Genomic DNA, 72,089 nt, shown 5'->3' with positions numbered 1-72,089 from the left:
CACGGTTTTTAATAAGCAGGTGCAGCGCTTGAATGTAGGTCTGATCAAATCCAGCAATTAATGTGTTTAGAGGAACTTTGATGCTGAGCATTTCTTTCCAACAGCCGACTAAGACGCTCAGAGTTCAAAGTGGTAAATATAAAGTGAGATAATGAGAGCAGTGTTTATGGGTTTTTTGTTGCAGGTGCTCCTGTTTATGATTCATACTTAGTAACAAAATGCTATCTGGGATATCTGGAAATTGCCACCTATATTTCTTCGGTGCTGAACACAGCAAAGTTTTCTGGGAGAATAATTAGCTGCTGCACTCCCATTATAATTGATGATCCAAACCTTTCCATTAAAGTTGTGAAATAGTCTGGTTATCTTGAAACATTTCATGCCATCTCGGATCATTGCAAAAAAAAAAAAAAACTTTATTGCCTGTATCATTGTCATCACAATAAGGTCACGGTCCCTCGTGGTCTACACTTTGACTTGGGCAAGAGGAGCAGCAATATGTGAAGATTACTACAGTGGTTGCTACTGTGGTCACTGGGTTACCTTTTGTTCGCAACATACTTTTAGTAAAAAGTATAGTTTATAAAAACACAATATTTAGTTATGAATTACTTTATTTAATTAAAATAAAGTAATAACTAATAAACACAATACTTGTATGTGGGGTCCAAGCATACAAAAGATCGCCTCAGTGCAATCAGGATCCATGCAGTTTTTTTTATGTAATCAATACAGCAACATGCCAACCTCTCATTCTTTGAAGGAATCGATTAGGGCAAAAACAATCTGTCACTTCAGTGTTGCTGTTACAATGATATGGTTCTGTTCATTTAATAAAGAAAATAATTTATGTGTACAAATTGGGTATTAGGGTGTGAATAACTAATTCATACATCCTGATTCATTACTCATGCATACAATATTGTATTGTATGCATGAGTAATGCGTATCAATTCTCATGAATCAATTATTAATTTATTGGTAGGATGTGATAATGATAGAAAATGTTGAACCCTGACTTTGCCTGGACTCTATCCAAAATAAATGAAATGTTTTGTTGATAATCTAGTGATCAGAATAGTGCAGACTTTAAAACTTTAGGATAGGACATACTAAAACACATTTAAAATGTAGCGATTTCTGTCACGCTCCTACAGTAATTCCAATTAGAAGCGTTCTCACAACCAGTTCTTCACATTCTGGTGCTCGTGCTTGAGCATGCTGCGTCAGTTTTGAACACAGAGGGTACCTCTCAAGCATTACTTTCAAAGGTGGATGGTTTCCAGAGCTTGCAGCATGACATTGAAATTATGTGGTATATTGAATTAGAAATTAACCTAATTTCACTCCAGTCAGAGTAAGTCTTTCTATTGCATTCTACATTAACCTTGGCAACATGAAGAATGTTTGCCTAACCATTATGTTATTTTCACCATAACCAAGTACTCTTAACACCTAACCTTAAGAAGTCATATCATAACCCCTTACCATTATCCGATAATTTGTAATGTTTAAAAACATTGAGAAAACAGTGTCTGAAAGGGCTGATCTGAAAATCCTGATGTAACATTCTGAAATCAGTTTGATTTGAAGCTGTGTCTACAGACACTACAGTTCCATCCATCAAAACCTCCTGACTTTCAAATGCAAAAGGCCTGCTAAATGAAGTTCAGTTTTCTTGTGACTATATCACTAAATGCTGATACACTGTGTCACTTTGGAGTTAACAAAGTCTAATCTGAGACTCAGTATTGAACAAAAATACAGTACAGGTCACATGTTCATAACAGTACAATGTGTTCTTCCTCCCAACATTTTTTTCCTCTGTCCTGATTCATATTTAGCATCCAAACATTGTTATTGTTACAGCAAATCCGAGAACAATTAAAACCGTCTTCCATCAGGACTGTGCCAAAGATTTTCTTTCATTTGATTTTATCAATCAGACACCAAAACACCTCTTCTTATATTTTGCTGGTTTGAATTTTACCAAGCAGATAATTTTCTAATGGGTGCGAATATGAATGGACAGGGCAGTATGAGATGAAAGGGATATAATGATAATTTTTTTCCTGTCTCCTCCAACACTGCGGCAAATGGTCAAGGTCATTACAGAAAAAGCCCTTCATCAGCTGGTATAAAAATTAGTTGTTTGATTTGAGAACACTTCATGGCTCTCTGTATGTATATTTGAAAGAGAGTATCTCTGATACCACTAAAAAGGTCAAGAAGAGAGACTGAAATGACTTTGTCATTAGTGTTTGAAGTGCTGTGACATTTTTTGGCAACATTAAAATATTGAAGTGTTCATCATGAACATACAGCACATGCGCTATTATTTGTCACGGTTTGTCGGCATAGCAACGAGGTGAGGAGAGAGGACCCGAATTGAAAATGAAAACTTGATTTATTCATAAAAAAACTATAACACAAGAAACAGCAAAGCCGGAAATCCAAACAACAAAACTGATCAAACAAAAACTGAAGAGCAAAACTGGACTGGCCAAGAAGAACAAGAACTTGAATAAACCGAGTAAACATGAGGTGTGACGGTGAGGATCTGACACTTGCTGAAGACAAACCGGGGGACTAAATACTGTGGAGGGGGCAGTGGCGGTCCGATACAGATTTACGCCCCTCTTCCGTCAACAGGAGGCTATCTCACGCGAGACATCACGTCACGTGAGTCCGTAGTTGATTGCCGAGTGTGGAGTAACACGCTCTGGAAATTCACAATTTCGTTGCCGTTTTTTTTACAAACATAGTCCAGTATTTCTTTCGAAAGTGAAATGAAGTTGTATGCAACAGCAAAGCCTAGCTTACTAACAGGTTGGAATTTTGAAATGTCACGTCACGTGACGTGATTTCTCGCGTGAGATAGCCTCATGTTGACGGAAGAGGCTCTGATTGAGAGCAGGTACTGGCTTGATTAAATTCATTCTGGACTCTATATCCGACCACATGAAGACCTCGGGACACTTCGGTTTGGCTTTAGGGACCCTCTACTCACTACCACGTAAGTGTTATGTTGTTTGGAACTGTAGAAGAGGTATAAAAATAGCGTTTTGTAGCGGCAAAATGATATGCCCCTCTTACTTCCAGGCTAACGACTTTTGACTAAAAACGGTCAAATCGAAATTCTCAAAACACATCCGAATGACATGATTTTGATGTCAACTGAACGTATGTACTCCCGATCATCCTGTAAATTGATCTAAAGTGCATTTTACTCCGGATTATCCCTTTAAGCACAACAATGTGGGACAGTGTACTTAAAAATGAGCCAAGCATCTTTGTTAAGTATTATGGTTTGATGTTCAAAACCAATTTTCACTGATGATTTTTGTAACAATGAAACCATCTCTGAGGAATATAATTTGCCATGTGGTGCGCTTTTAATGTTTTTTTTCTCCATTGTTGGAATTCAGTATTGGATGTAGCAATCATCCAACAGAGAGTGGGGAGGCCAGGTGCAAGAAAATCTGTTCAATTCATAGTGAGTATCATTCACTATGTGCAATTTACATTTGTTAGACCCGGCTTTTAGTCTGCACAACATTAATCAAAACATCAGATTGCCACTAAATGTAAACTGGATACGTCAGAGTGCATGGAGTATCTTTTGAATTTGAAAAAAAAGGACACAAGTGATTTAATGAAATCTCTGAAAGAATTAAAAAAAAAAAAAGCACGACATACATACAGGTGTTCATATTTCTCACAACAACTACTCAACTTACAGAATGAAATGTTGGCTTTTTTGACCCACTCTCATTTGTCTCTTTCTGAACCAATCTCTGAGTCTTATTTGCAGGTATAATTACCCTTAAGTCCTAACTATCCCACAATCTGTTGTCAACATACACAGCAATTAAGAGAGAGTAATAGCGCCAAGCGATTGTGAGGTCTGACTTTTTTTGCTGAACGATTTTGTGATGTAAATGTATTACTCTTTTGAACGCATATTGTTTTGGGAACCAAAACGCTTTATTTTTGTGGCCCCAGCCAACTAGCCGGACTACCTTCGTCAATGCCAAAACGAGGCTGGAACTCGGCTCACAGGACGCAGCAGGGGGTAAGAAAATGTTCATAAATGATGTTGCTAATATGGGATGTCATACAGCTTCATGTCAAAAGAGGCGAACTATCCCTTTTAAGTCATATTCTTTCCCTGTACAAGAGAACAGATCCCATATAAGAGACGCATTTTAGAAAAATAAAGACATAATTCAACAAGTTGTTAGGCGATTGTTGAATTATATCTCTCCGCCTTGAGAAAAAGATGCAAGGAATTGCCTATTTGGTCAAACAGAGTTTGTTTTGTGTTGATAGTTCCCTCTTGGCAGCATCCACAGAAATATTCATTTACACTCATCTACATGAGTGTGAATGTAGATGTAGAGTTCATGGCCATGCGGTTTGTCATGCTTGGTCAAGACACACTGAGGAGCAATTAACTTGGATCAGGCTTGAGCTGGGTCGGTAATGCCAGAAGCAATCACAAATCTCCTCACATTTTCATTATGTGTAGACTTAGCTCGAAGCATGTTTCAAGTACTGAGTCAAGTTTGATTTTCATAAGACATTAATAGATATAAATTATAAAAAAAAATTTAAATCCAAATTTGTTTAACATTTAAGAAATATTCAGTCCAGTCCAAGCTACAAAGGATACATGCACAAAGAAACAGTAAAGGGGAAAACTCCCTTTTCATATTCCATAATGGTGCCACCCTAGAGGCAGGAAGCCTGCTGAGCTCTGGACATACTGTATTTTTCTTTGAATCTTCTTGATATTTTGGTGCAATCTTTTTTCTGTGAAAACACAGATTTTTGAACCATTTTCTGTGCTTGTTTGGAGGCTGTACTGCTAGAAGGACTTCTGCTGGTAACTCGCAATTTCTTACATCTGTTATGAAGCATAACCGTAGCGACAGGAAAGTTGTTAACCTGTTGGAGCAGCTAAGTGAGCTTTCCAAAGTCTAAGAAATGCCTGGAAAAAGATTTCAAATCAAGGTGAGTTGAAGATGAGCCATCTACGATGCAGAGCACGAACAAAATGCACGAAAAGATGAAAGAGGGTTAAACCGTTTCTTCCCTTGATCATCAATGGAAGTCTGGGATCGCTGGCAGATAAAATTGACAAGCTCAGACCCTGATAAGGACACAGCAGGGAGATCAGAAAGAGACACGGCTGCAAGAACAGCCCCTTTCATACTCAGCTTTAGTCACCTTCAGACAGAGACTGCTGACAAATAGGTAACGGTGAAGGAGGGGGTCACAGAGCTTGTTAGGAACAGATGATGTGATCCTGGACATTTCAATGAGAAGAAGCACCTCTGTACCAGAGATGTTGAACTGCTGGCTATATGTCCATGTTGTCTACTGAGAGAATTCACCTGTGTTACCTGCCAAAGCTGCATGTGCAATCATCAGGCAAAGTTGTTGTCAAGTTACAAAAACAACACCCCGGCTGATTGCGACGTCTCAAGATTTCTACCACAACTTCCTCTCTGCTAAAATTCAGTTTTCTACGGGTTTGTAGCTGATTTATAATCTGTAATCTGTCTAGCAATAGCGTATCTTTAATTACAATAGCCGGGTTTCAGTCACGTGATTATGATGACGCACGGAGGTGGCGCGAGTTCAGATGGAGGGCAGCCAGGAAGTAAAAATGGAGAATACGTCTATGGAGGAAACCGTTGCAGAGAGTCCATATTGTACGGATTTCGAGTCAGTTTCAAGAAAAAAGTTACAAACAATTAATCAACAAATGTGTTGGATGTGATCGGGACCGTATCTCATGACGATGAATGACTTTCTGACAGAACATAAAGATTTGCCGACAGTCGAGGCTGTTGACATCACAAACTAGTCTACTGACTCAACGTTACCCATAGCGCTAGGGCAGCCTAAAAAGTCCCAATTAAGGCCATATTAGACGACCGGTAACTTCATAATCATTACAAAGTAAATGAGCATTTAAAGACAAACTAATGCTATATAAACACAGCCACAAAATCCAAGTTAGCAAGCTAACAAACCTCTGACGAAGTGGTCGCTGCAGACACGCACATTAGCAGTATCTGCTCCTCCCGACTGCAGACGTAGGTTTAAAATCCACTTTTTACAGCGTATTTCTGTGAGCTTTTTACATTTATCACTATTGTGAACGACTATCTTCGGTGCTCTAAAAAAACCAAACTTTTCTTTTTCTCGGTTAGAACGATTTGAGCAACCGTAAACCACACAAAACAGTCATTTTTTCAGACGGCAGATCCTCAGTTCACTTCCTGCCCTCCATCTGAATTTCCAGCTCTCGCGATGCATTATTGTGACGTCACGTGAAAGCAACCTAATAGTACTGCAGCGACATAGTTTCCCTTCTGGGATTATCAAAGTGTTATTGAATTTAACTGAATTGAATTTTAACAGTAAATAACCTCCAGCAGAACCAGACTCAAGTAGCATATCCATCTGCCTTAATTGGTTGGGGGTTGAGAGGAGGGAAAAGAGGCGTCAACAAACAGAATAACATCAGGCCAGGGATACCTGCTGAGAATCCTGCCCAATGTCAGCTGGGATAGGCTCCAGCCCACCTTGACAATGAACAAAATATAAAAGAGAATGTCAATTTTGTTATATCAAAATTAAGTAAAATTTTTGTTGTTGCAACCCAAAGGGAAGCAATTGATACATGTGGATGGTGCAGGCCCTGTTTATTAGTCTGCAGAATTGCCTCACCATGTCTTTATAGTTACAAACAGCTAGATGTAAAAAAAATTACCTTTTAAATTAGTCATTTTTTGGGAAGATATTAAAAAAATCATTCGTGCAGCAAGAAATAACTGTGAGACATTCTAGCACCATATTAGCACAACGAAACAGGAAATGTGTGGAATTGTTCATTTTATCAGTATTGAGCACATTCTAGTTCAAGTGCAGAAAAAAATCTGAATGGTGAGACTCTTGAAAAGTCACATAAGCTAAGCTCTACACAAACTTTAAACATGTATAAAACAGCTTTTAGAAAAGAGCATTAGGATTATTGAGGGAATTTGAATTAAATATACATATCCCATTAAGTTGATATTTTATGGAATCACACAAATAAGTTGCAAAGATATAAATCTTTATTACAGTCAAAGATACTGACATCAAAGTGTATAGCAAATGCTTATAGAATGAGATTCTGTAACAACACGGCAATTTACTTTTCTTTATGCCCATAATTGTTCCCCGCTTAACAGTTTTAACACATGCATAAAACAATTAAGCTATAGGAGAAGGAGGAGTGGTGGACAGATCTCCAGCAGCAAGAGGAACTGGCAAAAGTGTCAGCTGTGAGCAGCATCAGGCTGTGATATTCACACATTAACACTGTGATTAATATGAGTGGTGAATAAGAGCCAGTTCCTGTTAATATACTGCAAATGAATAATACCAAACTACATTCAGTCTTCTGCCACAACTGACATTAATCATTTTAATCTTCACAGTGGAATTTTGTGTGAAGCTGTGAACATCTGCAGTGGAGTTTTTCACTGCTTTTTTTTCTTTTCTTTTTTCCCTGTTTTGTGTGAGTCTCAGTACCTTGTTTACACCTCCTCCACTATGCTGGGTTCATTGGAAGTGAGCATTTATTCGATAAGGGCTTAGAGGGATTTGAGAAGAGTCTTGTTTCGCTGTCGTTTTGTGCTCCCCGTTTGATTTCAGTATGAAGGCTCTAAATAATGATTAGAAAGAGCTGTACCACCTGAAAAGAATTGACCATCTCAGACAGTCAAATGACCTCTCGGTTGATGTCTGATGATGTTATAATTGCTCTAAAGGAGCAACGAAATTCCATGAAGACTATGTAGATGCCATCTTAATAATTCTGGTGTTGTTTTATTCAGGTTGACCCTCCCAATGTGTCCCCTGAAATAAAAGCTTCAAATTAAGAAAACCTGAACAAATCCAAATTTGAGAGCTGGCCCCAATGTCACACATTCAAATAACCTTGCTCTTTTCAGAAGTTCAGACTTCATTACAGACAGAGTGAAAGCTGGAACAGGGCCAATAATTCACCTTGTTAAAATCAGAAGAAGAAAAGATAAAACTGGATTAGTCTCTGACTAGATGTTCATATCTTGAAACATATCTTGCATGTCACATTGACTGACACCAAAATGTGAATAATTTGTCCAAGTAACCCCAAAAAAAAACAACGTATTCAGTGTCAGCGTTGCTTTTTAAAGCCAGCAGCCACCTTACATGAAAAAGTAAGGATTTTGAGACAGTTAATGCTTCTTAAATTTGTGGATTTTTCATGTCTGTATCTGCAGGATTCCCAGTGGAAAAACAAATGCTGTACCTGTTTGTGTTAGATTGATAGGTACGACATAAGTTACACGGTACCCTGCTGTTCAGGCCTATCTGATGAATCTCCGAGCTGGCACATTAGCAAGAGTGCCAGTGTCCTTATCAATATTCACTCTGCATCTTGAGCCACAACTAACAGATGGCTTTGCTGCTTTTCTTTTTTACACAAACTCACAAGAAATAGTTACTGCGCTTGCATATAAAACACTCCATGTGCCCAAATAATGAGGTGTCACTCTGCATAATGTCCATATTTTTGATGGATTTAGTCTCATAATGGATTCTAAATTAATGCTTGTACGTTTTGAAAGGTGCCAGTGGCTGCGCAAATGATCAAGCTTACTGACTGTCAAAGTTGCTTTTTTAAAACAGTGCATATAAACTTAATGATGATGGCGACAATAACGGGTCTATTTAGTTCCCTATGTGCTCAGACCACTCTGACAAATATCCATCTGCAGTGTTCTAATATTCTCGAATCTAGGCCGAAAATATCATTCATCATAGGTGTCAGAGGCACTTGACATTACAAGCCCTCTGGCTCGCATCTAAAAAAGAGGCTGACAGGGATCTGCCAGGTGATTTGGAGCCTTCTGAGACAGAGCTGATCCATCAGAAGTCTCTTCCTGGTGCACTTTAAAAGTTAAGCTCTAAGATGACGTTCAGGAAACTTAACCTGAAGCCTAAGATCAAATTTTTGCCATCAAGGCCACAGCGTGCTGCAAAAGAAAATGAGTAGATTATTTACTGAATACAGCAGCCCGATGGGCTCTGACCCATTTAGCAATTTAACCAAAACCACTTAAGTATAGGGATGGAGGATGGCAGAAAGCACACAGGTACTAAAGCTGTTTTTCTTAATGTTTTAAGGGTGTTTTTATTTTTTCTACAATATCTATTTTCAACTATGTTTAAAAGCTAATGGCTGCGCAACAGTCCACTAACATATACCACACAATACATTGCTGGGACATAGTTTTATCATTTTGCTGTCATATTGTGTATCATAGATCAAACATTATCCAATTTTCAAAAATGTTGTTAAAAAAAACTGTTGCATTTTTGCTATTATTGCAATGTCTAATACATGTCTCAGCAATGATTTATTTCTGCCAGGTAGCTATGATGTCACTGCTCTGTCAAATCCATTCACTCTAATAAAGGAGCAATTTCAGCAGATACACTAGAAGGATTTGCTTTATTTAGTTTTTGACATTTTTGTCAATATGTCTGACATACAATATATGCAAATTGAACCGCCCTAATAAGCATCTTCTTTGGTTCAATTGGTGTGGACCTTTTTTCTCTCAACTGACAGTCTCTGCGTCTAATTTTGGTCATGAAACTAGCCTTATTATTTTCCTGATAAGGGCATGCCTATTGAGATGTCACTATTCTGTTCGCACGAAGCAATCATCCGATCCATCCAATTTGGATTCAAAATATCACTTGCACCTCTGGGGAGATGGTTACCTCTATGCAGCATGGATGAACATGTACACATATACACAAACATTCAAGCACCTCATCTTTTGTCATTTCCTATAAAACTTGTATGATGAATGATTTCTACATGACTACAGAGTTATTTAGAAAAGCTCAGCTGTTTCTCACTCTGTGCCAGGAGGAAGAGCGAAATGCAGCATCTATATGTGCTGTTGAGAAACGGATGACAAAGTCGGTCTCTGAATAACAACCTGTAATGAAATGACACCAGATATCATGTCTTTTCTGTACTCTGCACGATCTCTCTATACATATGTTCCACCCAAAAGGTTGAAAAATGAATGTCACCAAAGCCTATTCTAAGAATTGTTACCTAGCAGCTCCACTGTGAAATTGATATTAATTGAAATTGATTATTCAGTGTGAACCACATGGGTCATTTATTTCTAATCTTTCTCTTCGATCAATAATATATCCCCCCCCGCTTAAGCATTTTTACAGCATTTTACAGTTGTTTATGAGTTCAAAACTGGCAATGATAGCGTACATTAATTAAAGCTGAAGCGTCTCTGTCTCATCATTATCTAAGTGAATTTCATGCATCTATTAAAGGAAAAAAGTAATCTAACAAAAAAATAAATGTTAGCCAAACGCTGCCTTTTACAACTTTGCCTCAAAATGTTTGCCAAGACATTTTGCAATACCAGTCAGATTAATAGAGGGTACACATAGGTTTACTGATATATATATATATCAGTACATATAATGATATTTGTTTATATATAAACAAATGAAATGGATAAATAAACTTCAGCACAAGAAAAGAATTAACTTCAAGATAGAGCAACGCAAGCCAGATGAGACATTTACTACAAAGACTATTATTTACAGAGTCATCTGACAGTGACAGTTGACATGCAACCTAAAAATTACAACTACATTAGAGCAATAATGAAAGCAAAGTCATTATTGTGTTTATACGCCGCTGGATTCATATGCTGTCACTCTCATTAGATTTAGCTGCTTGAACTGGAACAACCCTGGTTTTGTGTGAATACCTTCAAACGTAACAGAGAACACTGGGAAATATAAGACTGTAAAAATGGGTCTCTGGCTGCCCCTAACCTTACATGCACCTTAGACAGACATAAGCCAAGATCTTGGAACGAGTTTTTTTTACAACCAAAATGTTTGTGTAGAAAAAGTAAAACGCAGCAGAAATCTGAGATTGGCTTTAGTTGTTACTGGGAGATCTAAATTACTTCCACAAGCATGGAACTATGGTTGACATTTCATTACAGCGTTGTATTGCAGGGCAACTGTGTCTGTAAGTTTAGGCACCACAAAAGCAACTTCACTGGTTTTACTTTCTCAAAATAACTCCTTCATGATGGCTTTGGCCCAAGATATAGTGCGATCGTCTTCCCCAAAATGTTCCTCACTTCAATGTTGCTTTGAATGAAAGCGTAAATGTCATTTCTTTAAATCATGAATGTTTTTCACATTAAATCAGTGAGTAACATTTTTTAAACCAATTACCGTAAATCCCGGCCTATAGAGCGCACCTGAATATAAGCCGTACCCTCTCATTTTAAAAAGAAATTCCATTTTGTACTTGTATAGACCGCACCGGATTATAAACCGCGGGTGGCCACATAGTAATATGAGATATTTACACAGAAAGATGAGACGAGAAAGATGAGGATTTTTAAACTTTTAATTAAATGCACATGGTAACAGAAACAATACGTGGTGTAAATGCTTTTTTTCCAAACAGTGCCTGTAACACGGCTGGTAAAAACAAAAAGACCACCAGGAAAAGTCATTGATCGCCTTCAATTTAAAAGCTTCATCATACGCATTTCTTCGTTTGTTTTCCATGTTGAGGATGAGTACAAATGACCGATTTACAATAATTTAGTCGGGTAAGTGTGTTTGATTTATCGTTCAATTTCAGTGGACCACTGTGAACTATTCCTTAATTTTATTGGTCTAATGTTACAGTGCAAAATGTTTTTGCCGGCATGAAAATAAAAGAAAAAAAGCATATATTAGCCGCACCGTATTATAAGCCGCGGCGCTCAAAGCCTGGGAAAAAGTAACGGCTTATAGTCCGGAATTTACGGTACATTAGGTCATAATTATTGTGTTGAGTATAATGCATGAAAGGTACTGATAAGGACCACAAAACCTTAATCAGCGGCCTGGAAGACGAAGAGAAGAGACGTATCGTTGAAGCTACTTGGCTCAGGCTTTTCAGATACTACTCAGGTGGGTGCAGTTTCCCAATGTCTGCCCCTTCTCTTCTCTTGCCCTCCTGAGCCAAGAAGCCAAACCGAGCTCGCTGTACTTGGAGAAGGGTCACTGTTCTTGATTTTTTTTTTTTTACTTTTTTACTTCTCAAGTCTGAGCACAATACATAAACAAACGGAAAACAAGTATGTATGAATGCAGTGTGAATGTGGGTTGCCACTTGTGATCGCTTTATATGAAAAGCTATAATCATTTCTGTTTGCTCAGGCCAACTACTTACTCAAATGCAGTCAACTTATGTCCTCTCCACCAAACACTTTATTTGGACAAATATTAACATGAACTTCTTCACGCAAAGTGGTTTGGCACAATGCAGCCTGATTGGGTGTTGATTATGTTTGCTGGTTCAACCGTAATTATCCCAGCTATTTGGTCCACATCTTCTTCTCCTGATTGCTGATGAACATCACCATGAGGTCATGAGGAGCAGAATCCTCTGCAGCATTTCAAGTGCCACTGAGGCCCTTAATGATCATAAAGACTCCATCCTGATCGGGCTGTTATTTTGTGTGTGTGTGTGCAGCTGTGTAAAGAAAGCCTCAAAAAAACATACAAGTAATACTTTTCTTTGGACGTTTCCATTCTTGAATCCAGGATGCTGCGACGGTTTTGCTCTGAGGAAAATAAATTACCCTTTTATTTGTTTTTCTCTCTTCCTGTCCATCTTCCAAAATATCTATAGATTATGTGGTGTATTTCAACCTTATTGTTACTTACAGAGGTTTTATCTAATATAAGAGACAATCATCATTTCATTGATTTCTTGGCTTCTTGGCTTGAAAACTGTGTAAAATAGGAGAGGGAGCCATGGAAGAATTGAAAACTGTATTACAAGGAGATTTTAGATTCCAATTTTAGTTTTAGTCATGAACACTCAGAGAAGAAAAAAAGCATCTCCTTAGAACTCATATGTATGTAGAACTCAATGTTTTCCCCAAACTTTCAGTAATAAACCTTCTAACAAATGAAGACATTGCTAAAGACGTTTCCTGTAAAGAACAACATTTCTTTTATAGGTGTTGACACTAATAGTGCAACAGATGAAGGTTTTTATGACCAGGTCCCTTGTTTCATTTGTCTTTTGCTAATGCGGATGACAGAATACACAGGGTGTGTTGCTATACCCATACTAATATGCTGTTTAAAATGCTAGAACGTGGTTTAGTACTTTGTATACCAACACGCAGTGTCAAATACATTAAATAGAGCACAATAACTGTACGGCAGAAGGAAGGTTAAAGGTCACTGTGTCATACAGACTTTTCTTACTGTTGTCTCTTCTTGGTAATGTTAAGTAATACTTCACTCATTCAGATTTGAACAATATGTCCAGATGAGTTGAGTTTACTTTAAAAAGAAAACAAAAAAACAGAGGAAACAAGGATAAGAATTAAAACTTGAGTGAATTGAACTAAAATCCTTGGTATTTAGAACTCTTTAGTGATATTAATTGATTTGCACCACTATTACACCTTTTACCTTTGTGTCCAAGATGCTAAATTCCAAGTTTATTTAACTTACAATTGGTTGAATTGTCAATTACTTTACCCTGTCCCCTACTGATAATGTTGAGTCAAGGTCCAAACTTTTTCCAAGCTGCAGAAACCTCTACTTGGTGTACAGATGATACACAATGTCAGATCATGTGCTGCATCACAAGGGTTAAAGTTAAAGTAAATAACCAGTAACATGACATATTCTTTCATTTTATCACACATCTACTGTGAAGATTGCCCTGGATATCAGTTTTCAATACTCTTAGCAAACAGTAAAACCGTGTATTTCCACATAAGTATCCGACACACTGGGTTGAAGTGATGAAGTCATATATATTTCAAACTAATTAGGATTTTTTTTCCCTCGACGCTATATACGGATTTTTCTGGCTGCCCCCAACCAAACAGGGAAATAGTGAGTTAAAGCAAACACCAAGTCAATGAAAATAAGAAAAATAAAAAAATGCCAAAGGTTGTGTTACTTTTGTGAAGGTAAACGTAAGTCTTCAGTCTTTTCTCAGTACCATCACAAAATATTTTTCAGTTAATCTCATTTAATGATCACTATCTAATGGTAAGTCTCATGCTCCATGAACGATAAATAGGAGAGTAAATAATACTTAAGTATTGCAGAACCTGGGGCCTCAGTTGTTAGAAAAGTAAATAGGGCGGCTTTCACACCCTACTCCCTTACCACAGATACAGACTCAGACATTAACTGTGGAGCAGCATATTTGTAAGAAAAACAACAAAAAACTAACACAAATCCCAATAATTTATAAATGACCTTGTTTTGTGCCCGTGCCTCAATCCTCTGATGAGTACATGTCACAGCAAAGGAGAGTCTAATAAGTGATGCAATGGAAAGCCTGGCCGAAGCATCCCTAAAGCAATTCTTTTGTAATTGATGTTGCAACATAAAATGGCTCTCAGTGGGCCAGGCTGATTAGGTTGGGTTTTTTTGTTGCCATCTAGCCGTTTGCTTCTCTCAAACAGTCACTCACCAGGTGAAATGACAGTTTCACATCCAATTATCCCATTAAGGCTGATCAGATTCTTGTGTCCTATTGTGTGTCTTTCATCTCATCTGTAAACGGGTGCTGGCACAAAGAAAGGATCTGCAAGCTCATTCTGAAGCCCGATCATTGACCATTGCACCGATGAACAGTTGTTAATAAATACATTAAACAAATAAATAATTAAAGGACACACAAACAAGCTAGCGTTTATTCTTGACTATTGAGAAATATTAGATCTATGGTACGATACTGACTATGTTGTGTTATTTTGCTTTCTTTGTAATAAATGTAGTGGAAAAAAAGAGCAGAGATGGGTTTGATTAATGTATGCAAACACAAAATTTCTCCAAACCCTTCTGGCTTTCTGCGTGGACATTATGGACATTGAATAGTTTATACTGCTGCCCAGGGAACTATTACAAATTTCGATAAAGTTATGATAATGCCTTTTGGAATTTAGTATCGAGTTAGATTACTACACATACAAAACTCAGAGGCTCTTCATGTAAGTGTGATAACACTCCAAAAATGAGCTCACAGTGTGCTTTTGGCACTTTGTGAGCAGCATTTTCACTCAAGCGTGGAACATTTGTGTTCTGTTGGGGTGTCTGAGCTGTGCTATTACCATTCTGTTGTGTGTGACGTTTGAAAGAGAATTTCTGAAATGAAAGTAGAGGCAGTGTCCAATTTGTTCTCTCATCCTCCATGCTGATGCTGTCATGCTGTTTCCTCCTTTCTGTATCTCTGTAACTTACAAGGACACCTTACTCTGGCATGTTGTGATATACAAATATAAGATTCTCTTGAGAAAGACATTATTAATATGATGTACTAAGAAGTGCAGATTTTCAACTGTTAAAATGAATTTTCATGCAGGATTTTTAGCTTGAATCAATGTGCAGTAATACAGTCACATGGAATAGATTGTACAATGAAATATGACATTTTACACCATGACATTATTTGTTTACCTAGAACTAAGTCAAAATAGAGTCTGCCTTCTCCTAAAATTCAACTATATATATGGTGTATTTTCATGCTGGCAGATACAGCCAACAATTGCATGAATAGAAAATGTGACCTATAGTGGTTCCGAGAGCAACTACATGTAACAGGCATCCATGAGGGTATGATTGCATTGTAAATGTTTGTCTTCAAACTCTACTTAAAGGGGAACTGCGGTATTTTCAACATTAAGCCTCTTTTCTGAGTCGTCTGCAATGTTTTAGAACCCCCCTCACCGCTTTTTTGATGTTTACTGCTGTCTCCGGTATTTGCCTAATTTTGATTCTTCTCAACCTGCTTCAGAATGGCAAGTCATGCGCATGTCCAAAAAGGTCCGTAAAAGCACCATAAACGTCCGTTTTCAAAATCATCAACTCACTGGAGTGGTTACTGGTGTGCACTGGTAATCCATATCAAATTTCGTGGCGAAAAGTTGCTTCTGTCGTGTTTTATTTGGCAGCTCGTTCATGCTCGCACTATTTTCTTAGCGGTGGCGGAGTAATATCAACCAACATCCAGTACAAAATGTCAAATAAAACACGACAGAAGCAACTTTTCGCAACGAAATTTGATATGGATTACCAGTGCACATCCAAGTCATGTCATCAGTCATGCACTTTGGATTCTTGAAAATTGAATTAGAGGAACTTCAAGGAGCCAGAATGTTTTTTTTTTTTTACAGACTGTTAAATCTCATGTTTTACTAAGAGTAAAAAAGATGGCTTTCAGCAAAAATACAACCAAAAGTTATTGCCATATCTTTAATGAACTTAGGGAATCACTGGCTTTTAGCAAAATCACAGCTGGATCCCAGCCCAAAACACATGGACCAAGATCAAGTCAAATCTGACTCAAACTCTTGGAGATTGGTCCAGATTTATTCAACGCCATTTGCCTTATTCATTTCATATTTGCGCTCTGTACACTGCTTATTGTCTCTACAATCACATGCTGATGAGCAACTTCAACACTTAGAGGGCTTCTGGGAATCAAACTACTGATCTTCCAGTTAGATGGTTCCCACTGATTCACGGCCACCTTCGTGGGTCGTACTCTTATCTTACTGACTAGTATTGGTCAGCATGACAGTGCTAGATTGAAATGTGATAAATTAATTCTGCCTGTGGTTTTAATCTACAAACTGAGTTAAACGTGTCATGATGATGCATCTTTGTAACATACAACAGAAAGTTGTGTAGTTTTTGTGCTGATCTTGCTTCGTTTTTCTTTGAATGCCAAATCATGTTCCCATTAGACTTCTATTGATGCCATAATTGGTAGATATAGTAACTAATCTTCAAGTTATCAGCCAGGAACATGATAACAAATTATTGTTGTGTTCACCCCGAAGACGCAAACTCTGGCCTTTCAATACATCTTTCACTCTCCGTCTCTTATTCTCAGCACATCCAAAGTCGATGCAGCCCTTCCTCCTAATGAATGGCATTCATCTACAATGTGAGTAATGTCATTTTGCAATGCATCATAGCGGCTAATAAACTCAGGATTGATTTGTGCTTATACAAAAACACATCAGGCGGAAACCATCACATCAGTAATAAATTGATGCTGATCTGGTCGGGGGGACGGAGCAGGCAAATGCCAAGAGATTTATTTATTTATTTTTTCTTATTGGAGGCTCCTCAGCGGAGCAATCGATCTCAGTGTAGAGCCTTTTGTTCTCTGAAGTAATAAAGCAGCGTATTGATTTATTGGCGTGCGACAGTTACCTTTTGCCTTCTCCTCCTGTCCTCTGTTTCATTCCCTTGTTGGGGTCTCCGGGGAGGAAAAGTTTGGTCTGTGTAAAATGCTGAAGTCTTACACTGAACTGAAGTAAAAGAACATCCATTCTGACACTTAGGTTTAAACTCCCTGCAAGAAAATACCATGCAAGATCTGAACGAGTACATTTTTCTGTAATGTATGTTTGTCAGAACAGAGGGCTTTGTCACTGCGTGCAGTATTCTTGGTTGATATTCCAAATCTTTCAAATGATGATATGAGCGTCATGCTAATCTGCACTCTGAGTTGTGAATTATCATGATTTGGAAATGGAGAGCAGGAATTCATGCAAGACAAAGAAGTGGAAAATTTGAAAACAGAAAAAAAAACGTGTCTCAACTCTGTATCTGTTGTTCCATAAAAGTTAAAACAATTTGATTTATATTTTCTTAAAGCACGAGTAAAAAAATGTTTTATGTGTTTGCATATATTTGGTTGCTCAAAACATTTTACTGTATTATTTAATTAGACTGTTAAATTGTTTTTCATCAACTTTATGTTCAGTATTTTAAGGGCAGGTTTAAAATCAGATGACACAGCAGAGAAGTATTTCTGGGAAGCAAAACTCTACTCTGCCAAAATATCATAATGTTCGGGATAGGCTTCCAATGATGCATTAGCCATGCCATCTAACTGTATACAGTTACAGACGAGTTGCGGGTTAATTGTTCTGCCTTCAGCAAATAAATGCCTCTTCCCTGGGTGCTGGAATTCATAGTACTTTGGCTGTCTACTGCAGTCGGTGAAGAATATTAAGAGTGAAGTTGAAATGTAGAACCACAGATGTTGCACGGACAAGACAACATTCTCACTAGCTGAATGCAAGTTAAGCAACTTTACAAGAGTCAGTATCTTACATGTGTAGATGGGATTTTTAAAGTTGAGCATTTTGATTCCATTGACAGGGATTCTGCTCCATTTGCCTTGTTAGTGTCATTCATGTGAGCTGGTCTGAGGTCTATCAGTCTGCATCCTCAGCAGACACACCAGAGTCTCAGAGCTTCGAGCACTGTTCTTTCCTTTTGATTTTGGCTCCTTGTTTTATTCATATTCATCTCTGCTTTAGTCAGGCTTTAAGCTTGGGGAACGCTTAAAGATCCATGTCTCAATTTGCAACACGTTTTTAATGTTTAAGAATTCCTTTTTTATATTAGTGGGTCCCCTTTTACTTAGGTATCTCATGCAAAAAATAAAACACATAATCTTAACTGTTCCCTCCAGATTTGTAGATTTATTGCTGCTTTTTAGATAGAAAATGTACATATTTTACCCTTAATGTTGCTAAAAACATAATCCAGGATTTTTCTCTTTCTTTTTTTTAGCAGGTTAACATAGACTGTATCTTTCTTTTCTTCATACTGTTGACTGACTGCAAAAGGTCAGAGTTTTGATAGTAAAAGTTCTCCTCCTGCCTCACACTGCCATAAGAGAGGCTGCTGTCACAGCTGGGATATAAAAATAGAGCTTTTTACAACCTCAGTAAGTTATGGCGAGCTGCCTCTGCAGAAGTTTTTTTTTTTTTAAGAACCAGTCTGGTAATTGCAGAACGAGCAGAATGCTCTTAAACATGGAAATTATGGGTATACTACCTTGGGATCTTTAGTCTGCTTTGGGAGGAACATGGAGATGGCTGAACTATTCTCCCAGTACTGCATTATCATTTTTCTTTGAAAAGCATCAGCCATATTCTTAATTTCGCTGTTGTTGTGTATTTCCTTTTACTTTTTTGGTAAATATTCATAAAAAGCCAAGAAGCCTTTTCCTCCAAAACATCATTTCTCCTTGTCACAATTTATAACCAGCATGAGCCAGTTTTTGGACATTTAGTGACCTCAGTGTTGACACAAAGTCCCAACAGACCAACAAACACAATGAGAAGTGCTGTCTCTTAATCCTTCCTTGCTGCTTTTTTCACGCAGCAGCGGAGCACTCATTTCCTCTGCATAATTGACAGGGCAGTATTCAGGAAAAGACATGCTGACATTTAGTAATGCATTCCACCACTCACATCTCATCAAACACTTCTCATCCATGTAGAGGCCTTGTCCAACGTAGCTTTTGACAAGAGTTGGAGTTGATGGGAGGAGCAGACACATTGTGGTGATGACTGTTAACCTTCACAGGTACTTGGTTTCCCTGCAGTGTCACTCAGGCACATAAAAGCTAACAGATTAGAGATGACATCTTGTATCTTAAATTAATAATGCTGACAGGATCCTTGACCCCCAGTTCAGGGACTGAACTGAAAACCTTTTAGGTTTATGTACCTCTTTAATATTAGTGGATCATTTTCAAATTGGAGACAGTTCATTAATGGAATGAGATGAAAAGTCTAAACCTGCTGATGATTTAAAAAGAATGCATTCAATTGAACTTTGGGGTGACATTTTTTATTTTAAAACTGTGAGTTCACCCGGTTCAAAATGAAAGGAACTGCATGTGACCATCAAATGTGAGGGTTTATCATTAAACTATTTTAGGTTACGTGATTAGAGTGCCAAATGTGTATATTCCACTGTGCAATCAAAAATAACGAACAAAGAAACAAATTATATTTTGATATTGGCATCCATTTACCACCATTTTACAGGTTTTGTGTTCTTTCGTGATCTTTCATTGAGCAAATGGAATCTGCCAGCCAGCTCATCAGCCTGCTAGCTATCAAGCAGTTATACAGTGTTTAATTGGAGAAGTTGTAATATGGTACCATACCCCTTGAAACACAGCCTCTTCATTTCAATAACTATTAGCTGTCCAGGCCAGCGAGTACATTGATTTGCACTTGGATACTTGGACACCAGATCGCTGTGATGGTGATCTTGTAAAGCCTGCCAGAATTGCGAGATGGATTATGTTCTTCCGCAACTAAATTAGATTGTTAAAGACATTGTGCTCATTTCACATGTTTCTGTGAGATTAAATTGCAAAAACATCTAATTGGCTTAGGGTAAGTGAAAGAGTGTGGCCATACATAGATGGGGGAAAAAAAAACCTGAGTGTAGAAGAAAGCCACTGATTAAAAGTGAAGTTCTTGTTTGCTCCCTCTTTTTCGAGTGCTTTGAAATGCTGAGTCAGCCACACAGAGCCATCTCTTGCCGGCACAGTTTACTAATGGTTTGCTATGCATTTGAATGGAACAGAAAACGCTGCAGCCATGCAGCGGAAGCAGCTTGTCAGCAGCACAATAGCAGAAGCTCCTGTCCTCTGTCAGTGTCTATACCGGATCTGCTGAAACACAAACCACTGCAGTACTCTGACAACTTGTTTGACAGAGCCCACAAGCCAAGCCCGATATTGTGCAAAAGTTGTGAGCCACCCCTTTTTTGTTTATGTATTGCCAGGGAAACAGGAAATAGTTGCAGCACTTTATTGAACTAAGTGCAAACATAAATAGAAGCGCAGTATCTGACCCTCAGAGTTTGTATAATTCTAATGAGCTTAAAATTATGTGTTTGAAATGTCCCTCAAGAGGCCTGAAGAACTATTCCTATAAAAAAAAATATGATATCAAAGCTCTTCTTTGCATGTTGGCTGCACTTTGTTCTGTTTCTGTCAACATGATCCCACACTACCTCAGTAAAGTTGAGCTCCTGTTGCCACTGATGTTCAGTCCAGTTCTTGTTTAATTTCGTATAGATCAACCTCTTCTCCCTGTTTCCCTTCCTTAAGAATGGCTTCTTGACAGCCACCCTCCCATGAGACCATTTCTTATGAGGCTTCAGTTGAGAGTATACGGGTCAGCTGAAGGTCCAGAAGATTCTCTCAGGTCCTGTGTCAGGTCTTTGATTCATTTTATTTTATTTGTTTTCCTATTTCTTGAGGACACCACTCTCAGGTACAGAAACACCCACTCAGAATTACATCTCCAAGTCAGAATGAGCCAGTTCCTATCCAACTTGAGTTATACGCCATCCAGTGAATTGGCAGGGAGGTGAATCGTTCATGTCTGAGGCATCTTGTCATTCTAAGGGACTGCATCTGTACTTTCCATCTGCTGCAAAACATTCTTAGGTGCGCCACTTTTTCTCTTGCCCCCCACTTTCCCACAGTTTCCTCAATATTTAAGTAAACACGACACACCATGCCGAGACGTTCCAAGTTTCCGGCTATATTAGCTCTATGGGAATCACCGTGTTCTTGTGAAAATACTATTTCCTGCCCTTCAAATTGTCTTATCTTTTTCATTTTTCTGGATACAATTCAGTATGTGAACGAATTATTTGCGTTTGCAACAAGCTGTTCTAACAAAGTGTCTAAAGATGAAGATTATGTGCAGACACATTGCTGATTCAGTCCCTGAGTTAGATTCCTTTCATGTGCAAGACTGATTCATTGCTCGGTGTTAAGAGGCAAATAAAAAAACACATTCCTCCTCAGGTACAAGGGGTGGACTGAAAATATGTGAAAATGCAGCCAATGTATAAAGTACAATCTTGAAGACTTGAAAGTCCTTCAAAAAGCTTGAAGAACTAAAGTGAAGGATTACAAGCAAGTTTGAGTCCCTGGAAGCAAAATGTAAAGAATGGAGGTGTGGCTAAACACTTGAGCACTGTACTGCATGTTGTATAAGAGAGTGTTGACAAAGACTCCAGGTTGCTGTTTTATGTGTGACGCAGGAGTGAGCCTGGACGCAACTGATGTAGACAGCTGCAGTTTTCTTCCAGAATAACTTAGAACAGTGAACATAAAACACATTCGGTGCCATTAGGATAACATTTACAAGATATCATGTGGCAGACTGAAACATTTCTCACAAACAAAAGCTCTTAAAGAATTATTTCCTCAACCTGGCCCTGAGGGTTTAACTAAATCTGACACCTGCTTCTAGCTCTCCTTTACCTTGAATTCAGGTCAAACTCTGTCCCCGAAATTCTGCTCTTTACTCACTTACATGTTGCACAGTACTATGCCCCTCTGTATGTATACCACTCCTGTCTGTCAGTGAATCAGCTTCATTGCTCTAGATGAGTAAGATGATAAGTAACCATGAATACACAGATTTTTTTTACAATTTAAACTCTGTTGTTTCAGTTTTACTAGCCCTTCCTGCCTTATCTTTAAAAAATGCCACAATATAGTTTGTTCTTTAAGACAAGGGAAACAAATCTGTTTGAAATCTGAGGCAAATATTCTCCAAATATAAACACCTTATTGAGCCCTAATAGAGGAAATAGAAGCTACTAATTGCATCCATCCAGTGCATCTCTATCAAGAAACCAAACTGTGCAGGGTGACGGCTTTCAGAGAAACAAATTTGAACCTTTTTTTGTTTGACTTGATATTGTGAACTGAGTAAGAACTTGTATAGTCAGACCTGCGCTGCAATTCTCAGCTATTTGACTTTTCGCTTGTTTTCTCTTGGAACGCAATTTCATGGATGAGTTTCTGTTAAATGAAGTGAGCCTCTTGAGACATGTTGTATTAATTGCATTAGACTATATAAGATATTATACCTTTGTGGCTTATATATCCCCATAGAACCTGTTCTTTAGCTCCAAAAAGGTTGTTTTCAGAAAGAAATTGTTTTGACAACTCAAATCTGTTATAACATGATGTTTTAATATCAATTTATCTACAAAATCTTGACTGACACAAGTGTAATCTGGTCTTCATGGAAAGTGCACTGTCACTAAAGCAAAGAAACATATAAAAAATTACAAACAAACAGACTGTACCATTTTTACCATAATGTGTCCATTCATTTAGCCTTGGTACTTACAGTATAAATGAGTCATACTGAAACGGCATGGTTCAACTTAATGCGATGGTTTCTGAATGTCAATTGTAGAATTGTTTTGAGTTTGTTGTGGGAAAACAGTTGTGCATTTGCTCACTGTTCCAGCTCATTCTTTATATATAGCACTGAAAATAGTTCCCACATGATGAAAACCAACACAACCAGCTGAGTACATTCTTCAGCCCTCGTTGTGATCAACCGAAGTTTGGTAATCTGTAAAGACCGAGCATCTGTAAGCATCTGCACAACAAAGGGCACAATCTTCAGGAGTTTTCTGTGTAAATTTACAGTCCAGTTCTCCATTTGAGCAGCTGTTAACTGCACAATTTGGTGGTCTCGTAATCCAGTGAATTGGGCAGACGGGAGCTGAAAGCCTGTATGGAGGTATGGATTCGAACCACCTCGCTGGCAGTCAGTTTAAGCCTGTGCCGGAGGAGACAGGCGAAGAGGTCCAACTTCTGTTGACCTGGTGGCGAAAGACGGTTCACCCGGTCTCGTATTTCCAAGAGCTGAAGCATGGCCGTGTCCTGGGAACCCTGGGTGTACGGGTAGTCCAATTGCAGAATCAAATCGCGGATTGCCTCTGGGTCGAAGTGCATGCTGTAGCCAAAGACCTGAATGCTGTTGATCTTCATGTAACCGAGGCTCTGAGCAGGATCTGTCATTTCTATAGGCTCATAGTAAACACTGTCATTTGCTCCATCTTGAGTCTTTATCCTGCTACGGAGATAGATGTGGATGGTTTCAAAGAATGTCTTCCACTTGTTGCCCAGTGTCAGAGTCCAGTTATAACACTCAAAGGGCAGGTCGAGCTTGGTGGCCTGCCAGTCTGGAAAGCTGTTCTCATTGACAGGAATGTACCAGCTCTCAGAGTGGCTCCCTCCAAATGGGTTAATATAGAGAGTAAGTGCAGGCTCCAGGGTGCTATTTTTTGTAAGGCAGATCTGAAGGGATATTCCCAGCAGCATGTGGACCATGTTGGACTTGTATTTGTTACTCTTCAGCGTCAGCAGCATCCTCTTTCTCCATGATGGGTCAAACCAGCTGTTCAGTCGCATGTCATTGCTGATGAAAATTGCATGGACCTATTAGATGAATACACACAATGGCACATATTAAGTTTCAAACAAAAGCAAAAACAAAATCATATTTAATTACGTTTTGACAGAAAATCCCTCACACTGAAAGCTGGAGTAACTAGGCATTTTTCTAGAATGGTATGGTCAGCTCATTACAGTGATATGTGTACAGTAAGTAACAAGGGCAAAATTAATTAAACATTCAGGCCATGTGATGTGCTTGTAAGAGAATAACCTTTTTCCTCACATACAAAGATCTCATATACTCTAATGATACTATTATTACAAGTCAAATAGTAAATTCTTAAAGGATGCCCTAGCATCCCATAAATTCCTTTCATTGAAACTATTTAGGTGATATTTGGACCATGTTCAGGCAAATTCATGTTATTTCATGTCTGTTTGGAGACTTAATGAACCCTGACAGAGGAACTACACCTGGTTTCATTCAAACTGCACAAAGCACTTTGGGTCTGCCCTGGCAATGCATTACCCATATTGAGATGAGAAAATGGCAACTTCATAACAGCAGGAAGAAGAGTATATTTGGAGGACGCTATATGTGTAAGATTTTCAGCTGACTGAAGAAAAAAACAAAGTTTTACTAGTATTAAAGACGTCTTTTTGGCTGCAAATATGAAAGCTTTTTATTTTTCATTTATGTTTTCACTGTTTTTCAGTGTGGTGGGCAAATAGATTTATTTGAGTTTGTTAGAGGGAATTTTTCACAGATGAGATTTTTTTTTGTATTTTGAAGTGTTTACTTGGTAATTCTGAGATATGTTCTAAATGACCTTGTCTACCTGCAGACAAAGAGTTTAATTTGTATGGTGATATTCAGGGAATAAAACAGACCACCCTGAATTTTGAAAACAACAAAATATACACCATGCAGAACCATGAGAACCTTTGCAGACATGCATATGCAGAAAGCATCGATTAATCATTGTCGTTTTCTCCTGATACGTCCATGTGACATTAAACCAGGCAACCACTAAAAAGTAGAATGGACAGGTACTGAAGAAGGGGAGAAACTTAAAGACCACACTGCACAGCTATATAGAAGGGGAGAGGAAGTGCTGAAGCAATGTTTGGTATGAGAAAAGATATTATCAATATTTTATCGAACATCAAAATCAGTTCTAGTTCTGTATTTTCTGCATTCTGCCAGGTTACAATTTTAAGCAAGAAAATAAATATAGTAAATATAGTTTGTATCGTAACATTATGTTGTAGCAAAATATGCTTAAAATGTCCAATGAAACGTGGAACAACAGATATCATAACAGAAAAATGACCATGGAAACCATATTTGCTAACAGAGGAACACTTTGCAGTGTTTAATGGCTCCCATAAGAGCATGTATTTTTCCCATGCTGCTGTTATAAAACAGCTCTACTCTCAGTGAGTATGACATCATTAAACAAAGGCCAACAGAAAAATACCTCCAGTCTGCGGTCTGCTCTCTGCAGTAGGTAGCCCAGCTCCAAATCCTGGAGGTCCGTTTCAAACCCAAGGTAGTTCTCTGTAGAGTCAGCCACCATAGGCCTGCAGGCGCCCTGCATCAGTGCAAAGCCTGGGTTGCAGCTTCCACAGCGGGTGTGGTTGTCAGGCGCACACGCCGCACAGGCTGAGCCCTCCCCGATAGAGCAGGGCGTGGGCAGCTGACAAGTGCTGTGTTCATACCGGCAGCTGCAGCTGTGAAGCTCCTCGGAGAATTCTCCGAGTTGGTTGTTCTCTGAACAATACAGGAGAGACTGGAAATGGTTCAGCCAGTAGGACTGGAGTCTGCACCAGGGAGTAAAGAAAGGGATAAAGAAGGGATAAGGAGAGAGTTATTGAACACATTTCAGCATGAGCCTATTTAAGAGGAAGAAGTTTTATAAGACACCTGTGTGGACCTGCAGACAGCTTGCTTGTTAAAATATTTAAGACGGACAGGAATGGAATCGTTTAGGTCATTTGCATATCAAAACATGTGAAAGTTTACTTTTTATATGATCTATAATTGAGATTTGTTTTAGCATGTGTTTGGTGGATCTTGATATTGTCTGATCCAAAAAATCTATATAAAAAAAGTAGCTCTGTAATCTCAAAATGACATAGTATCATGGATTTATATGCCAGAGTTGGGAGTTTCATGTTAAACAATTACAGTGTTTCGCTCACCGAGTGATTTCAGTCTGCCTGCATGAGATTTTTATGGAGGTTTCATGAATTTGCTGTCCTACAGCACTTGATTGGTGAAGGTTAAATATGCACAGAATATGAATAATGTTAGAAAAAAGACACTGAGAGCTACGCAAGAGACATAGAATGTTGCCTTTGATCAGTTTGTGACATGAATATTAGAAGTGCACCGCAGCTGTAGGCTAACCTTATCTGAGAGATGTACATAATTCCCCCATGTGAACTGGAGTTTGATTTCCTTACTGTATAAATGTATCTGCTATGATCCTTTTATGCCTTTTATCCTCTTTGTGAACTGAAGAAAAGCCTGTTGAGTATTCTTTATGAGAAAAAAAAGAGCTTCTTTGATGAGCGTGTATTGAAGTAATTTTTGTGGTAATCTGAAAGTGTTTGTCAGATTACATTTGGGGCTTCTTTCCTTTGTATCACAAACTTGTTTTACGCTTGGCAGTGGGAAGCAAGCCCTTAGAAAATCACCGATTTGAATATAAACTCCCTTTGATGGAAAAAGCGGTCTGGGGAAATGAACGGAAAGGACTTCCTGTCCATCATCTGCTACCTGTGGGTAAGGCATTTCACCTCCGACAGCTTCAGCAGAGCAAATCTGTTGCCAAGACAAGACTGCAGTTGTACCGTTGGTTCCCCGGTGTGATTATGTACAGCCTTCATGCCCCCCACCACTCTCCTTCTGAACCACTGCTGTAAATCACAGTGTCCTCTGACTTCTGTGCTCAATTAAAGGAGCGGGTAACGAAAAAAATTTATAATAATGTATGTGTAATACATGTTGATGTTTCTCTTCCCTGTAAAACCAACCGAAGAATTATTAAAAGGATTTTCAAGGTTTACTTTTTGAATGGTCAATGTTATTATTTATTATTTTAACATATAACTGCACAATGATGTAAGTTAAATATCTTTCTAATTTAACCTCGAGCTGCTCTGAAGTCATTCAACTTTCGAGAACAACAAACTGGGTGCAAGTTTGTGAATATTTGAACAAACCAGAGCAGATCTGACAGGATGTAACTATTTATGGGACTTCTCATAGAGACTGGAGGCTGTTGGAAACTCTTGGGCTGCAGTTAATGCAGCCAGCTCTCTTCCGCTTCCCAGTCCAGTTTATCTATCTTCTGTGCTTTCTTGTCTCTTTGTCCTCCTTTTTCTGTACATATATTTCAGTCTTTTGCTCGTTTTGGGATTTTCTTCCCATTTTTATTTCAGCGAGCGCTTTCCATGTGACTTAATTTTTCTTCTCGCACTTTTTTGATTGTCTGCTTAGCCTTCATTGGTCTCACCTGCATTTGGCTTCCTGTTTAGGTATTTGTGTATTTCTAGCGTCTCTCTGTGTTCTTTAGCTGTGCTTGTGCCTGTGTGGTTTTTTTCTTTGCAAATGTTCCTACCCTTGCTTTGTTAGATTATGGATATTTTTCTACTGCTGGATTCAATCGAAGCCTTGCCATAACTTCATATTTTCAGAATATCAATAAATTGTATTCTTTCTCCCCTATTCTTACGTCCTACTTTTTAATATGACCTGGACTCTCAAAAGTAAGAACTGAACTGGGCATTCTTTTTCCTACAGTCATCTTCTCGGAGGGAAGACGGAATGATTTATAAACATTCCTGCAAAGATTTGCTTTCTTTCAGTTATCAGAGTATTTGCAAAAAGTAGTAATGATGTGGGATGATGAGGTTTGGTTAGTAGTAAGTTATTGATATAACAAGGTTGGTAACAGCACGTAACCTCTAGAAATATAGGCTAACTGTTGCAAAAATTAAATGAAATGGTGTTCCTATCCTTTTAAATCTGTGTGATAGTGTTAAAAAACATATTTTTTTAAATATGTGAAAGGGATATTATATAAACCGTCTTTACTAAAAAAAAGGAAATATTGAAGCACCTTTTAGCCTGATTAAACAGAGAGGTTTAAAACAGGGGCGATTTTAGGATCTGGTCTTTAGGGGTGCCCAGCCCCCCTAAAAAACAAATGCTAGAAAATAAATAAAATGGTCACTAAAATAATGCATCCTTGAGCAAAAAAAATGTGTTTTTGCATAATATAATATTTTAAAAATGTGCTGAGCCAGGGGGTGCCGAGCTATCTCACGGTGGTGCTTTGGCACCACTAAAAATACCCTAGCCTCGCCCCTGGTTTAAAATAAGCACAATGCACCACATTACATTCCCACAAAACGTAAATGAAGAGTTTGTCGGTCATGACTAAATGGTGTTAAGCAGGCTGTACATGTCATGTGCATCTATCAGATGAACCAGCTTGGAAATAAGGGGGATGTTTCCACCTTCAGGCGGACCAGATGGTACAACCTACTTCTGTGAAATCTTGCATTGTAACATGTTTGATGTATTTTGGTCTATTTCTTTCCTTTTATAAAGCTAAACAAACAGGGACTGAAATCAAACTCGGATGAGAAGAGAAAACATCACAACAAAGCCACTTATTGACTTTCTGTGGGCAACATTTCTGTGCAACAATCGTCTAAGGTGTTCCACTCAGTCTTCTTGAGGAAAAAAAAAAGACATTTTAACCACAACTTGTGCATTTAATGTGATTCATTTTGAGCATGAAGAAAATTCTAAAATTAATCTAAAATTCTGCCAGAAAGTTTAAAGAATGCTTTTGTCTCAAATGAAAGATATTGCCCTGCTTCTAATTTAATTACTACAACTGTTTCTAATGCCAGATCTGCAGTAGCAGCTTCCCAGAGAAGCACATTTAGCGTATTTCCAGAACCTATATCAACATTAGTATTGTAAAAACGTGTACGTCAAAGCAGTCAGCAAATCGATATTAAAGAACAGTCAATTAAAAAAAATTCCATGACAGTAATTACAATTTTTGTTGCATTTGGCACCTTTTTGTTTCTCTTTTCTATGGAAAAAAGCCTTTAAGCTGATTTAAAAAAAAAAAAACAAAGTATTGAAACTGGAAGACAATGTGCATCATTACGGCTAATGGCTAAAGTTTGAGCATAAAGTCAAGCATCCTTTCCTATCATTATCTACCTAAAAAAAAAAAAAAAACAAGCCAAGCGGTCTGTTGCTTTGACTGCCTTATCCTCTCATAATTGTCAGCGCAGCGGCAAAGCAAACACCAGCAAGAAAAATCAATCACATGTCTCTCATCTACCGCAAGTGCTGAGAACACCATGTTAAAGGGGGAGCTTCTGTTTCTCTCCCGGGAAAACTGATAAACACCGCACTCCAAATCTCTGTCAACTGAGAATGGAGATTCTACGAAGAGGGAAAGGAAAGGGGATGCATGAACGTTGATTTGGCTGTGAACACACTGATAAACACTGCTTGGAAGAGGATGAAACTTCCTGGCAAGTGGGTGGAAATATCAGCTGTAAAGATGTGTGTTTTGGCAATTTGGTGTGAAGTACAAGAACAAATATGGAGAAGGAACACCGAGACAAAGAAAAGAGAGACGCTGGACATAAAGCACTGTATAGATTAATCCGACAGTTGATCTATGAGCCGTTGCCTCACTGCTGCTGTCATTACTGTTGAGGCGGCAGAGTCAAACTGAGCGCAGTGTGACTGACAGTGAGGGCTGAGCGGATCACCTTCTGCAAACACCACTTTGCCACACTTACAATGCCATGCAAGTAATTTTTTTCTGGAGTGGAAATAATGACTGTCTTCACTCTTTAACAAGACTGAAGGTACATAATGTTGTTATAACACAACAAATTGCTACGGAGAAGGTCACGGTGGGTTAGTCTTACAAAGCATCTAACTTTGAGACTGGGATTTTCTTTCTTTTTATATATATTATATTATATTTATATTTTACATCAACAGTATTAGGAATTTGTCTAACAATTGCACTAAACTACGCTGGGTTGTCAAAAGTAAAGTTTGACTTCAAATATAATGTTTTATATTCACACAAAATGCAGAATTGAATTCATACCTGCGGTTCAGAATTTATGAACAGTCATGAAACATGTGTGGGTAGTTCCAGACACATATCAGAAGATATTAGCGGGGTGAAACTCATGAATATGGATATAAAATTTCCTTGAAACATAGAACGTTCTCAATTATGACTCTATTATCCATATATATGTGCCTGTTCAAAGCCCCACATATCACCAGAGTTTACCTAGGTAGAAAATAAGAATAAATAAACACACAGTTATAGTGCTGAGGAGGTATGGAATATGGAAGAGTTTCTAGACAGGTGCAAAAGGGAAAACTGTGACCTGGCCATGCAGCAAAAGCTCCGAACATGTCCAGAAAACCTGCACAACAGTGTTGGAGTTCATGCTGAGAAGGATTAAGCCAACAGAAGTGTTTCATCCTCACATAAGATCAAATACCCTATAATTCAAAAGCAAATACATTGTTGAGAGGTGAATCAGTTTAGCATAGCTTTACATTTAAGTTATTTTGGACAAGGTTTTATTCCTGCAGTATTATTGGGGAAAAAAAAAAATATATATATATATAAACCTAGAAAATAGATGATCACATGATGACTTAAGTGACACATTTATGTCACAAATGAGCAAAAACAGACACAATGAAACAAGACTGCTATGAGGAATTATCAGCTAATGTAAAATTAATTCAACCCATCCTATTGTTACCTTCAAGTGTAAAAATAAGTGAGTCTTCAACAAATGTGAAGTTTGTTTCAATTGATATACTGTTTCAGTAGCCGCCCACAGAATGAACTTTACAATGCTAGTAAAAGCTGTTTACCATAAAAAATACAATTTTCATACACTCAAAGGATGTTTTGGGGGAGTGCAAGTGAAATGTCATCACACCAGTGGCAACTAGTTTATTTCCACTGACAGGGATTATTTAATAGAGATAAACTAAAAGCTGTGACAGCTTTTATAAGATGGGGGCCAAAAATGCCAGAATGCTGCAGCTCAACCGAGGGTCAGTATTAAATAGTTTAGAAAAATGATGCAACATTGAAAGAAAAAACAAACAAACAAACACTGGTCTCCTGTTAATGCTACAAAACATTTTTATTACACTAAGTTTAAGCATGAAAACTTTGCTCACTTGTGATATACACATTTTTGAAAGTATCACATGCAATAATTGTATGAACACGCCATGCAAACACAGAAACAGAGGATGAAAATGTTCTCTTACCGCTCTCTTGGTGTACGGACTTGAGGCTGTCGGTGACATCTTTTACTGAGGCTGAACAGCTTGAAGATGACTCTCTGGGCTCGTCTGGAGAGGACCCGCATGCTGTTCTCCAGCTGCTCATATCGCCATTGAAAAAGGCTGTCCAAGGACCACAAGTGTTGTATAGCTGACACATTCAGGAAGTGATCCTGGGGAAGCCTTGTGTAAAAAGTCTTAAATTCATCTGGAACAACAAAGAAAGGGTGACTTGTCAGTATTAACATCGTTACAGTGCATGTGTCCAAGAAGATCATTTACTTCACCTCAGTGAGACTGTGTTAATCAGCTATGAGCGACGTGGTCTGCAATAAGGAGTCTGGATTTGTAGAAAAGGTAAGTAGAACTGGCTTCAGTAAACACAATTCAGAAAGGATTGAAGCCAGTTCTCCAAGAGGAAAATCTGCTTCTACTGTGGGGAATTAAAGCAACTGCTTTAAAGATATTCAGCAAACCCATGCAACACTGAAATCTCACACACAGTCTCCTTTTTGCCCTATATATGCAAGATGTTTCATTCAATGAGTACATTTTTGTAGGAGAGACAAGGACAACAATTACACAATTAATTAAAACATTAGAAAGCCACTGAATGTTACACTAGAACAAGGCCAAAACTAAAATCAAAACCTAAGATGGAAACCTTCAAACAGCTCAAAGATCTTTCTGTCATGTGGGGAAAAAACATTTACATTGAGAAATTTAAGAGAATCCGGTTTATGAAGTTGAGAAAAACCCTACTGTTGGACACGGGATATAAAATGCACCAACATGCATGAAGAGAGGGAGCAGCCTCTCATACTGACATCATTCCAGTGGAGATTCTTCACATGCCAATTACTGAATCGATCCTGTAGAATGGTTTGAAATATCATATACTGACGCTTTAACACTGAGACCCAACTCCTGACCCCAGAGTGGGTCAGCGGTAGGACTTCTTTGCATGTCCTTTTGCTGATGAGGCACTGAGCTGTGATATCTCTTGGTGAAGGACACTTTTATGATACAGGTGGGTGTCTGTAGTCTGGGCACGTTCCCGGCCTTGCTTCACAGCCAGCTATTAAAACATAAACTTTGAAGGTAATTGCACTTAGTGATATTTTAGCCAAATCTGTCGAGTAGAAAAAAAATAAAAAAGACATCCATTTTGATTTTACCTGAGTAATAATCACCAAGGCAGGGTGACCGAGCACAGCAATAATTACTAAACATTGTGCTAAGAGCCTCCATTCAACCTCTGTTTCCTCAGTGATATGAAAAGCTGTACGGTCAATAAATGGGTTTTATAGCTGATTAATCTACAGCAGACATATTGTAAACTACCTGAGCCGAAAGCTGTTGATCTTTTTTAATCTAGTCTTGTCACATTGTTAATTTGCTATATGCAGAAAATGTGCCAGGATCCAGGATTCTCACTCAGCTATTATAGTTGACCTATAAATCATAGAGTAGGAGGAGATATACATATAGGATTCTCACTCAGGTTTAATGGTGCAGATAAAAGACTTGAATTCATCTCCACTTCCTCTCATATAAATGATTTATATTCAAAAGTCTGATTTTCTTGCATTTAGGATGAGGCATACAGAGTCAGAGGAAGCAAGAATTCATTATTTTTTATGAGAGCTTCCTCACCTGATTCTTCAAATTCTTTATAGAGCACCCCCCATGTCTCTGTGATCCTCTCCAGGCTTTCTTCCATAGCTTGGATGTCCATATAGGGGCAGTTGCACTCAGGGAACTTGGGATCACAGTTGCACCAGCAGTCATTATCCTTACAAACAAACTCACCCTCTCCATTGCAGGCTATGTAGCTGAGAGCAGCCTGGACAAAACTTTCTCTCAAGTAGTCTGGGAGGATCACTTGCAAGCCTATAAAATCAAGCAGTGTTTAGTATAGTCCTCAAATGTGAACTTGGGGAGTGACTGGGAAAATGTAGAGGCAATGTCGTGGAGGCTTTCCTACTAACATCTATACATGGATATGTTTGTATGCCAAACAGTTACTGCTGTGTACTTCGTGCATTCAAACTTTACAGACGAATGTTAGAACTTTAAAAATACATCATGACAATCACAAAAGAACTGGTTAAAAATCATATACAAACCTTGCAGCTGGACTTTATTTTCAGGGCTCTGGACCAGCACAGAACTTACAGAGTCGAGGTTGTCATAGTTACTACACCCCAGAGGGCCTGTTCGGGTCTCTGTAACCTGGCCAACAGCAAAATAAAAAGCTCATTTATAAATTTCAAACTGTATCCATTTTAGAACTTGTGGTTAAGTTAGATTTCTTAAAAGAAAAAAAATATTTGACTAGATGAGCCAAACTTCAATCACTTTTTCCATTCTGTTAAAATAACGTAGTTCTACATAATCGATAGTAATTGTGAATTTGAAAAGAATTTAAAAGTAGGGAAAGCTCATTCTAATTCCTCTAAATTGCTGTAAGGCTGGTTTGCTGTACTGATTTTATGCTAAAATGCTCCATGTTTTTTTTCCTAGCCACTGATTGAAGACATTTCAATTGACTTTTGCCACATGAAAGCTTCAACAAAGCACCCCTTTCCACTTCATTTACAACAAGAGATCTTATTTCAACGCTCTCCTTTTTCTTACTGTGACAGAGAGAGGAGCACCTAAGCAGATCTCATTTTTCTCCCTTTGTGGTTGCGCGACAACGCATTACGTTCGGCGATTTGTTCTGGTCAGGCTTGTCAGAGGACAGTTGGTGTAAAGTGACAGATGAATGAGTCAAGACAATGAGGGTCAGCCCATCGGTAACACCATCATAACGGGCTAAAGACCACAGAAACTCACAAGCCTGGCGCTGCAAGGAAGCGAAAACTCAGCATGATGTTCTTTTAATTAGAAACAAGAAAAGTCAGCACATCACACCTGTTTTAGCCTCCATGTTCACAGTATTTTCTACAAATCATTTTAAGATCCTACTATTTTCTTTCTCTTCCGTCTTTGTGTCCTTTTGGTGCTATATGAGCCTGTACATAGACTGAGCTGAAGACGAAAGACAACAGAAGACAAATTTCTTCTTAAAACATACTTTTATCCGATAGTCTTGCCTAATTTAACAGGAATGTTTTGATCTACATTTCAATTAGTTGATGATATATTGACTTTCTGTATTATGACATATCATGCCTGCTTGTATGAAACACTTGATAAAATAAAGGTTTTCATTATAATTGTTATTCAGTTAAATATATCTAATCCAGAGGAAAGCGTTGAGAGGAAAAATAAATATTCTTTGTGAATGGAAATGGAAAAATGAAGATAAATTCATTGCAATCCTTCAACTATAATATTTACATCGCACTATAAACTCCTTGTTTCCTCTGTGAGGGAGTCTAATGCCGATATGAACATGAGGAAATTAGATACATTGCAGGATTCCAAACCGCCTGAATATTGAATCTATAAAAGGAATTATTTGATATGCCATATGATATGCCATATGGCAAACACTGACAGATGAGCAAACCATTCAATTTCCGCTTTGCGTAGCAGCTGCTATTCACTGTTGATACATTCCCGTTTATTAAAAATACTTAATCGTACATTATTGGCCACCTGTATCGAGGCATATGACAATATTAGGGAGCAAAGAGCTGGCCAGAGTTCTGTTGAAGATATAGGCCTCTGTTTGGTATTTTTCTTCGAGATGTGGATTCATAGTCCCGGGGCCAAATGCATTAAACTCTGAAAAAGAGTACTGAATAAAACTATGTGTATGCAGTATGCATGAAGGCAGAAAGGTGCACACTGCACACCTTCTTTTCACACTTTCAGAAAACTCTCCATGTACATGGTCCTATTCTATGAATCCCACTCATTTGAAAAGTGAAAGCATGTCCCTGAGCCTGATTTCCACCCCAATCTTAACTCATCTATGGATGTAAATATTCTCTTTTGCCATGATTTCATATTATGGTCTTGTTACAGTAAACAAAAGGTTTGCAATGAGAGGGAATATATATTTTTTATTTGATAGCTGCTTTGACTACGTTGAGTAAGGAAATTAGCAACTTTGAAGGACTAAATGAGCTTCAAACTCTTGAGTAAATCAGTGTAAAATATCAAAAGCTGCTTTGGAAATTGCCCACTTTGTAAATAAAACATTACAGTGTAAAAACTTGTGCTCAGTGAGCCTTAATTTCTGTTTTTTTTTTGGGCTGCTATTATTAACCAAAGCTGTTATATTAAAACAACAAATAAAGATAAGTTAAAGGGTAAAAAGAGATGACGAATGCAGCGTAAAGACTTATTATCGTCCAGCTGTCGTTAAGGGTGTGTCACTATGTGTCTCTCCATGTTTCTCCATGTTTGGGATTTTCCTGCAGGTTTACACTTATTTGTCCTTTCTCAATTTGGCATCCTTGGTTCGAGTGTGACCATAGATGATCAGAGTATCATGAGTCCACTCTGTCATTGTCCAGACAACAATCGATACTTGAGATCGGGTACACACGTGAATGACTTTACCATTACAAGAACACTATAAATCAAGTGACTGTCCATAAGAAGATAATATAAAATTAGAGGACCTTGGGTTTTTTTTTCATTCAAGTCTGACACCTTGTTTTTAATGACAAATGTGATCTGAGGAACGTTGGGATGTCGGTATCAATTCTCAGTCTATGAAATTCTTAAATTCTAACAAAAATGCTCCCCTTCCGCTCTCTGACAACTGGAGTCATTGTTCAAACAAGCAGGCTGGATTTCAGAATTCTCTGCATCGTCACTACTTTGAGAAAGTCTGGGTTTCCAGTGCAGAACACAATAGAACCACGTTTTTCCTCAAAACTGAGCTTCAATTTCCCTTTTGCATAGAGACAGCAGCAACGTCTCACTTTCTCATTCATTCCCGAACTTGTTCGATTAAATGAATGCAGAGAGGTGCATCAGTTCCGCTGCGGTGTGGGTCAACGCTTTGTGGAAATGATGCACAACAGTGAAGGAATCTGTCACTCCTTTGACTCACTTTCCCCCAGTCATGAAGGTGAATTTCTGCCCCCCTCACTTCCCACCTGTCAGTCACGCCACACGGCTGCCTTTGGAGCATGAAAACACACTCTCTCATCCTCTTTCTCTCTCTGTAGCTACAGAAAAATACCTTAATTCACAAGAAATGGAACGGAGAAAAGCGCCTGCTGTTGCTCCTTCGATGTGCATGACTCAAATGCAATGCTCAATCCTCCCCGAACAAAATGTGGTGAGAGGGACAGAGCTTTGATATAAGTACAGGGAGTCTTATTCATGTCCTGCTGCAGCAGTGGAGGCCACACCACCGGCTCCCACTGTGTCCCAAGAAATGGAAAAAGGCAGAGAGGAGGGTTGTTCTCCCCTCAGTCCCCCTATTAACCCCATGCTACCTGAAGGTGACAACCAGAGGCAGAAACCTGTCACCAGCTGTGTCTCGCAGGACTCATTTCTCTTCCCCTCGCCATATGTGCTCATCACGGCGCTTCCTGCTGACTCAATGTGCTCATGGCAGCTGAAGATCATATCTCATCACAAGCAGGCTGATAAAAAGCATCATCCTCATTAATTTCACTGCTGCTGTTACTGTAATAAAATTACAGTAACATAGAATGCAAAATCACCTGTAGCCTTGTTATATGCCTACATTTTTAAACGTATTTGTTCCTTTTTTAAATGGATTTCTTGTTTGATAGCACCCGACTCTTTTTGCTGTTGTAGGTTTCAGTATGAAAGGATCTGTGTTCACTCAAAGGAGTTAGTTAGAACTGGTAATTCTAGATTTTGTGAACCATAACTTCTTTTCTCAGACACAATCCATGAACCTTTGTCTTGAACTGTTACTTTAGATTTGTTTGTTTCTCTCAACATGGATTTTGATTTTTACTTGACTAAAGTCAAACATATTCCAAGAACACAAATTCTAGCCTTAAACCGTGCGTGCTTTTCAGTTCATTGTGGTGTTATGAGTTTGATATGACTGGTGATCAGCTGAGGTCAAAGTAGATAGAAAACTTACTAATCAGTGTGTTTGAATGCTTTAAAAGGCAAAGAAAAAAAGATGAAGAGATGTTACCTTGATAGCGGTGGAGGCGATCTGGATGTGGTGCAGTTTGCGCAGAGTGCTCTCCCTGTCTATGAAGTAGGAGGCAGCCAGCTGATGCAGAGCTTCCAGCGTCACGGTGGACGAGTTGCCCGAAAAATCGCTCACCTCTGCTTTCTTACTCAGCTTCCTCTTGTCCACAAATATCGTTAAGGCCTCTTCTCCTACAAAAATAAATACAATACATCTCTTTAATCTCAAACTTGTCTTCTACGATACCATGTTGCACTTTCTGACATATATTCAGACTTTAAGGGATTACATGTGTTCTTTTCTCTCTTTGGTGCTATGCACTCATTGCTGGATTGTTAGTTCAACTAACAAATAAACTGTCAGTGCCCGAGTGTGCAAACTTATTTTAAATTATGATTTTCTCTGACTTAGTTTGTTCCCATTTGGCACATTTTTCACAGCAGAACAAAAGGTTAAGATAACTTTCTGTTTCAGTTTTGCCATTCGATCTACAGTCTAACACAGTTTAACACCGCACCTGCTCTCCTCCCGGAGACACACTTATATGGGCGTGAGGGAGCTCAAGCGCCACTGAAGCATAAAGGCACTTAACCACAATTAAGATAAGCCGTGCCACCCATATCTGAAGCCAGCGATCATTGCAATCAGCTCCTCATAAGTCTCAGGGCCATGGTAACACACTGTCTATGCTTTGAGAGTCCCTGAGACTCTGCACATCATCTTTCTCATTATAATGCAGTGTTAATGTTTCAGAGCCATTTTTCTGCCTGCTGCCTTTCTTACTCGGCTGCTGAAGGGCACAGTCTTAATATCACAATCTATTTATTAATTTCATTAAGTCCATATGTTTCTGAACACAGAGGCAATCCATCCAGAACCACAGAGGCAATTCTCTGGCAAATATCCAAGGCAAACTCCTCATTCTCCTCTCTTCATAGCACTAAGCGCTGGCTGAGAGCCAGAGCACAGGGCTGCATCAGCTGAGGAAGGTGGGAGGGTCGCATTATATGCAGCCACTCACCAAAGCAACCTTTTCAAAGCATGGAGTTGGGTCGAAAGTAATTGACAAGTGTTGCTCTGTGGAAGCAAACCAGCTCTTCAGAGCATACCTGTACGTCTCTGACATTTTATTTATTTATTACTTTCTTTCCTTTAGTGATCATCCCTTCATCAAACTGTAGACTAGAAAAAAAAAATCCTACTGGGAGTAGGAATGGCATGTTTACTGTAGACAGGCTTTTAAAATAAGTCATGCGTTGCTGAAGACCAATTTCCCTGCTTTTTTGTTGAATTGAATTATGTTGAGATGGTTCATTCAGTTACTGTGAGTGAGCTGCAGTAATGGGCCATCTCCATCTCCATCTGTTTTCCATGTGGGACACCTTGAAGAGCAAATTCTAACAACATTTGTTACCACAAACTGCATGCCTTACTGAAGCCCACATCATCTTGGAGAAAAAGGAATTCCTTCGCGCGCATTTCTCCTTCTGCATTGTACTATATTACATGAGCTAACTAGTTATACCCTGGATTACTTTTACAACCGTGGATTTCAGGAGAATCATTTAGTGATCAGAGATGCTTAGGAGGTACGTTTAAGCTTTAACTTCATTCACAGCAGACAAGAACAAAAAAAATAGGGTTCAGCTTCTTGCTGAAGAACACATCTATGTGTGGACATGAGGAGACAGGGATTGGCCAGTGTATTTTAAAGGGCATAGTTCATGGTTTGCATATGGATATGAAAAACATCTTAATGTAACCCACGTGTCAACAAAATAGGAACATCTTTTTATTATTCTTTTACCTCCCAGTGTGGCTGACAACAGGAAGTGGGTTCCATACTTCCTGATCAAATTTTCAGTGATCGTCTGAGTCGTAGGCCTCCGGCCCAGGAATCGGATGTTCCTGATGAACTCAGGGGTCAGAGGTAACTGTGACTCCAGGAACTCTCTCCTTTCTACTGCTAAGTTGTTCACCTTCCATCTTCCAAACTCCCTGAAAACATTCAAAAGAAACACAAAATGTAAGAAATACAATTTACAACTCATTGGGGCTCATGCAAGAACATTTTTGTATTTTTATTCTAAATTTCTCTTACTATTTTCGTACGAAGGTCTCGTACGAACACACCACGTCAGATTTAACAAACGCTCTTAACTTCGGAAAACGTGTGTAAACGACCTGCGTAAATGATGAATGCCACCCGTGCGTATTTAAGTGCACGTGCACGAGGATAGTAGATTTGCATACTCCACACCCAAAATTGTACAATATTAGGATGTGCTTCCTCTCTCCTGTGCCAGGAAGTGTGAGTGTTGAGTCATGAGAATGGCATCAAGGCGCAAAAAGAACAACTTTACGGGCTCTGAGACTGAAGTTCTGCTTTCAGAGATCCAAAAAGGAAAATCTGTCATTTTTAGCAGTGTCAGCAGTGGAATTACGGGACCTGCTAAAGCGAAGAAATGGGAAGCAATTAGGAGTGCTGTTAATTCTGTGTCACCTGTAGTTCGTAATGTCACCATAATTAAAAAAAAGAAATGGTTTGATATGAAAATGGCTTAAAAAAAAACGTCTCGCCCTGGCCAGGCGCTCGATGATTGCAACTAAAGCCGTGCAATCAGTTGTTGCCTCATCATGATGGCTCTTTGTGTTAATGAGGGGGGTCTTCTGGTCTGCCTGGGCAGGTTGGGAGACCCTCATTCATGACAATATTGTGCAAATCTGACATGCCTTTTCTGGGCTATAGAGCAGTTTGGCCCCAGCTGTATCGAGACACACCCACCTGGCCTTCAGCTCAGTGCGCTCCATGACAGCACGGGTGCTTTGATGCGTATATGTGTGCTCCAATTATGATTGGCAGTCCAGCCACGGGATGAAAGTCCCTCTTAATTTGTACTTGTTGGACAGCGGTGTATGGGAATTTGATGTCCCATGGGTGATAAACTGATGAGAGTTTTGATGACCAAGGGGAGCACACGACTCGCAGAGGACTGGGACACACTCGATCTGTCTCCAATCTCCCTCTGAAAGGTTCCACCGGCCAAAAATCCAAGGGTGGTGAGGACCTGGACGTATGGTGGAATTGGGTTTGATCTATTTGGATTTGTGGCTCTAGCAAGCTGCATATTTGCAGCAGCACAGTCCTTGGCAATCTAAATCGCGATGTCAGCCATCGTCTGTCTCCACGGTCTCGGAGCACACATGCGCTAAGGCATCCAAAAGTAGCAAGTCAGCCACTGGTTACGCCTCATTGACCTTGTTATATACAGAGTCAAATTAACCTTCAATTAGTGCATAATTTAAGTCAAACAGAATATTGTCAGCATCATTATGGGGTATAATGTATATATTTATTATGTTTGCTTCAAAGTAATTAAATATACAATCCATTAGTCAAGCAAACTCCTACGACAGGTCTGGATCACTCGTAAATTATGTTCGTATCTGAAATAAAACGTAAAATACGAAAAGATTGGTGAATGCGTAAATTCTCTTAACCCTCCTGTTGTCCTCATTTTCTGTATACACCCTTTGTCTTCCGGGTCAAAATGACCCGTCTTCACTAAACCCCCAATATAAGCAGCTTAATTGAATTTTAAACACCAAATTTCATCTTGCATATTGTCATTCATCACAAAATGTTTTAATACCTGAGTTTTCCTTTTTCACTTGAATTTCTATAGCTTGATCAGGAGCTCCTGCACTCTGAATAGCTTTCACAACTGCTGCTGAGGCTTCTGTGCGGGGGACATGCTTCCTTTCCTAGTGCCTTTCCTAGGTGCTCCAGGAACACCCTCTACTTATTCTGCTCACGAGACATCCAGGTCGGGTTGATCTCTCTCCAAATCACAAAGGCATTGTGGGAGGAAACATCAATGATGTTGTGGAAGATCACCAGGGGCCAGCAGGCAGTCATTCTTCTGCAGCTGTATGTTCCAATCACCTCATCTAGGTTGTCCACACCTCCTTTGTTGCGGTTGTAGTCTAGGATGATGATTGGCTTCCTGTCCTCACGATTGCTAATGTCATCGTCTGTGTGCAGTGTGCTCAGAAGAACTACATTCTTGTTTTTCTTTGGGAGGTAGGAAACTAGAGTGGTTGTGGGCGTGAAGGCAAACTTTGAGGAGAAGACCTCTCTCTCCTTTGACGCAAACAGTGCAGGTGGGAGCTCAGGCTTGTTCTTTCGAACTGTACCAACCATGGTGATCTTCCTCTTCAGGAGTTGCTGTCCGAGTTCATAAGAGGTGAAGAAATTGTCACATGTCACATTGTGACCCCTCAGTCCCTCTATCACATCAAGCACAACTCGCATCCCCTGGTTCTTCTCTGGGCATCCACTGATCGGCTTCCCAGTATAGTCTTGCATTTTCCAAGCATAGCTTGATTTGGCATCACAAGCCACCCATGACTTGATGCCATATTTTGCTGGCTTACAAAACCCTCCAGATTTGTCATCTCCAGGATTATTTTTTCTATTGCTGGTGTGATAAACAGGTAGAATGTAGAGACAATGTCCTGGGCATGAGAAACGGCATATCTTGTGGGTCCTGGGGTCATCTTTATGACGTTTTGTTCTGCATGCCTGCCGTGTTGGTCATATGCTGCTGAAGACCATGTTATTTTGCCATTTTTTGAAAGGAAAATCTCTCTTTCAGCTTCAGGGTTTTCTTCTTCTTCTGAAGATGATTCATCATGCTCTGGGTTGTATTCCTCCCCATCTTCTTCTTCGGATACATCCTCCACTTCCTCTTCTGAATCAGAGTTGTCTTGCTGGACATCTGAGAAAATCAGCTCTACAGCCTCTTCAATGTATAACGCACACTCATGGCTTCAGCACAGACAGAATTTGGGGTCCTGTTATCTGCAGCACCTTTATAACCTCTGGAAATAAACAGGTGGTCTTCTGCAGTCTGTGAGAACACCACCTGATTTGCCTTGTTTACTTCTGCTACTGATTTATCTGAGACACAACTAAAACATTGTAACATTCTGTGGTTTGTAAATAACTCTGTGAACTTGATTTCAACTCTATTTGCCTCATGGGTCATTTTGACCCGAAGACCACCTTTGTACATTTTTTTGTACAGGTTACATGGAAATGTGAATAAAAGCAACATTTCACTTTTTCTACTGTTGGGGCCAATCTAGGAAAAGTCATAAAATTTCAACTTAAAAAAATAGCATTTAGTGGATTTTTGGGGGGGTTTTAACACAGTGGCGGGTCATTTTGACCCGAGGACAACAGGAGGGTTAAATCATTCTTATGCACGACTTAAGAACACATCTGTACGAATGGTTGTTGCATGAGGCCCATTATGTGATGATCTGAGGTATTAGATTAGGACTGTTGTATGTATATATACACAAACAAACAATATATATACATATATATTTTGGATATTTGACAAATGCAGATTTTCTATCCATTCTGTTTCTCTCTTTGATCCAATCACGATGCAACCTTGAGAGTAAAGTGGTTGTTGATGCAGAATAACAAGATCATTTTCCATGTTGTCTTTAAGTGAGCTGCACTGTTTGCACTTTGAGAGAAGTGAGAACTGTCGGGTGATCACCTGTCAGTGCTGTCAGAATAGCTGCTGCACAGAGGACTATTTAGCAGGGGAGGGGAGGTCACATATGACAGCAGAAACCTTTGGATGGTTGAGACAAGTGGTTTGTACAGTAATGAGGCAAGTGTGTACCAATTTGACCCTGTGTAGAGTTATGTCACCATGGAACTTGTATTAGTGTTACTTTGCGTTTCTCTTTGGATAGTGACCTTTTTGTAAACAGTGCTCTGTGGATGTATTTTTTTTCTTCATTTTTTGCACCTAAAAATAGCTGTCGCCAACCATTTTAAGTTCCTGGTGTTTCTGTTACTCTTATTTTTATCATTTCAAACTGAATGAGTTTAAGACTTAAGGTGGAACAAAATAAATAATTCAAACATAGTTACCATGCACTATATCTACCTGATTCAGAAAATGTAGAAATATCAATTAGACCCAAACTAATGAATAATTCAAGAAAAATAAGGGATCCTACACAGATATAAATAACCAAATAAGTAAATGTGAAAACAAGAACCAATCAGGTCTGAGCACGGGTTGCCTGCTTCCTCATAATGAAGACTATTCTATCTACTGCTAATCTAACTTTAACTGTACAAAGAAATTTATTTCTAAACAAATTTGAAGTGAGATGTAAACACGGTAGTTGCAAAAATCTTCCTTGATATTATATGAGCAAATTTCCTCCGGGATCAATCAAATTTTCAGATTCTGATATCTCAGCCAGTTGTATTTTTTTGTGGCACTCCTATCATTCCGTGTTGTACCAGGGTATAAATAAGGAAGTGACACCCACTGCATTTTAGGGCACACAATGGCATCACGTAGATGCATAATTTGCATAAAACTCAGTAAGTGAAATAAATCTCAAGAAGAGAAAGACTGACAGGATAATGAGAAAATTGTGAAATCTAATATTTATGTTATGTGCTTTGGCATTGCCAGGAATCTTTTGACCACGCCACCAAATTCTTAATGATTTAAAACTGAGAAAATGGGAGAGTGAGAAAATAAAAACTTTCAGACAACAATGTATGTTCTACCTAATAACCCCATCATGAAAGAGATGTACGTCAGAATGAATGAAGCACAACATGATACAAGAAAAAGCTCCATTCTGAAATAGAAAATGTTTTCCTTAAGGAGAGAGAAAACTAAATGACAGAAAACTGGAGAAAGCCACCTGAAGAAAAGATCATTACAGGCATTGTTGCCTTTTCGTGTTCTTCTGTTTCCCCCTGACAACTGCTACATCTGACCTCAACCACAACTGCTGCCTATGAGCCTTTTAATTTGAATTAATTCTCAAGTGCATCATTCATTATACAGGATGTGCTTCATTCTCCTATGCATATTTAGACACATGCATAGGAGATTGCAATTGACAGCTGGCAGTACCATCCAAGGTTTCGGTAAGCTTTGTTAGCTTTTAAAGATAACACGTTTTTTCCTTCCTATCATCTCGCAGCTTTAAAGGTCTTCTGACTTTTCACCATTTGTGTAAAAAGGTGTCGAGGTGATAAGCTAAAGGAAGCTAAAGTCAAAGAAACAGCAAATGTGGATGTTCAGCCAATAAAGATGAAGCTGCATACATTCTCCTGCCATTTTTTTTGTGGAAAGTTGCCCGAGGCAAAGCTTCTTGAACTGATATTGTATTTGCTAATGCTTTTACTCCATGCAAAAATATTCAACAGCTATAAAGTTGAAGGTGTTTTGTCAAAGATTTCCATGTGCAATATCTTTCCACACATAATTTAGCGTAACCCTTTATTTTCAGTTCCATACTCAGCTTAGCGAATAGAGTTCTCTGGAAAAGAAAATTATTCTTCGTTGTGCTTTGTTTTCCTGACATTTGGCAAATGGAGCAAATAGTGGGCTGAGAATAGTGTGTTTTTTTGAAAAAGAAAAGTGAGGATGTTGATTTGAAAAGCTTTATTTCAGTTTTCCAAGTAACTCGCTTATTCTTGTTGAGAAAAAAAGTATCCTCCCTAACTGGTTTTGATTTAGAACAAGCCTGGTCACAGAAATTGAGATGGTCAATCACTTTCTTTATGTGGGGTCAACACAATATTGCACTCATGACAGCTGAAACTGGAACACAAAGTGCTAAAGAATCCTCTGGTCTGTCTCAAAGCGCTACCAGCATGAGTAACACTGACAACAGAAAATGAATAGTTTTATTATTTCAGTTTTTATTCATTGCACAAACCTGTACAGCTTCAAAGAAGGCTCATAGAGACAAAAGGACCAGAGCTGGGATAAAACTAAATCAACCTCTGTCGCTTCTGGAGGCTGAATCAAGAGCTCTGACCTCAAATTCTAAGAGTTGAGACAGCTCTTGTCAACCTGCATGCAGCATTATATTGAAAATCATTGCAAAGCCGTCTACATATCTTCAAATGAGCATAAGCGAGTTGGTCGGAATGACGCAGGCTATTTCAGCTTCTATATTTGTGCTGGAGCTTTTGATGTTGAAATGGGTGGGCCCTTCATAAAAAAAGATGATATGCATTCTTACAATTAGCTGGAAGAAAAATACAAATGAGAATGTGGTGATATTTTATTTGGCTGTTTCCAAGGTGAGGAAGGAGGTCTAATTCGAATCCTTTAAACCAACTTGGAAGATCAGAACTTAATATCCTCCAAAAAAAAAATAACTGAAAAGTACAATTCCCCAGAAAGCAGGGCAAACAGGCGGTGGCGGGGCCTGTGAAATAACCTAAGAGATCATGTGTCAGGCAGTGTTTTCAAGGTTGTGTTCAGTTGCTGTTTTCTGTTGCTGGGGAAGCATTTCTACCCATCTAATCTGATAGCTTTCACACAGCTGGTACCTGCTGCTTTCATCATGGTTTCAATGTAAACATGCGATCAGCTGTGCGCCTGAGGACAACAGCAGCTGCAGCTCAAATAAAAGTGGAAGGTTTGTCGTCTCCATGATGTTTCAACTTTATGTTTTCCCCAAGGGGATCATCACAGCTAATTTTACAATTTCCTCATATTAGAGACAGACTGAAGAGAAATAAAACGAGACAAAAATACAGCTTTAAAGTTTCATAATCTAACCTGGTACAACAGATCATCTTTAATATATCTACCGTCATAACAGTCAGTGGTTTCTTATATAATCTGGTTATTCAGTGAAGGTCTGTATTTTGCGTGTGTGAAATAAAAAGTGAACTAATTTGAAGATGAGTCATGTTGAAACGTTTCAAAACCTTTTCCAATTATAAAGAAATATTAGCAAAAAGGCCAAGCAAGACAGAAATATGACCTATTTTAGTGTTGGCTACTAAAACACATGTCGTCAGATATAAGACTTTTTCAAGTCCAGAAGTATCATTGATGTGATCAAAAAATAAATAGATACATAAAACAAAGTATCACCAAGGATTTCTGAAGAGACAGCTATTACATCACAGGCAGATATCACTTCATAATCATAACAGATCGGCTGTGAATACAAATTCTTGCATAAGTGCAACAATGTGGTGCCAGCTTTTGCTGTCAGGCACCCCTGAGCTGTTATCCACGTAATCATGCTTATGTGAGGGGGAAAAAACAGGAAAAGTATGGGGTCAATGTGGGTCATTCCAGAGAGCACTCTATTTGTTTTAAAAAGGTATCTTTTGAAGGGCTACATCCTGATGCTGTCTGAACATCAAACACCGCCTCGAGTGATTGATTATTTTTGTCAGATTTCACTGTGCGGCCGGAGATAAACATTTCGCAAATCTAAGGGAAATGCACTGTCCAATCAGTCAAATGTTGCACTTCTCTGTTGTCAGAGTAAAAGCTTGACTGCTGTAATCAGAATGGGTTGAGCAACCTTGGCTGCAGATGATGGATGGAGGGAATGTGGCCTTTGGAAAGGGTATATATCACATTAAACCAGGAGTAATGAGGAAAGCTGGAACACACAGATGTTTAAATGATATAAAGTGTAAATCACTCACACTTCAACTTACAGCACACACAAACCTAAAAGGGCTTGTGGCAAAGATTTGCCCGAATTTTTTTTTCTACATTTTCTGTTATATAATAAAGGTAATAATAACCATGGTTTCACACAATATCAAGGGTGAACTGTAAGCTTTGAGGGAAGCAAACATAATGATGTTAAACAGATATGTGGTACCCATTGACCTTTTTGCTGACACTGTAGTATTCAGACAAAGCCTCTAACTAATCTCTTGCTCAGATATATCTGGTGTAGCCATTAATCTTCACCTTATTTCATGCTACACAAATAAATGACCTCTTCAAATGGGACACTGTGTCTCTCGAGTTCCGCTTTGCAATGTGGAAGCACTAGTTAAAATCTCCAACATGCTCTGTGGGAAAAAGAGGAATACTCAAGGAAAAGGGAGGGTGGGAGCCTGGAGGAAGGACAGGTACAGAAACGTATTCGCAAATCCCCTCCGTCGTTCGTTTCTTCAGTTATCGCTGACTGTGATAAGCTAGCCCAGTCTTATCTTAAACCCCCGATAGGCCAAATGGTTCATCCTGCAGGGGGAAGATGAAATGAAATGGATTTCACCACAGAGTTGATTTTAAGGGCTGCAATCCTCCCTACAACCAGCTAAGTTATTATTATTATCAATTCTATTGCTCCTCTTCGCAGTGCTACATCAGTTTCAACAGTTTAATTCTCTAGACGCTATCATAATGAAATTCTAACAACTTGGCTAACTTAAAAAAGGGTCTTTTTTTTGCAGGTTTACATCTAATCCTTGAAGACTTCTGCTTGGAGAATGACCAAATGTATTACCCAAGTACAGAGCAATGTTAAGGAAGCCTACTTGTATTTAACGTTTTATTCTTCATTTTGATCATTTTGATCATTTTGAGTTTCACTTTAAAGTTTACTTTTGCACCACTATATTAGTGGAAGACTGAAGTACCTTCAACACCTCTTGTTGTTGAAGTCGTGTAACTAAAATGCAAATAAATAATATTCTATTAGCTTTAAACCACTGGATGTCAGGAGGACTTTTCAACCCTTTTCTCCTTCCTACCCCTTTAATAGATTTAACTCTCCAGTCTTATATGTGACTCATTAGGATACAACTCCCAGGTAGGGATCATTAGACATTAACTGTAAGCGCCTCTTTATTTCTGTAGAAAAAGAATATATTTATTATTGGTCGTAGTTGGTCAATAAAATATTTCAATTTGGAGTTGTGTATTTTTCATTCAGGTGTTTTGCGTATTGTTTAGGACTTTTGTCATTTATAAATCTGTGTTGGCATTTTAGCAGCGGATGCAAATAGCTCTCGAGCCTCTACTCTTCTGATATGCATTTTACTTACATGTATGTGTATTCATTTGATTAATTTTCCACTGCTGAATTATATATTTTATCATTCATAGTATTCTATCTTTTGCTATTGAAAATAATTATAAGTAATAATTGTAGATTACCCCATGTCCACCCTCCTACCTTCACTCTGGTGAATATGGCAGCTTTCTAATGGCAATGTTTGCTGTGAACAGGTGGCTCAGTCGGGAGGTCCACATTGTGTTTGTTTTGAAGCAATGGGGATGCTCTCGAGTGAAATCACATAGCACACAAACCCTCTTTCATTTCCTACAGAGGATTTGTTAAAATTCTTTTAAATTCAATCAGAAAGGAAAGTAGGAAATTGAGTAGGGGCACAACATGATGTGAATTCATTACTCCATCACTGCTGAGGTGGCTCAAACGCTGTGACTCGAAGCATTGATTCTGGTAATTCATCTTCTCCTGTCATTGAGCATTTATTGCAATTTAGCCAAAATCTGAACTACACATGAGGAAGACCAGGCCAGAAAATAATAATGTCACTTTCAATCACCACTACCCTCTAATCTGTACCAAGTGAAGAGCCTTTCAAATAACACCACCGTGTCAAAAATGATCAGTTACAGCAAATACAGTTTGATGCAAGATTTAATGCTGGTACATAAAATATGGTATTGTACAAGTTATTTTGTTGTATTCGGCACAAATAATACTGAGACAATGTTAGTAGACGCTCCTTTAAAAGTATATTGTTGCGGTGGTTGTATGAGTATAATCAAAGGAAAAAATTATAATAATAATAATAAAAAAGGCCCATTTTGAGGTCTGTCAGCATTAAGAGGAGCTTAATCGGCAAGATTCAAAACCTATAAACAAGAAGCTCTGTGATGCTAAAGATAAAAGATCAAATCAGAATGCTGACATGCTAATAATGCTTGTATTTAGCCTCATAATGTTTACCATATGCAACAGTTTTGTGTTTTCCTCGTTGCAATAAACTACAGCTACGGACCAAATTAAAATTTAAACAGAAAACTAACTTTTTTTCAAGTGGACCTGAGAGGGGTTGGTGCATCACACGTGCAATGAAAACACAAGCTGCAGGGAGATTTCACTCAAAATGTCAAAGTCATAGTGACTCTTAAGGAGAAATGAATAAATCACCAACATTGGTAGGTTTTATTCTCTGGAAGTAAGGACTGTGTGCACACATTTTATTACAGTCCATTCTGCATTTTAGATTCGACCTTCAGTTATATGTGGTGGACTGACAGGAGACCACTCCTTACCACCTACAGTATGTTGCCAGTGTGGCTAACAACCCGATACAAGGATAAAAAATGGAGACTTACCCTCCCCTCCATTTACATCGTCACCACCTCCCTATACACTTTTAAGATTGTTATGTATCAAATTTAAGCAACACAATCAACCATAGAAAAAGTGTCAACCTTAATCTCCTGCAGCATAAAACCGAATGAAAGTTAGACCTAAAGTAAAAGCTAAGATATTAATGGGGCTGATTCATATGTTATAGAGCTCACAACCCTCGAAAATAAGTAGGTGCAACAAAATAAACGTTTTATGATATAAGAAAGATGATATTATCTATTGAAACAATCTCAACAGTCCATTTACAAAAAGGGCAACCCAGTGATGTTATGTGACTGGATGTTATGAAGCAGCATTGAGCGATCTGCTTTAAAACTCACCTCAGTACTGCTCAGAATGTCTGCAGACTCCCGTGAGCCTATGGAAATCTGTTGCTCTTCACTGTAGTTGATGTGCCTCATTTCAAACAGAAAGCTGCTTTCTTTTGATCAAGTCAAACTCAGAGGGTAAGTGCATCATATGTGCTCTGGTTTGTTGAATAAATCAATTCCAGTTAATTATTGGAAACCTGCTGTTTAAAGTCATCAGTTATTATTGATGAACAGGTACTGCATTTGAAGATGGGACAGATCTACGTTAAATTTTGAGGGTTAAGCTCTATTGAGGGTGTACTCACAGCTAAGGATCTACAGACTGGTAAAAGACTGAGGTTCTGATTTATAGAAAGAGCTATACCTGCACTTTACAGACAAACTAAAGCCCAAGAAAATTAATCAGGGAATCAAGCCAGCTGCCTGGAAAATACATGTGATTTTGTGCCAACTAGCTTGTATGTGACATAACGTATACACACTAAGGTGGGTCAGTCAAACACTGCTTAAAGACTACTATAAAACAACAAAAAACTACAAAAAAATCATAGCTTTTAATACTGAAGACAATGTTGATTTGACAAATCTTCTAAACATTAATTGAAGTGTAGCTACGTGTTGGTATATTGTGATTTGAGGATGCAAGACCTCAAACTTTGTTAACAGGAGACTAATGATCCAGTTGAGTTTTGGAGATTTAAAACTCTATATTCAAGGAAACTGCAGATTGTTGCATCATTTCAAGTTGGGGTTGAACCAGGTTTTAAAAATTAGTTCAAAAAATGTCGGCAGCACAAAATATGACAAACTGCTACATTCATGTTGATGATGAATAAGTCGGGTTTTAGTTCTTAAATATTATCAAATTTGATTACTTTAAATCAGAAAAAAATGATTTATGAAATAGAAAACAATATTTCCTAAACTTAAGCAGAGATAAAAGCTGCTGTAAAATGAGGGTGTGGTTGTGCTCACAGCCCAAACACTCATTTAGTTGCTGATGAAGGGGAATCAAGTACACATTACTTTGCTTTTTACAAGCTAGAAAGGTCATGTAGTGTTTTGGTAAAGCATCACTCTCTCTTGCGAGAAAATCACAGGGGGCCCATTTGCTTTAATAAAACAAAATCTGCAAAATTGTTTATGGGACAGCTCTAAGTGTGAGTTCCCACATTTCACCCACGATGGCACTGAAAGGACACTATTATTTGCCAAAACAGAAACAATCCCACAGCTGCAACTCTCCCGTCTGCATTGGTTTGTGGGATCAAATTGGACTGAATCCAAGTGAATTCAATTTGGGGAGATTTAAAGGCTATTTACTTTTTAGGTTAGTTTTTCCTGTTAATATCAACACTATTAATCAATGCCGCATTGTGGTAATCTAAAGGGCCTCAAACACAACCTTGCAGCTGACAGAAGCCTCTCAGGGGATTCTGTGATAATGCAGAGTAATAAGTACTAAGAGCTCACTAATCACTTGGCCACATGATAAGACTATTAATCTTGCCGCCCATGCAGCACAGCTCCAATGGACCACTGCCTTTTGCCAGTGAAGGAAATATTAAAAAGCTCTAACACGGCAACCGATCACCGAAGCCATAAAGCATTCTTGCAACGATCCATAGATGTCAAGAACCTTGTCCATCCATTTCCAGGAGCCCGGACAACATCCTCCTTAACGACGATGGATATGATTCATGACACAATCTCCACTAATACGGCTGCGTTCTACGTACCTCAGACTGTGTTGGTGTCATGACAGATCTTTTCTTTTACAGCGCTAATCAACATATCTCATTTGACCATCTGATCAGGTGACTCCCTGAGGCTTTGGAGGCCAAAAGAGTGCTATATACAGCCACCCGATAGCTATATGCATGCATGTAATACATGATGATTCTTTCTATATATGCCAGATTGTGTGAACCCTGGCTGCAAGAAACCTTTTTTTTTTTTTTTTCCCATGACAGCATGGCTCAAATAATGCAGTGTGCCAGAAACACAATCCTGAATAGGGTTTTCATATAGTATACTGTGCACAGCACAATATCACATATGTAGCCATATTTTCTTCCTGATGTCAGTTTGATGTTGCAAAGGGAAGCCACTCACACTCATGAATGCAGTGTCAAACACTACAGTTACAAACGTGTTCAGGGAACCTTAAAACATGTGTTACTAAAATAAGATATACATGGAATAACCTTGTCCTGATCTTTAGTTTTGTCCTTGTCCTTAGTCGAATTGGCTGCACATTTGTGCATCTAAGCCAGATGAAAGTTTACTCCCTTCCATTTGTCATCTCTATCATTTAATTGAATTCCAATATTTTTCAATGCAGCATATATTTAATTGGGTGCAATTTAATTTTCATTTTACTGCTTTAATGAAGATCAGATAAGGACTTTTTTTTAGCATTGAGGTTGCTGAAACTCAAATTTAAAGAACACATGCATATATATCCTTTTTTTGCACTAATGTATGCATCAGTAAACTGGAAATTACTGTTTTGTCTACAGACACGTGTAGTAGTAATGAAAATTTGCTGGAGGTCTTTTTCTACTTTTATAAAATTATATTTCAAGAAATGCCTTTATGTGGAATTCTTGCTTCTGAACCAACACAATGCACCATCATAATAATGCCTCTGAAATTGTGTTAATATTTACTGCAGAAATTTAGACTGATATTGTATATATTGAAGGTTAATGGCCATTCAGCAGCAGTGGATATCAAGTGTTAAGCACCATATATGCTAAACTGTAAATAATAGTGACGTTTAAGGAGGTAGCCTCTACTTTACAGGTAGCTTTAGCTTCATAATTAGCTTAAAGAGTACTATGAGCTTGAGATTAATTAGTTGTATTGATACAAATTTGTAAACAAACTGAAATACTGTTATTAATGTTGGTCTTGTTTACATACAGACGATTTTTGAAAGAACAGCTTTGGCTTTTGGACAGAGATTCATTGTGTGGATAATGGATACGGAGTGTTGACTTGGACATGTAAACACAGAGTAAAGTACCGCTTCATCCCACACACACAACTCACCTGTATATCTTGTATCTTGTGGAGAAGCCTTGTCGGTTCTTTTCTACAAAGTCAATGTACTCTGGGGAGTGGTGGAAGGGCCCCTTATCCGACAGGAGCCAGTCCAAAGGTCCCCCGGGCCTGTCATTAGGGAGGCTGGCTGCAGCTGTTGCTGTTGCACCAGAGCGTAAACACAACCAGCAGTGAAGGCTGAAGCTGACGACACCCCATAGAGCCATCAGAGATGGAGGAAGGGATGGAAGGCAGTGTTGGTAGTGGGTAGGGGGTGCTCAGAGAACAAAGACAATTGTCATTAGGTGAGTCCTCCGTTGGGATGACCGGGGGACCTGCATTACCTCAACACGCCCTGAGCACCTTAAAGAAAAAATAAACACACAGTTAAGGACACGGACAGTGGCAGCAGTAACATGGAACAAAGGACATGAAAAGACTGCAACACATTTGAGCAATTCTGTGTGACAATAAGACAATGCAGGGTAGTGTAGTGTGGTGTGGTGTGGAAGGGAGGGAAGGGAGGGGTGTGGTATATAGCACCGTCGCCTCTCTGCAAGAGGGTTTCCAGGTTCAAATCCCCGGGAAAGGCTGGAGCCTTTCTGTGTGGTGTTTGCATGTTCTCCCCTGTGTAAGCGTGGGTTCTCCCCAAGTTCTCTACCATCCAAAAACATGCAGGTTATGTTATTTGGTGACCCTGACTTGTCCCTTGGAGTGAGTATGAGCATGCACGGTCGTGTGTCTTGTTTTGTCTCTGTGTGGCCCCGTGCTGGATTGGCAACCTGTCCATGGTGTACCCCGCCTCTCGCCAAATGACAGATGGGATAGACTCCAGACCCCCGCGGCCCTAAATTGGTTTAAGCGAGTATAGAAAGTGGATGGATGGATTAAGATAATGCTGCTTGAATTTTGTGATTTTTTTTTTTAACGATTGTCATTGCAAAAACATGCTATTATTGGTTTATCAATCTTAATAAATTGCAGAATGATGAATTTCAGTTTTAGGTTATGCTATTTCAACACATGCTCACTGTCGTCTGATCACATGGCGACACTTTGTGTGAGGAGGCCTCGGCGTCACACTTTACCTTGCTGGTTTATCTATCACCTGAACATTGTTTAACTTTCACATCTTGCTAAGCTGTTTTAACAAAGCAATGAACTTGAAGTCTTTTCTTTTTAAAAAATGACCGTTTTGAAAAGAATGCGAAAAAAATAATAATTTCTATTTTTCTTGAACAAAGTAACTGAGCCGACGGAAAATGCCAAATTTCAACTCTCCAAACTATAGATTCACTGCCAGCCTTACTGCTGTTCTGCACTGCTTGACTGCATATGCTCAATTTAGAGACACCATTCCCAATCTTACTGTATGGGAACACTAAGTGCTAAACTAGTAGGGAGTGAGTTGTGACAAAACTGATTGATGGTGCATGGCAATGCATGCTGGGAGGCTGCCCTACACACCCAGGATGCTGAAATTTCATCTGCTTCAAACTAAGGCTAAGCTGACGGGAATTGGAATGGTTACTATTTGTCACAACCTCTGATCTTAAAAGGCAAAAGCATTAAAGTTCTACAGTTAAAATTGCAAAATATCCTTGATATTTGAATCAACCGAGCTTGTCAATAAAGATTGGTTTATAATAGATATATAAATGTGTTTCTTTGCTACCCTACTCTGCTCTAACATTAGTTTTCTAAAAGGTAGGTGTGTGTAAAATGGCCATTAATGTGAAAAAATGAATAAATAAGTCCCAGCACTTTTAAGTCAGAGACACTATAATGTGTTGGGAATCCATCTTCCTCTGACAAGAGAGCTGCATTTAGTCACTTATGGTGTGATTAATGGCTCTTTTTGCTTCTGGTGAGTGAAGGTCTTCATAAAAAAAGCCAGAATGAGTAAAACAGAAAAAAAAAAATCAGATAAAACTTTGCTTAATAATTTACTAAGACTTGGATATGAGTATTTTGAGTATTATTATAATAATTCAACTCATGAACTGTTGTTTAAATTGTTTAAACATCATTCTCAAGAATTAACTCATCACACTTTTACCCCAACATCGCAATAGAGCTAACAGAAGCCGTACGTGAAAATAAAGAAATAATAATAAACTCTCCCACACAAAAAGACGCTCTGCTGTGATGGAAATATGTCTTTGCTGCTTTGACTTATCAGACCATATTTTTCAGGCTGTTGCCCAGAACTTGAGTTAGTCTCTATTTTCATTTTGAGTGCTGTCTGTCACTCTGTGACACACTATTTATCTGTGTGTGTGTGTGTGTGTGTGTGTGTGTGTGTGTGTGTGTGCGTATGGGTGTTTGAGTCCCATTACTATATTCTGATGACAATCTGTCAAGTTAACTCAGCCATGTGACCGCATGTAGGTGTGGGGGTTTGAAAAATCACTGTGCTTAGCCAACAGCATGAGAAGGACGCACAACAGCTGGTGGCTTGCTGGAACAAAAACAGGCTTAAAATGTTGTATCAGATTCTTCTACATGTTCATCTGCCCACAGAGACAGGCGTGAGGGTTAATTATTGAAAGTTAAGTATGCAGGAGAACTTTAATTTAGTAGTTTTAATGAGATGAGATGAGCCAGCAATTTGGAAATTGATTTGAGTCTGACATCGCTCCCCAGACTCCCTGTCAGTTCTTCCTGGGTGTGTGTGGTACATTCGTCTGTGTGTAGATAAACTATCTTTGTGTTTTGTGATTCAAATTTTTAAAAATCACACCTTTCAGCTATGCACCGTCTATTTTTTTAAGAATTATTCACATGATCTCTTTTAAAGAACATGTACAAATGAAATCCTTTAGAGCAGTTCTACAATTAAGTGTTAAATCATTATGGGCATGTCTCCGTTGTTGATATAAAGTAATAACAATTAACAATAACAGTAATTGAACATTTTCTTCTGAAGCTATTAATGAAACACACTCAACCGAAATTCAACAAATAAATCTCTAATTTATTCTCTTTTTTTTTTGTTAAACAGCTGATGGAGACTGAGCTCTTTGTGAGGGGAAACTTTGCCTGGCTGCGATTTTTTTTATTGCAACCTAATGGGTTTAGTAATTACTTGCATTCATTTCTGCTCATTGGTTTCCTACTTGTTTGATTTGATTGCCACCCCTCATCCTGTCTGTTTCTTTAAAGTTATACTAGCAATAATCTTGCATTGAACAGCTGGTAGGGTTTTAAAAGGCGACACCTTCTCAAGTATGACTCAAGTCAAAGTATTGAAATTTGTAATTTAAACTGTTCCATCTAAAATATGAAGTATGTGAACATCAATGTGGTGGGATTGTTCTCAGCGTTGCTTTCAGTAAAAAAGTCAAGAATAACTCAACTGGAGCAAATGCTCCCCAATTCCCTTTAAACTTCTTTTGTTGATGCAGTTAAACAGTGAACAAGTCCTTTAGCAGTTTCTGTTCTCAATCCAGTCGTGCTGAATAGTTTATTCGCAGTGAGACAGAGAGGCCTCTGTCTTCCCAGCTTTTCTGTTATCTTCTGCCATGCTCTCAGTTTGAGCTCAAGGATTTCACTCCTCTTTCTACATCCCCCTCCGTTCAGCAGCAAAGGGCCACATACTGTGCAAAGACACACTTTGTGTGTTTTTGTCAAAATCTGACAGCAGAGTTATGGGTTACTATCTTACATCACCAGTTTGAAGAATGTACTGCTGAATGAAAATGTATTACAATATATATGCTGCAGTGGAATTAGCCACAAAACAAGCTATACATCCTACCTGGATCCTCCAACCTAAACTCACAGATGAAAAACTGAGTAGCTTTACATTGTGCATATCGTGTATATTGAGTGACCTTGCACAGTTGAAAGTGTGCAGCGTGTTAATATCAAAACAGAGCACAGAGGTCATATCAAACTACTCTTTAATCCCATCTTCCAACAGGCAGATGTCCAATTACAGATGCAGAAGAAGACTGATCTCTGTTCTTTGTGCTGCCCTCCTCCTCCTTTTTCTGTCCTTTGTCTTTTTTTGTTAACCCTCTTTCTTGTCACAGCAAGTGCAGAAAATATGGAGAACGTGAATAATAACTAGAAATTAGAGGTTTGAGTCTTCTCTGTAAAAAGTCATCAAACAGGCCTGTACTGGCCCTAATAATTACATTAATACCCAAATAAAGCCATTCATTAAGCTTTTGTTATCAGCTCACAGCATGGTATCAGATGTGTCTTTTCATTCTCCAAGGGCATTATGTCATGTTGAGCATTATATTATGTTCTCAACCTTATAAAAACACTGCTTTTCATGAAAGAATAAAAACATCATGAAACATTAAAATGGTCCTTCTTGAAAGAGGAAACTCCATAATCAAGAATCATCATATCAAAGGTTGGGAGAGTACAACAGGAGGGAGTTTCCATTTGAAGCAGAGTAATAGGCAACACTCTTGTAGATCCAGTCAGATAACATTTTGCACAACGTGTGCCAGCAATAGCCCAAGGCTGTTTGGAACCGCTGTAGAAAATGAAAGCTCTTTGTGTTGGTGCAAAGTCCTCTTTGTGGAATTGTGACAAACGTGTGAATGACGCGGATTAGATTTCCCACTCATGAATGTAATGAATATTTTCATCTCTAAAATAATTCCAAGAATATTATCATTAAACGGCCACCATCTTGATTTGTAACTATTCATTCAGGATGTGAAAGGATGTGTCTTTTTTTTTGGAGCACCAAGGTAATCATATATTCAACTCAAGTAAAAAAAGAAAAGTTGTCAGATTTCAGATTTTTTTTTTTCAGTTGTGAAATATTTATTATGGTGCCCTCAAGGTTTAGAGCTGCCCTCTGAGTGAATTGATAGTCTGCATGTGCAACCATGCACAATACCATCAGCCTTGTCATATGACAAAGAATTGTTTTCATATGTATGGACCCAGCACATTTGCACAGGAAACATAATGTTCCTTTGAGAAATGAGGAAGCACAGAGATTGTAATTTATCATGAAAATGACACCTATGACAAGGTCCTGTTTATTTCTGCAAGGAAGAAGCATCTCCACAGAAGTAATTTCTTTTCCACCAGTTCAATAAACAGAGGGGGTGTTAAACAAATGGCCATTCAAGTCAAGTACAATGAACTGTGGATCAAACTCTACAACCCATTTACACCCCCTGCTCATCATAAGCGAAGTCTATATTCAGTATGCGCCACCAAATATGAAGCGTTCCAACTTAAAAAATCTTCGACAAGTCATTTGTAACGACTCCCATCAACCTTAAGTTCTGATTTCCTGTAATAACCTCACCTTTTTTATTTTAAATAAAAAGGTGAGGTTAAATATAAATTATTTTTAAAAAATCATGCAAGAGACATCTGCACACATCTGTAAAGCAACCATTAATGCTCAACAAGTTCAGACTTACCTTCCAGAAGAAGCCTATACTAACAAATCACAAGCTGCATGTATAACAGTGGAATGTTTGCGCAATAAGAGTGTGACTGGCCAGTCTATCGTTCAGACCAGTCTCCTGCTAAATTTATTTTCTGCAAAAATTTCGAGATGAAAAACTGGGACAAAAGGAATCCAAGAATGTTGAAGCAGGAAAAAATGAGAAAACCTTTATCTTTCAAAATAGCAATGGGGGTCCTCGTTTTGCAAACACAAGATTTCAAGCCATATTTTCACATCACAGACACAATTTAGGTGGCTGCAGACGAAATGGCCCAGATCTGAGCTAAACAAGCGTTCAGCTGCCAGTCAACAATCATTTTGTGTGAAGACTTCAAAGATGTGATTTTTGAGGCTCGCTGACACATGCATCTTTGATGTTCCCAGGGTGCAATATCACCACACAGTCTAGAGAGAGGAGTGGAGTTCTTTGCAATAACTGGATGAGCAAGTCAGACTTTATCACCTACTTGTATCATAGTGTAACCTTAATAACATTGTCTGCATGACAGCTCTTGGTGCTTGTCTGATAAAGATCATTTAGATGACTAAATCTGGCAAAACAATCTTGTGATATGTGACCCTCTGCTGCTGATCAGGTCCTGTGAACCCACATGGAAAATTGTGAAGTCTGAAATTGGCTTAACAGAGTGTTGTTAAAGGAAGGATCAATGCAGTACAGCGCTAACGATGCCCCTTTCCCAATATTCATCACGATTAATGAATGAAATTATTTCCTTTTCATATATTTTTCAGTAGATTTTACGTAGCTTCTCAACTTTTTGTAAACATTGTTTTATTCCTATTCTGCAAGGACACACGCAGTCGGTTTAAACTTTTATTGATGTTCAGTTTGGATGTCTGAAAAAATACTTTTGCGTAGCAGTTAAAGGCGGGGTAGGGGATCTTTTTCTGGAACATTTTTTTACATATTGCTTGAAATACTCTTCACACCCCCATTGCAACCAATTAATTAAAAGTTTTGACACAAATATGAAAAGTTTTAGTGGCCTCTAGAACGTACAATCTAGGAAAAACACTATCCAATCATTGTGAACGGACCGTTCACAATGATTGGATACTGATGCCGTCTATAAAACTGCAATCTGCTCCTCCCTACCCCTCCTCCCCCCCGTGCGCGTACCCTGCTCCGTGAACGAATTACACGTCCAGAAGCTTGGCAGGAAGCTAAACTAGAGCCAGCTTGGCTAACACCTAGCATTATTAAACGTATAGTTAGCATAAACTAAATACTAAATACTAAATACGGCAACGATCGATGCTTGCTGTCAGAACAGCGCTCGTGCACCTTCGTGCTCGTGCGCGTTCATGTACTCTAGAGGCGTGCCTTCGGGGGGAAAGTGAAGAAAAGGGTTGGGACTTTTTACCTGTGTATTTTCAAAATGCAGCTTCGCTGGACTCAAAATCCAGGATCTCCTACCCTACCTTTAAAGGTTATGTAAATATTGTGTCTATATTTCAAATAAATGCTGCACATCTAACAGAACTGATACTATGGAAATAATGCAATTAGCATTAAGGTCCACATGTCTTATCTCCTGATCGCTTGCATACTATGAACTTGTCTTTCCCCAAAATATCAGCTTTGCTCCATTAAAGCTGGACTATTTCCTCCATGCAGAGTGGTGTGGACTCGATAAAGTAGACTGCAGATTTATCCAGTAAAAGAACAAAGATTGGTTTATGATATCATATAAAAGATAAATCTGCTTGTGTTTCTTTAAATCATCAGATTTTCAGCCCCTGAGCTTTGTTACTAAAAGGAGAAACAAAAGCAGTGATAATCCTAACCCAATGTCTGGGTTTATGTACCATCCTTCACAAATTACATTAATAGTCCTGTGGGCTCAGGTTGGACAGAAAAAAAAAAACAGCTGTAGATATCAAAGCATAAGCATTGAAATTGAAAAACAAAACAAGTCCATAAATCTGCAATATCTCAAAATCCTCTTCCTCTTCCTCTTGAGGAATAATGTTTTAAGAGAGTCAATAAAGGGAAGAGATGTTGAGCCACAGGCATTTTTCATTAGAAGCACTACTGGTGGTTACATAAAGGCGGCAGGCACAGTATGGGGCTGCCATGTCCTACAGCTACTATTCAAAACACCTATGTGAAAAACATTTCTCAGTTGTAACATTTTTACTGATGAAAGAAATAGTTCAATGTCCTCAAATGAGATTGCAATTGAAATCTCCTAAACCAGTAGCCTTGGGGGAAACAAATCTGAAATGTCGACACGCTTCTTATTCAGTAAGATAAATAATTGAATAAGGGACATCATTGCTGTTATTCTTAACTTTGAGTGTTTGCTTTGAAACATTTGATTGATTCACAAACACGTTGATTGAAATTGATGAAATAATTAATGTTGCGACACAGTGTTATTATCTCAATTGACTTTTTATAAAGGATAATATCTTAAAAATATCCTAAAAATCAGTGCTCATTGTAATGAATAGACTCATTGATCTCCACGATATTTGGAAGCACATCTTTTCGGCTGCACTGCAGCACTTTCAGTAACTTTGAGTAACGGCCACAATTCCGTGTTTCCTCCAGAGGTATGGGCCTGGATGCAGACCGCTGTGTTGGATCTTGATTTTCTCCCCGTCTTCTGGAGGATACAGTAAGCTTGATGAGATGTGGGAACTCCCAAGCCTAATCTTTCTCGAGAATTTCAGCAGCCGTTTTCATTGGAGACCAGGACAAAGCAGAGCATTTAGCCCCTAAACATCTGCTCACTTACTGCTGGATGCCAGTGCTGTAATGGTCACCTACCTGAGCTTTGTGTGTGTGTGAATGTGTTTCTGTGTAATTTCTTTTGGTGTGTCCATATCCATGATTGGAATACTCAGCACTGCAGACCCTCTTTGTTGGCACAGTAAATGTTCAAATTGAAATGGGGATCTTTTTTTTGGGATATCTTAAACTTTAAACGAAAACAAGGAAAGAAAACGAGATGGAATGGATACAGGAGCTTTACAGGAGGGGGTTTGATTAAAACATTTCATTTAAATTTCTTCAACAGGATCCACTTTGTAACTTGTCTGCAAGCCAGCCCTTAAACTATTCTCAAAGTAGGGAAACAGGAACTGATAAACTTTACATCTTCCCCTCCATGCTGACTAATGAGATTTTTGGCCCTAATTAACCCAGTTATCTTTTCCTCCTACAACTGTCAACAATACCTCTCATACCAGCGCCAGGGGTAAAACACAGCCTTTGTGAAATTATAACGTGGCTGCCAGTTGCACTCATCCGGCTGTCTTACAAGCAAATACAAAGAATGAGCTTCTGTGGTGTCCTGGGAAGACAACATCAAAGGCAAGAAATGTCACCATAAAAGCACTCACACACGGCACACACATTTACAGATCTACAAACGTGCATTTCTAATCACTACACATAGAGGCTCAAAGCAAAAGCACAGAACTAATACAAAGGTGATGTGTTTAAGGTCAAGTGAAGGTTTGTCGAAAGTGTAGGAGGAGCTTTCTGCACGCAAAGGTAAGCTCAAAATTTGTTTTGAGCTTCTGGAGATATTGGAGATAACTGGAACTTAAAAAATAAATAAATAAATAAAAACTCAAGGAATAAGAGAGCGCTGTGCTTTTTTAATATTTCACAAAAATAATTATTCTTATGAACAGATATCCAAAATGACCTACTTTGGACAGAAAGTGTTGTTGCTACTGACTGTAGGCACCATCCACATCAATTCCAGCAAATTTGCTTATAAAAATCTAGCATCTTTAAGCATGTTTTTATTTGAAATCTCTGAGATGTGAGACTCCCTGTCTTTGTCAGAAGCTATTTAAGAAAAAATATTGGTCTATTCAGTGGGGGACTATGTGGAAATTATCCTCCAACTGAATACTGTGGACTGAAATGATGGTGCAGTGACTCACATGCCCTAACATGAGCAAGCAGCTGGCCTGGGTGCCACAACATAGGACTGAGAAGCTGGAATTATAGCACGCACGGCAGGAATCAGACTTTGTTCTCCAATAAAGACTTACTTACTTTTAAATGTGGCATTGAACAGTTGAGGATCAAGCTAACAAATATACTACAAGTGTTAAAATATATATATTATTCATATGAATTGGTGTCACCCAGCAGATGAACCTTTAAGTCTCGGAGTCACAAATCCACAGAGGGACTCAAAATTAGTGAATACTGTTATTTTATTTAAGAGCATGTGCCACCTAACACCCTATCCTTTCATAAACAAAAGCAGTTTCTCTCTCTACTGTGTCAATTTATGAAAAGTGAAAGCAGAGAAACTTGACAGCAGAAAACTTCAAGAACACCATGGGAACAAAGAGTTCAGTAAATTGCTCTTTTTGCTAAGCAGGCTGGGGAAACCAATTAAATGATAACAAAAAATAAAATAAAAACAAAATATAAACAGGTAACCAATTCAAGTCAATACAATGGTAATTCATAATAAAAGATGGATATCGATTTACAGTCACCTCACACACTAATGACAAAACTTCAAATAGTTTTGCAAATAAACCAGGCTTTTACCTCTAGGAATGCCTCCTGAACAATTCAAAGAATAGCCATATTACTCAGTGTTTACACTAAGTGTTCACATAAGCTGTTTAAGTGGATTCACAGTGATCTCTAGATGTAAATACCTTTCTTTTGTCCTTTTTTTGTTTTCTCGAAGCTAATTCAAGTTCAATGTTTTGACCTGGAAGTGTGTAAATCTTTAAGATATTAAACATAAAAGCTTACGGTAAGTTTAAAGCAAATAGGGGGAAAGTGACCTGAAGAATTGCTACTAAGAGTATAAACTTTTTACTTGCAAGCTTTTATATGGTTGCATATCACTGAGTGGCTGAGAATATACAGAGAAAGTGAAGCTTCTATAAATCACAGTGAAATCCAAATAGATCTTTTCTGCTGGTGGCCTTGCCTGCACAGGGACAAATGTTGCTCTTAAATTAAAGGGACAGACTTCTCTCTCACGGTTCTCTATTGCTTTACAGTGTTGTTTGTGTTTTCTACCAACACAGTACACTGGCTACCTGAAAAACCGTGACTGTGTTTCCCACTTTAGAAAAGTTGTGTGAGAAAACATTTCTGTAGTTAGTCAGTGTATCATTTTAAAAACAATCTCTGATAGTTGCCCTGTTTTAATGAGAGGAATTCTGGACTTGTTTTGTAAAACAGAACTGCAAATTTGCTGGAAGAGCACTCTTGTGCGTGTCCATTTTGTGCTTCTGCTGAACATCCTCACACTCAACATTCAATTACCAGTTGCCTGAGAGAGAGTTTTAGGCGTAATGCCCCAGTCGGTCTTAATCTGAAAGATTCTACTTTAATGCCCAAGTCCGTCTCAAATCCCTCAATGAGACATTTCTTCCTCTTTTTTATGTATTTCTCCTTTATTTCCCCTTTACTCTCATCTCCTCTTCCTCCCTACAGCCTCTCTTATTCATTTTACACTGAACTAAAACTCGTTGGTTTGCTCATTATCATAAAATAATGGGCTGTGGATATTGAGCATATCTTCACAAAACTTGACCCTGAAATAGAACCTGCGCAGCCAATCTTTTTTTCTGCTTTATATTCCTTCAATTTCTTTCGTCTTCCTTCATAACTTCTCATTTCAACTTAATTTTTACCTCCAGCTTCTAAGTCCCACTTTCAATCAAACATTAACCGAGATCATATTAAATGCAGTGGTAGAAAGAGCTCTTATACATCATGTCGAGGACCTGTAAACATTCTACTCCAAAATGCCTTCACCCTTTCTGCCTAAAAATGAATAATAGGGAACCATTTTACATTGCATTATTTGGATTTACTTGCTTAGTGTGGCTGTATGAGCAGGATGGCAGAGCTCCATTTGTTTCTTCCCACCCCTCCCTTTTCTCTTCAGCCATCACACGAACAAATGATGCAGCATCCGGCCCTATCAGCCACCCAACACCAAACCGTAGGACAAGGAGTCCTCTCAGGCATGTAATTCCTGCTGTTGGCATTTGTCTAAAAGCCTATAGATGGATCTCTGCTTAGTCACAGTTGTCTTGTAACAGTCCAAATTGTCTCTTCTGATGTAAACATGTCGTCTAAAGACAGCTTGCAATAGAAACAAAGAAAATTAGACACAAATGAACATACAGTATATTGACTGGGAATTTAACAGTTGGAAAAAGCAGAATCTGGACGTACATTTTAGTTTTTTTGTGGTTCAGGTGACGGACAAAAAAGGGGGAAATCACAGGAGGTGACTGTGTGCCTTTCAGGCCTTGACACGGTCGGGTTCACCAGTCTCCTGGGATAGATGAGGACACTGCTGAACAGTAGCCCTGTTGTGGCCCTGTAAACAGTCTGAGCCTTTGGCACTTCTGCACAACACTAGCGAGCAGCAATAAGAAACACAGCAGTGATTCAATGCTATTTTCCCACCATTAAGCTCTGCAACGATAAAATTCTTCCTGACACAGAGGAAAGTTTGTAAGTCCAAGACCAAATAACATGTACGTCTGCCTATCTTTTGTGCATGTGTACTTACATTTGAAATGTTATTTTCTTTCTTTGAGGGCTTTTGGCTCATTATCACAGCCTTCACTTATGATCCCATGTGGTTGCCCTGACTCATGTTCCAGCTTTGACAGTGATGCTTGGGGGTGAAATGTGTAATTACGAAATCAGTAGGACTTTTTTTTTCCTATTTCTTTTTCCCAGGCTCAGAGCAAGCTGGTTTACCTTGCTTGCTGCTGCTTGGCAAACCCTGCTCTGTCCACACATCAATGTTAGATATCTGATCCCCCCCACACACGAGGATGCCAATACACCCGAAGAAACATAGATTACAGATGTTTCTTGGAAAAGCAGATAAAAGCTGGCAGTGTCTGTGAGAGGGGGCAGGTGGGAATATGTAGATAGGCAGAGAAGAAGGAGTTTGATGAGTCTGCGCTCATACTGACAAGACATAAAAAGCAAGGTGTGTGTATGCTACCCTGTAAGTCTCAGCAGATACATTAGTGTGTGTTCATGTGCAGGTGTGAGACTGTAGTTGCGCAAATTCGACGAGGTCTCTGTGAGTAACTGCTGGTATTAAAATCAAGCGCTTCAGCATCTCACAGATGTCACAGCGCCGGTGATATCAAAGTGCTGTGCAGGTCGAATGCACAGGTCGTATGTAAAGAGCAGGAAACATCCCGATGTATGTTGTATTGATGATAAGATGTCTTTAAACTGTCACAAATTCAGCAAATACATTAAATTTACGAGAACTCACCAGGGTATGGAACAGCAGATAAAGTTTAAATCTGTATTTCCCATTCTTTTGCTGAATCTCGGTGGTCCACAGTAGTCGAAATGATATAGATGTTCATTTTAAAGTTCTTTGGGGCTTTAATATAAACTCCGTCGAGGAGGGAAACAAAAAAAGAAAGAAAAAAAGCACTCCAAAAACACTGATGCGCACTGAGGGATCCGAACAGATGCCAAAGTGGTTTGCGAGGATGGCTGCTCCGGACAAATCCGATGCAAGGTTCTACACCAGTGAGAAACTTTGAGAGAGCAGCCGGGGAGCGCTCGGGGTGACAGTCCGTTTATCCCAGAGTAATTCGAGGTGCCTGGAAGCAGAGGCTTTGACCTTTCAGGGGATAATGACTTTACAAAATGAAATCATCCGGCAGGAGATGTAGTCAAGAGGACAGACGAGTGATAGGAGGAGGTGAGAGGGTAGGAGGAGAGAGAGACTCGAGGAGCGTAAAGGAGCTGACGATTAGATGATTAGAAAGACATTTTTGTTCAGCCAGAAACAGGCGGGGTCCGGTGTCGGACAGATGTGATCAAACGCAGCTAGGAGGACGTAGATAGCCACCATGCAAAGCTTGTTAAATATCCCGTTGTGAATTCCAAGCGCCGTTTTTCTTACTTGACCCGCCTACTCCGCATCGTTGTGTGGAGGAGCGCAGGATCCTGTAGGAACTGTCGGCGGGCGCTCGGCACAGAACGGGCATGGACGCCTCAGCTCTCCCCAGTGCCCCTCTCTCACTTTGTCACATGTTTAAGACACAAGTAGCTCTCTGTAATAGCTGCCAAAGGAGGGTAGACTAAGGTGGGCGACATGTCGAGCATAATAACAAGCGTTTTGACAACAGTCAACCTCTCTACTTCTCACTTTGAATCAGTGATTTTTCAAGCCGAATTATATTCTCATTAACTGTATGCCTTATTACAGCCCAGCAAATGTAATGTACCAGTAATTTCTAAAGACAAGGGCAGAGGAAACAAGTGAATTCCCTCTTTAAAGCTTTTCTGGTCCACTCCAAAAAGCTCCTCCAGAGAGGTCGTCAGCCTCTAAGTCCTTATCTGTTTGAGCTGTCACATTAGTTTGAAAGGAGAGAAGGTGTTGAGCGTGATGTCTAATCCTCTTCGGTTTTGTCTTGTGGAGCATGCCTATGCATGAACCATGAATCATTAAGTGGCGCTGCAAAGGCATCGCTACAATCACCATGCAGCAGAGATATAGCCACTGAGTGAACGAATAGAAGCTGGCATTTTCATAATGACTATGACAGCACACATTATAGCTGCAGGGATCAGCACCGTTACCGGGCACCTGATTTCATTTTAGATTGCGTTGATCAAAATTAGCGCCGCGGAATGTAGGTTTGAATTGGTCAGGAAATAAGGTTTTGATGAATTTTATTGGCTCTCGTTGCCTCAAGGGACTAATTAATATATAGTGAGGGAAAAGAGGGCATTTTGTTTGCATTCTATCAAAAATGCAGTTTGGATCCCTCGGTGATGTGGACATCCTCCTTTTGGTACATTTCAGGACGTGGCTTAAAGAGAAAATCAGTTGACGTTATCATCAAATATAATTTCCTATGCACGAATGCAAAATACAGTACTCAGTAGTGCAATAGTAAACCCAATGATATACGAGACATGTGGCCAAGTTGAAAGTTTATGGTGCTGCATCACATACAATTCACTTGTGGTGGTGTCTTTGGATCACTTGTGAACCCATTATTCTGATGAGGTTTAAGGAAAGGACATAAATCTGCCCTCAAACGACTAAAATTAATCTGTGAAAGCCATGTTCTCTTGGAATTCTACAAGCACAGCAACCCCAGTGTGGTGCTAATTAACCCACTTCCCCATGTGTTTCAGTGTCCATTTAGTATGCTGTGCCGGGCGGGAGCTGTCCGTGGTCCTGAAGCTGATTTATTTCGCGTCCCAGCTGAACTTTGTATCGTATCCATAGTGACAGTCTCCGTTTTAAATCCCTACGTGTCAATTTTCATCAGAACGTTACTGGAAAAAAAAAACTTGTTTTGAAAAAGGGTTCATGCAACCATTTCTTCTAGAGTATCTGCATGCTATAGAACGGAAATAGAAGCATTGTCTCAATCTCAGTTAACTTGTCTACCTGGTTGCTGTTGATATAAGCTTTTGGTTGATGCCGTTAGTAGGCTAACTCTTAGATTAATGGAGAAAGTATTAATTATTTGTACATCAAGCATACTCTTCTTAATATTAAAACACAGGCAAACTTGAATTTGTCAAAAGACTTGATATACAATCAGGGATACGGTCTAAAATTTAAATTGCTCTTTGTTGGAAACTGTCCCTCCCTCTCTCTCCTCTCTTCTTGGCTATGTACTGTATTTCTGCTAATTTCTCTATCAAGCATTAATGACCTACATTTGCATATTAATGAGTGATGTTCATGAAATGGATCTCTATCATGTCTGGTGGAACTGGAGCAACCCAGTGGATTTACTACTCCAGTGTCTTTGATGAGCAAGGCAGTGTAACTAATTTACACCTTAAGCAAAGTCTCGTTAGAGGATCTGGGAGTGTCTGGAGAGCATCACATTCATTTAATCTCTGTGACCATGTGGATGAATGCATAATTTGTCCAAGCAATATGAACAGGAATAGCGATGTTACATGTGAAAATTTGCCTTTTTCATAGTCGTCCTTCATAATTCTAGCAATTTGTTTAAAACAGAGTTCAGGTCCATATCAGTGCTGAATAAGTCCTGATACACAGATATAATCTTTCTTGGGAACTTCTTAGCCTTGCTTGTATGGTAGTTTGATGTTACATTTTCTTAGTCAATACTTAAATTCATTGAAAACACAACAACATTTACCTGATTTTCTCAACCCTATAGGCTTTTACAAAAGAGGAGGAAGAGAAACAACTTCACAGGGAGTGACGAGTGCTTTCTCTGTAGGGGCCAGAGAACAAAAATAAAATTGCTTGATGATTTTCAACCAAAGTCTTGGTAGATTCTCATGTAGCACACCGGCTTACTGTCAGGCTCCTGTGAGCTCTTCAGGTAATTTTTTAACAGTCACTATACACAAGCTAACCTTCCTGTAATTTGACCTTAACTGTCTCCAATATCCCCTGCAGGCAGCCATGGAGGACAGTTGATTCAGATAACTCTATTCCTCTGGGCCTGTGAAATGAATTTAGGTCTGTTCAACTAAAAACCCATTCATTTTGGCTCCATTTTACAGTCTATCGTCTCTCCCAGAATACCATCACACCAGCAGTTATCTATTCTATATTTAAAACAGGTAGCATTATTTGGTGCAGTGAATGAATTTGCCCCGTACCTCATACAGATTACCTTAAGCCATCTTGAGTTTCTTCTTTTTGTTGCTGCACTACAGATTTCGTTGTAGAATATAAGCCAGAGCCACCAGTATAATACCCCGATTATTATTGTATATGCTTACCTCTGCTAACCCATGAATAAAGGTTCAAAAACAGAAGGAACTTTAATTTTGCTCAGAGGGAATGTCCAACATTTAGTCTCATTAAAAACTTTGCTTTTCTTCATGTCCTTTTAAAGAAGATGTGTCACACTCATCATTATTTACCTTTTATTAACAAAGGGAAAACCTGAAAAACAGCCCCACTGACACTTCTCCGTTGTAGCTTCAGGAAAGAGACTTAATTACACTGCTCAGGGTTGATGCTTTTTAATCTACCAAAAACTCTATAATAGCATAACCAGTTCCCAAATGTACTCCAACATTGTGGATATTATACGGTAAATAACAGTTTGTGTAATGGCCAATAAGGCCTTAATGATGACCCTGATGAGAAAAGGAATTAACGTGATACTGGAGGCAAAAAGGCAAGATAACCTTCTAAACAGCAATACTCTGACACTCATCAATGTTTTCACTCAAGATATCCACCATGATATCACAGCATTAGGGCCTGACAGTGTGGCTAGTAATTCAGTCAGATTGTAGGAATGATGGATCAGTGTAAGGTAAGGTAAGGTGTGCTGCTATGACAAGCCTTTAGTCAACAGAGGTCATAGTAGTACTGATATAAAGATAATGTTCCCCTCCTAAAAAAAAGTAAAAAAGAGGAAAACAAAGAAAACATTTTACCTTTCATACAATCCTAGAAGCATGGCAGGGTGAGCGTAAATTATTGAGTTTTTGACAAATCAATAAAAATTCTAATTATTGTAATAGTATTATTTTTGTTAAACTTATGGCAATAAAGTTGAATTCATGGACAAGCTTGGAAAACAACATCAATGTGCCCTCAGGTTAGCTGCTGAACTTATAACTACCCTTGTTAAGCAATGCATTTGCCTGCCAAGCAGAGCTGTAATAAACATTTGACACTGCGTCCTTTGCTGCTGCTGTAATGTGTCCATTTAAAACAAGTCTAGTAAAAAGTGTAAACCATTGAAATAATAACAATTCTGCAGCACAACGGCTACCTGTGTTAAATAGTTTTGCAGCAATGCAGACATAATATATTAATCGAATTGCAGAAAAAGTGGGAGTTTAAGAGGACAAACGGATACATCAGCGGGCCTTAATATACAACGTATACTATGCTGTTGTAAGCCTATCATTGAAACCAAAAGAACAGATAGCTTGAAGATATATCTGAAATGATATAGTGCTGTGAATGAGAAGGCTATGGCTTCTCCATTATCCATCTATCACCTATGATGTACTGCAGATAAACTACTAGGCGGCAACAAGCTCTAGCTGAGAGGCTGACCTCGTTGATGAAAGCGAAAACTCCCTCACCGCCAACATGGCTTACAACCCCCTCTTTTCAATACAACAGCCAGAGCTTGTCTGTGTACAAGGGAACTCATATCAACACTATTACTTGTTGGGGGTGGTGTGTGTGCACTGACAGAGAAGAAAAACACACAATTTGTCTCCACATGAGATGGAGAGTCCCTCTACATCAGCACTTGAGGGTAAAGTCAAAAGGCCAATCTCATACTGTGCAGCTGTGCTGCATCTCCACTAATCTGCACCTTTCATGTTTGAAGACCACCTGGTTTTATTTCACACAGATAAATTTAAACAGACTGATATAAATGATTGACAACCATCAAGCAGCTTTGCCATGTTCTAACTACTGCAAACTAAGTCAGTTTGTAAAAAAATCGTGTTAAACAAAATGTGACTCACCCTTTAAAAAGGCATACGAAATATGACCCTTAGTATTAACTTTAAATAATAATATCTGGTAATTACAGATCCCTTAACTGCACTGATGCCCATAAAAATATTTGAGCCCTTTAGGATTTTATGTCTGCACGAATATGATATCAACACATCATCAGTGTTTTTACACATCCTAAGATAAAGATAAAACAACTGAACTACACAAGAATAGATCGATACATTTGTATTAGCTTACTTACAACCCAAGGAACTATTAAACACAAGGACAGTCATACTCCTGTATTGATTGGATCGTATTGTTAAAGTCAGGACTTTTACTTGGCCACTCAAAACACCAACTTTATTATTCTTTAATCAGTGCTTGGTAGAATTGTGTGTATGAAGGGTCTTTGTCATGCTGCATGAGATTACCAATTGGTATTTGTTGATATTATTCTGCATTGTTAGTTTCGCCAATGACAGTAGGACATCTCAACCAAGACTCAGCAAAATGATGAGCAAAACCATGATCCTGCCATCACCATGTTTCACTGATGGTGAAGAGTTTTAGTTCTTGGCTTGTCTCATTCATCCACAAAACATTTTTTCCAACAGCACTCTGTCTTATCCACATGACCTTTGCCATGGAGCAGATGGGGATCAGTCTTTTATTTTAGGAGGGGTTTCTTTCTGTTTACAGCCCTGCAATGCACACCATTGTTCAGAGTTTCCGTGATGGTAGACATAGATATTTTGCTGCTCAGGCATTACCCAGGGTTCTTTGGTGTTGGAAGGGTTACAATAGTTTAGACTTTTTCATTAAACTGTACTATACATAGACTAAATAGACTAGAATAGATAGAAAATGTCAATATGTTCACAAACTTTAAACTCCTCATACCCTTACACAGCT

General features: G+C 38.8%; 1 protein-coding gene across 1 annotated transcript; it reads right to left on the bottom strand.

Annotated features, from left to right (window-relative positions):
- Positions 1-22,987: 22,987 nt before the first annotated feature.
- On the bottom strand, positions 22,988-66,713 carry brinp3a.2 (bone morphogenetic protein/retinoic acid inducible neural-specific 3a, tandem duplicate 2). Its single transcript, XM_075485976.1, has 9 exons — positions 66,003-66,713; positions 53,298-53,651; positions 39,491-39,681; positions 37,684-37,874; positions 33,719-33,824; positions 33,246-33,482; positions 31,575-31,797; positions 25,687-26,029; positions 22,988-24,247 (listed from the first exon to the last, which is right to left on the bottom strand). Exons 2-9 carry the CDS (start codon positions 53,513-53,515, stop codon positions 23,477-23,479), a joined length of 2,280 nt encoding a protein of 759 aa, XP_075342091.1. The 5' UTR covers positions 53,516-53,651; positions 66,003-66,713; the 3' UTR covers positions 22,988-23,476.
- Positions 66,714-72,089: the final 5,376 nt, after the last annotated feature.

The sequence above is a fragment of the Odontesthes bonariensis genome, chromosome 15 (assembly GCF_027942865.1).
Source record: "Odontesthes bonariensis isolate fOdoBon6 chromosome 15, fOdoBon6.hap1, whole genome shotgun sequence".
Taxonomy (NCBI): Eukaryota; Metazoa; Chordata; class Actinopteri; order Atheriniformes; family Atherinopsidae; genus Odontesthes; species Odontesthes bonariensis.
Note: the sequence above shows the minus strand (reverse complement) of the source record. Positions and strands in the feature narration are given on the sequence as shown.

What these genes read in the sequence shown, in the direction of transcription:
- brinp3a.2 (XM_075485976.1), bottom strand. Translation starts at nt 53,515, where the DNA reads ATGGCTCTATGGGGTGTCGTCAGCTTCAGCCTTCACTGCTGGTTGTGT. An exon ending in ACAAGATACAAGATATACAG is followed by an intron (nt 39,682 to 53,297) that starts GTGAGTTGTGTG and finishes GAATGTTTTCAG; the next exon opens with GGAGTTTGGAAGATGGAAGG. An exon ending in TAAAGAATTTGAAGAATCAG is followed by an intron (nt 31,798 to 33,245) that starts GTGAGGAAGCTC and finishes TTGTTGTTCCAG; the next exon opens with ATGAATTTAAGACTTTTTAC.